The sequence below is a fragment of the Quercus robur genome, chromosome 7 (assembly GCF_932294415.1).
Source record: "Quercus robur chromosome 7, dhQueRobu3.1, whole genome shotgun sequence".
Lineage (NCBI taxonomy): Eukaryota > Viridiplantae > Streptophyta > Magnoliopsida > Fagales > Fagaceae > Quercus > Quercus robur.
In genome coordinates, this window is record NC_065540.1 from 19,980,690 (window position 1) to 20,052,778 (window position 72,089).

Genomic DNA, 72,089 nt, shown 5'->3' on the forward strand with positions numbered 1-72,089 from the left:
TGGCACGTGTATCCAATTGTTCACTCATTAGAGCATTAGTACTGGTGGTGCTAAAAAACTAAATTGCTATTTTTAGCACCACAATATACAAAAAGTGTGCTACATTGGAGATGGTATACGTAAAAATTTTAACTACTCAACTACAGTGCATAACCATCTATAGTTGTGCACTGTAGCTCAAATGTTAAAAGAAAATAATATATTTTATTCTTTCTCCCATTAAAAATATATTTATTTCCTTTTTTCTTTTTCCTTTTTTTCCCCTCCACTCCATAGTTCCACTCACTCTCTTCACAATCTCATCCAAGCTTTCTCTTCCTCCATTCTCATCCACCAAAGCCTAGTCCTCCGTCTCCCTTACCCTTCTCTGATTTATCCTTTTTCCTCAACTTGCAGCTCACCTAAGCTTTCTATTTAGTCAACCATCTTTGTTCCTTCTTGTCGCCCCAAGCCCCATTGCCGACCCATCTCTCTCCCAGTCACCCAGTCGCCAAGCCATCTCGCCCATAACGCAATCCCCCACCATGCCCAAACCCTATTCCCAAGCAACTCCACTAGCATCGCCTTCTTCGAACTCAATGGCATGAGGCGAGTTGAAATTGGTGAGGCATCAATGGCATGAGACGAAGTCGACCGAGAGGAATGAATCGAAGTTGAAATTGAAATTTTCACTATTGCCACCAACTACAACGGCGTCGTTTTTGGTTGTAGCTCTAAGTCTGAGCGTGAGGCAAATGGGTTTTCTGTTGATGAATGGGTTTTGATTTTGAGGTTAATGGATTTTTTTTTTCTTGGTTAATAGGTTTTGCGGTGGATCGTGACTGGGTTTATGGTGGTGGATCCATGGTTGATGGTGGCTGAGTTTGAGATGGTGGATTGTGGCTGGTGGTGATGTTGTGAATGGATTTAGTTTGAAGAGAAGACAAAGAGATAGAGATTAAGAGAGAGAAAAAATAATAAATAAATGATTAGTGTTTAAATTTGACGTGAAAATAAGAGCATTGACGTGGAGTGAGTTGTGAAATGGTAAGTTAAAAGAGATAAAGTGGCTTTTTGTGGTGCCAAATTGCTAAATTTTTGGCACCACCAATGTTGATGCTTGTTACCCCAAAGGGCTAAATAATGAGGCCGGGCATAATGAGTGAGATTTGTGTAAAGTTGCTAATGCATGATAACAATTTAAATAATGAATGTGTGATGATGGAGATTTTACCCTCTTACCTGACTGAAGTAGTGAAGGTCTGAAGTAGTTCAATTCAATGGCAGAGCCAGAAATTTTCTCAAGGGGGGCCAAACTAAATGAATCATTTTATTCCGGTATCCTTAATTCTCTCAATATAAATGCATGACTTTATTTTTGGAATTTTTTCATGCTAAAGAGATAAATTTACTTATTTATTTTTATAAATAAATGTTTGCTTTAAATGCTCTTAATTAAAATTTTTAATGACATATTTTATGTAATTGGTTAATCTTTTGACAAAATGCACTTTACTTGTAATTGGGTAGATGTAGGATGAGTTTAATACTTCAAGAAATAAGAGTTCAAGTCAAGTATTAAATCCATGAAGATTGGACCAAGAAAGAAGTGAAGAAAAACTGTTCATTAAAGTTCGATAGATACCTTGACAAAAACAATATCTATCGAGATTTAAGAACAAAGCTCGATAGAAGCTCGACAGAAGCTAAATCTGTCGAGGTCTACGAAATCAGGATTTTCAAATCTGATTTTTGGCCCAAGCTAACATGTATGTGTAGGGTTTTTTTTTTTTTTTTTTTCACAAACCTATATATATAAGACTTATTTTAAAGGTTGTTATACATGGAGAACACATGCAGAAAGTGAACCAGTGCCTTATTCTCTCTGCAAGAATTTACTACATCTTTTGCGCCTTAGGGTTTTGTAACCAAGTACTTCTTGATCTTCATTGTACATGAAGTGAAAAACTTTGCAACCAACAACCTTCTTCAAGTTCCTGGAGTTAGTCACGTACTGGGATCTGTGCAAAAGGGTGGCGTTCTTATATTGAAGAGTTCAGAGGTTTTGAAGCGGTAGAAGGTTTCTGCTGTAAGTTCATCTATAGGGAATCTAGAGTTTAGGGACAAAGGTTTTGTACTAGATCTGAAAACTTCTCTTTACTATAGTGAATTACTTTTTGGGAAGGTTTCCCCTCCAAGTTTTTTACTGTGAAATTAGTTTGTTTCATTAGTTTTCATGGGTTATCATATCTTGTCTTATTTACTATTTCGTTGTACATGATATTGATATTTGTTTGTTTTAACAAGGTTTATTCATAATAAATCTAATTAACAACTTGGATTTAAAATTTGTTAATTCTATCAACAGGGGTCTAAATTTCCCAACAAAAATTAATGATATATGACAAAAAGCCAATATTAAAAGGAAAATAAATTAGACAACAATAAATTAAAGAGTGTTTGTAATTTTTTTAATTGAAGGGGGAGGGACCATAAATAGAAATTTATTCAAAATTTTGACATTAAAATAGAGGGGGGCGGGCATTTTTGAAAATGCTAGGCCCCCCCTCCCCCTCCCGTATTATCAAATTCCTCATATTGGGTGTATATATATATATATATATATATATATATATATATGACTAGGGCTCTCCCAAAAGTAGGAGCAATCGCCTCTATAGATGTTTTATTTTTTTTATTTTTCTTTTATTTCATAAAGAATGAGACTCAAATAAAGAGATCAACAAAAGATTGAAATTGTGGAATAGGAAAGGTATGGAGCATCTTATGTTTCCATAACACAACATGACAAAAGCCTTAGTCATTTGGTTATAAGTTGTAACATCTATACCTTTTCTTTGTTCAAGATTGTAACCTAAAAAGCAACATATATTGAGAATGTATGATTGTAGTTTATTGCACTCGTGAGTTGGAGGATGACAAACTAGAAACAACGAAAGTCTCTAAGCTAACTATAGTTAGGAGAAGTGCCAAATAGGTGTTCATAGGGTGTTGATTATGCAAAAGGGATAAGGATAATCAATTAATGGTTTGAGCAACAGTAAGATATGTTTTCCCTCAAAAAGAGTTAGGAACATATGAAAATTTATTAAAATTTATTGTCCAAATTGTAGTGTCCAAAAAACATATCAAAATTTGCTTTCGCCTCAACCATTATGTTACGAATCGATGTACCTAGGGGGAGGTGGAATTCAAACATAAACATGAGATAATATAAACTAGTATAAAGTATTCCAATACCATTGGGTTATCATCTAAACCTCAAGAGGTAAATCATTTTTTTTTTTGGGTCCAATTAACATGAAATTCAATAAAATAAACTATAAGAAACTTATCCTAGCAAGAAAACTATACAATAGTAAAGAGTACAATAATGTTATATATAATACTCTCTCATCTCCCACAATCAGTGAGTCTCACCATAAATTTTAATTAGTGTGATTCATTATTATATGTGAAGAGAGGGTATAACATTATTGTATTCTTAAGATATTGTTTACTCTTTCTAACAAATCTCCTACTCATTCAATTTATCGTGCTTAGGGTCCATGCCATGTGTAGCAAGTTTGCCTGTTGTAATTTTTTTTTTTTTTTTTTTTTTAACGTATTTGATTAAGTAAAGAATTTGAGGTTACCTGTACAGACAGTAATAGCCCACCAGGCTGGATCAGCCACATGACCAAAGAGGCTGTTGACTATAGTAATTAGTACTATTGTCCTTTAGCGCAGCCCCTGCTGAGAGCATCAATGACCTATGGGCTGAAATGATTCCTGAATATAAATTGGGTTTTTTCCTCTTTAAATAATAACCTGCAATTGACCAATCTATTAACTGTGCAGCATATTCAGCAAGTCTATCACCATGGGTCTGTTTAGATTGAGCTTATTTTTGTTGAAATTGAAAACTGAAATTGAAAATACTGTAATAAAATAATTTTAAAATGTGTGAATAGTATCGTGAGATCCATTTTTAATGAAAAGGTTGCTAAAAAGTGAAATTTGTAGGTTCGTAAACAGTACATGAATATACTGTTCACGATTGACTTAGTCAAATAGTACGGCTGAAAAAAAAAAAAATTCAGAAAATGCAGACTCTGAAAATGCTGGATTCATTTGAATCCAAACGGGATAAGTCTTCAACCACCACCTAGTCCCGCATTCTAGAACCTATTGACCAAGAAACAAAAAAATAATACAAACAGCCAAAGGCTTAATCTCCAAGTAACCATTGTGCCTAGGCTTTATAAAAGGGCATCAGACGCAGGAGGTAGAGCCAAGCCTTTGAATCTTATTACAAATTCCGTAAAGTGCAGGAACAAAGAGTGTCATTATGGCCGAAGAAGTATTGGTGTTTGGTGCGTGGGGAAGCCCTTTTAGTCGCAGAGTAGAGATGGCTCTGAAACTGAAAGGAATTGAGTACAAATACATTGAAGAAGATATAACCAACAAGAGCCCTTCCCTCCTCAAATACAACCCTGTTCACAAGAAGATTCCTGTGCTCGTACACAATGGAAAACCTGTCGCTGAGTCACTTGTTATTCTCGAATACATTGATGAGACTTGGAAAGACAGTCCCATCTTGTCCAAAGATCCTTACGAGAGAGCCAATGCACGATTTTGGGCCAAGTTCATAGACGAGAAGGTAAAATATCATTTACTCTTAAACTTCTTCAAATTGTAAATTTATAATGTAAAAAAATAAAGTCAGCATGATTTAGTTTTTTTTTTTTTTTTTTTTTTCTAATTTATTTGATTTATTTATTTTTTTAGTTTTAACCTGAAAATGTGGTATAATTAATTTTATATTTCTAATAAAAATACTATTTTGGTACTCATATTTTGAGTCCACGGTAAATTTCAACCTTACATTTTGGTTATTATTATTTTAATTTGGAGCCAATTTAGTACTTTTATTTATTCTTCTTATTATTTTTTGATAGATAGTAATAAAGAGGGCATATGGGATTATTAAGCATGACTTTAAATGACATATAATTCTAGAGGCATGATTTTTCATGTTTTTTTTTTTTTTTTTTTTTTAATGGGGATAGGGGGGGTTAGTTCTTGAAAATCGTAGTGACATTAACAATTGTAAATGGCAACATAATTCTAATAATCCTCTCATGTGGGCCGAAAGGTGGTTTTTTTTTTTTTTTTTTAAATTATTTATTTAAATTGAAGATATTGTATAAACAAAGTTCAAGTTCATGATTATCTTCTTTGATACCATGATATATTAATAATTATTTCAAAAGTTTAAGTAGTTAAAAAATAACTAATTTAATCATTTAATCATTATTCTAATAGCGTATCCAAAGGCTCTAATGAAAAAACATGTATTAATAATTATCTATTTGTGCTTTTTGTATAAGCACTTGTTGGAGATGTAATTTATCAACCTAGAGAAATAGACTGCGAGTGACACTAAATTTGGAATTTTCTTTATTTCTTTTTTTAGTGCTTGTCTGCAATATTTAAAGCTTGTTGGGGTGAAGAGAAAGAGCATGAGAAGGCTTTGGAAGAAGCTTCTGAACTTCTACAATTTCTAGAAAATGAGCTCAAGGAGAAGAGGTATTTTGGTGGAGAGACTGTTGGACTGCTAGACATTGCCGCTAACATCATAGGCTACTGGCTTGGAGTTTTTGAAGAAGCTTCGGGGGTAGAGTTGATGACAAGGGAGAAATTTCCCAAACTTTGCAATTGGGCTAATGAGTTTGTGAGTGTTAGTGCCATCAAGGAAAATCTACCTCCTAGAGAAAAACTGATTGCCTATTTTCGAAATCGCTTTGGGGTTGGTACTGCTTCCAAATAGGTGAACTTACACTTGCCACTTACAGTTGGAGCATATTATTGCAAAATAATTGACCACTTTGTCATCAATCGGGTTCATATATGCTTCGTAATTTCTTGTGATTTGTCTGTAATAGTTTATGAATTTGTTTGAGTCATTGAGCTTGTACTTGCTTACCTTGTTGCAGTTTTTCTATAAAGTGTTCTCCACTCTTGGTTATCCTATCAAATAATAATTTTGTAAACTAACATTCTTCACATACATCCTAAAAATATCTCAATGACAAGAAGTGATAATTGTTGGATCCCGAATAATATTACTACCAACATTATTAATCCCAAATAGCAATCACATACAAAAATACAAATATTTACGTAGAAAACTCTTTCTCCTTGAAGGGAAGAACTACATAACAAACTTTGAATCAATTTCACTATTCTCAAATCAATTACAATGTCTCTTGTGTATATCTAACGACTAAAGAAAAATCTCTCTTATTTTTCTTTACTCTCACACACTCTCTTTGTGTCTCATGGCTAAAGAAAAATCTTTCTTATTTTTCTTTACTCTCACACACTCTCTCTTTGTGTCTCACGACTAAAGAAAAATCTCTTTGTTTGTTTGTTTGTTTTTGTTTTTGTTTTTTCTTGTTTTTTTCTCACACATACTCTATTTGTGTCTCACGGCCAAAGAAAAACATTCTTCTTTTTCTTTTCTTTCACACACTAATTATTTATCTAGAGGGCTACAACACTTTGCTCTCTCCTCTTTAGCTTTCTTTTCTTCTTATTCCTCTTTTCCACATAGCTCTCCTTGACTATTTTCTCAAAGCGGCATCATTTTGCTCTGTCCTTCTTGGCTATCATCTCTTCTTCTTTCTTTTTTCCACGTAGCTGTCATTGGCTATTTTCTCAAATGCGGCAGTACTTACTCTCTCCTCCTTGGTTATCTTCTTCAAGGAGGCAACACTTTGCTCTCTCCTCCTTGCCTATCTCCTTGAAGGTGGCAACACTTTGATTTCTCCTCCTTGCCTATCTCCTAAGCGAAAATCTCTTTTTTCTCTCTTGGTTTCACACTCAATTTTCTCTCTCCCCATAGAGATGACCCTTGGACCAAAGCCATCAAATTCTTTGTAGCATTGTTTATTTAAAAGACTATTTTCCTATTCCCTTTTGAACTAAAAATACATTACTTCTTTAATAAAAAATAATCTTTCCTTCTACACCAAGGAATTGTCTTGTAGCCCTAAACAAATTTGTATTTGCAAGTTTTGGTCTTGTATACACACAATAACTCCCTTGAGGCAGATCACCAAGTCCTATGTCTAAGTTTTAGCATGTGTGTCCAATTATTCTTTCATTACTTGTTACCACAAAGAGTTAAATGAGGCCTCATTGAATGTGTGAGATTCATGTAAAGTTGCTAATGCATGATAAGTTGATAAAATTTTAAATAATGAATGTGGGATGTGGAGCTCTTACCTGGCTGAAGTGACGAAGGTCTGAAGTAGTTGTATTACCAGATTCCTCATATTAGAAAGATGACAAGGACTCTCCCTAAGTAGGACCAATTGCCTCTGCAGATTCCACATCTTATGTTTCCATAATACAACAGGACAAAAGACTAAGTCATTTGACTATAAGTTTTATCATCTATACCTTTTCTACCTCCTTCAGACCAAGGAAGTCAATACCATATATCGTACTATGTCTACTGATCATTGAACTAGTATTGGTACTCTTCCAAAATGTACCAGTCTATATTGAGGATATTTTGGGTATTTCGGTCGGTATTGGCGTTTTAGCCAATACAATAAAAAAATAAAAAATAAAATGTTAAAAAATTGAAAAAGATATCAGTAAAAAACATGTTATTTAAGCTAATATATTACGTTAATGTATTTAAGCTAATATTTAGGCTTATAAAATATGTTAATTTTAAATTTTATGTTGATAAACATAAAAAATTGATAAATTGATACTTACACGAGTACATATATATATATATATATATATAGTGGTACTCCCAAAATGGTATACTGCTACTAACCGATGCCAAAATATTTCATTCTCCAAACCAAAACGGTCTCTAATACGAATTTGACTCCCTAACTTCAAACCCCTTATTAGGTGAAGTAAATGATGCCCATTTAACTATCTTTACGGAAATAGATGTAGAACATAAGCATAATTATTGTTTTCTTTGAAGAATACATCACACGTTTGAGAGAAAAACTTGCAATCTAGAATTCATGGCCTCTTCCTCTGGAGAAAACTCTAGGGTGGCAGGATTGGCATCACCAAGAATGGGTCGGAGCAACTGATTAGCCACATCTTCAAGAGTCACAGTGAGTTCACCGAACGAGAAAAAGAAGGTGTGGATGGTGGTACACCACCGTTGGACCAAATGACGGAGGTTATGGAGGTCCCGGTAGTTCGACAGGCAACAAGATGAGACTATACCTTTCAAACGCCGGCTTGTTGCAACAACCCCATAAAGCCCATATCGGAAAGCTTTGCGGCGGGAAAAGCCTTGGCTTTTTATCGACGACATGATAAGGAGGCTCAGCCGGAGAAGATGGGTATGGGTGTTTGAAAAAAAAAAAAAAAAAAAAAAAGAGTAAGAGGCGGAGAGTGTATGTTCTTGGAAAAGAAAAGAGTTTGCGTTTAAAGTGCAGAAAGATTCCTCCTTAAATACCCAGGTCATTAATAACGACATGAAAGAAGGCGACGGGTCAGCCATCAGAATAGGATGAAATTAATGAAGTGACGGCTCTGTTTAGAAAGTAACTGCCAAACTGGGAAATTCGAATAGACAACCCTGTTTGCAGCAGGAAGGAAAATATATATAATATGTATATATATAAGAACGGGTCCATAGCTTAAAAAAGACCCGTGAAAAGTAGAAGAAGAAAAAAGATGAGAAGGGCAGAAACGCCTTTTCATTCACATATGAATCGCAGGAACGTTTCATATGTTCAGGGGGCTAAATGTTGAGGGCCATTTGTAAGAGCCCAGGCAGAAAGAAAGAAAAGCCCAATGATAAGGGCAAGAAGGAATTGACAAAATAGATAAGGTCCAAGCGGCAGGAATAATGCATCACAGGCCCAAAAAATAAACAAATGGGTCTTAAAGAGGCAAGTGGGTTTAAAGAAGCCCAGAAAGAAAGAAATAGCATCCCATGGGCAGTGTATGAAGTAGAAAAGCGAGAAAGGGCCACCGTAGGCCCAGTGTAATGTACACTAAGAGAGTAAGGGGTTTATGGCAGACCCATGAATCCCAAAGATAAGAATAAGGTTATTGGGTCAGGAAAGCCTAATGAAGTTAGTAAAAAGACCATAGGAGTGTGGAATTAGCAAAAGGGCCGAGGAAGCCCAAAGAAAGCAAAACAGGCCAAGGATGCCCAAAGGGACATAAGAGTCCATAAGCAAAAGCAAAACAGTGGCCATGTCAAGCCATTGAGAGAAGGAATAAACGGCTGGTCTTAAAAAGAGGGCCAGCAGGATTAAGTTATTACGACAGGAATAACAGTACAACATTACAAGAAATAAAGAAAACCAGGGAGTGGGCCAAAAGAATGTAAGGCCCATCATCAGACGAAGTCCAGCTCTTGAATGGAGCTGGAAAACAAAGAAAAGCCCACATAAGAGGTCAAAAAAGATGGACGGCGAGCCTCCAGATCACGGCAAATGCATGAGCAGCAGGCAGATTTTTGGACATATTTGAAAGGAAAGCATGCGCAAGGCCCAGGCACCACCAGCCTGTACCCAGCCAATATGGGACATGGTGGGGTCATAGGCCAGAGGTAAGAGGTAAAGGGGGTTTGGTGGTGGGGAGAAGGGAAAAAATCTATTTTATGGTTCCTGCCTAAGCTCTTGGGAGATACGTCTTGCTAAGATGATAGACCACTCAAAAGAGGCAAGGTTGAGGGGGGAACCACTAGGTGCATGCCTTGAGAGTAGAGAGAGAGAGCATTTATGCCGAGGAAGGTAAGAGTGCTATAGTGGACTGACGAATGAAACAAACCTACCTTTGTCGGGTAAGGGTGAGTGGCACACAGACGAGCCCTTTGGTGGTCGGCAAGTACGCCTAGACCAGACAAAGGCGGTTAAGGGGCAAAGTGATAAAAAACTGGTCACGACAGGTACTATAAAAGGACCCTTGTTGTGCCCTAAAAAAAGATCGAAAAAACAGAGGGTATTCACGAAGTAAAAGAAAAAAATAGAGTAAAAAGAAAACAAGAGAAAGAAAAGAAAAAGATAAGAGAGAAAACAAAGGAAAGAAGAGAGGAAATTAAGGAAAAAAGAGAGATAATACAATGGGCATGCACCAGTAGGTCGATTTCCCTCTCTCCCCCTTCAAATCCTACTCTCTTCCAAAACATAACAAGGATTCCTTTTGGGCATTAACCATTCAGGTCTGACTCCCTCAAAGTCATTAATCCCCACGGCAGGGTCTTTTCCTGGGAGATTATTTGCATTGAGAGGAGGCATTCTCCCCTCTTTGGTTTTGCTTCTGCGGACCAAACTTAAAACTTGACTTTGTGCCCGTTCTTGATTAGTTCATATTATTTTCTTTATCCTTTACTTTCTCTATAAATGACATTATCACAATTGTAATCATGTTATATAAGTATAGAATACTTGGCCATTTTTATTAAATAGTCAGAATACTCTGTTTTGCTATTATTATTATATCTACTTGTCGTAACTCATCTGAAACAGTTCTGCTTGTGATAAGTCTACTCCTGGCAGACGAGGCATAGTTCGTGCACAAACCGGCCCGAGTTGAGTTACAGTTGGACTGGTCCAAACTCCCTTACTCAGAAACATTCAGGTCCATTACTGTAGGAGGCAGCCTAGCCCAACGCACAATACACAAAAAAAGGCCTCCACAAAGCTTTCTGCTTTAAGTTCATCTATGGGGGTTGTAGAGTATAAGGACAAAGGTTTTGTACTACATCTGAAACTTCTCTTTACTATAGTGAATTACTTTTTGGGAAGGTTTCCCCTCCAAGTTTTTTACTGTGAAACTAATTTGTTTCAATAGTTTTCTTGGATTATCATATCTTGTCTTATTTACTATTTCATTGTACATGATATTGATATTTGTTTGTTTTAACAAGATTTATTCATAATAAATCTAATTGACAACTTAGATTTAAAACTTGTTAATTCTATCAACTGAGGTCTAAATTTCCCAAGAAAAATTAATGATATATGACAAAAAGCCAATATTAAAAGGAAAATAAATTAGACAACAATAAATTAAACAGTGTTTGTAATTTTTTTAATTGAAGGACCATTACTACAAATTTATTCAAAATTTTGACATTAAAATAGAGTGGGGCGGGCATTTTTAAAAATGCTAGGCCCCCCCTCCCTCTCCCGTATTATCAAATTCCTCATATTGGGTGTATATATATATATATATATATATATATATATATATATGACTAGGGCTCTCCCAAAAGTAGGAGCAATTGCCTCTATAGATGTTTTTTTTTTTTTAATTTTTTATTATTATTATTTTTTTTTCATAAAGAATGAGACTCAAATAAAGAGATCAACAAAAGATTGAAATTGTGGAAAGGAAAGGTATGGAGCATCTTATGTTTCCATAACACAACATGACAAAAGCCTAAGTCATTTGGTTACAAGTTGTAACATCTATACCTTTTCTTTGTTAAGATTATAACCTAAAAAGCAACATATATTGAGAATGTATGATTGTAGTTTATTGCACTCGTGAGTTGGAGGATGACAAACTAGGCACAACCAAAGTCTCTAAGCGAACTATAGTTAAGAGAAGTGCCAAATAGGTGTTCATAGGGTGTTGATTATGCAAAAGGGATAAGGATAATCAATTAATGGTTTGAGCAACAATAAGATCTGTTTACCCTAAAAAAGAGTTAGAAACATATGAAAATTTATCAAAATTTATTGTCCAAACTGTAGTGTCCAAAAAACATATCAAATTTTGCTTTCTCCTCAACCATTATGTTGTGAATCGACGTACCTAGGGGGAGGTGGAATTCAAACATAAACATGAGATAATATAAACTAGTATAAAGTATTCCAATACCATTGGGTTATCATCTAAACCTCAAGAGGTATATCAAAATTTTTTTTTTTTTTTGGGTCCAATTAACATGAAATTCAATAAAATAAACTATAAGAAACTTATCCTAGCAAGAAAACTATACAATAGTAAAGAGTACAATAATGTTATATATAATACTCCCTCATTTCACAAGATTAGTGAGTCTTACCATAAATTTTAATTAGTGTGATTTATTATTATATGTAAGGAGAAGATATAACATTATTGTATTTTTTAAGACATTGTTTACTCGTCCTAACAAATCCCCTAGTCATTCAATTTATCGTGCATGGCAAGTTTTCCTGTACTTTTTTTTTTTTTTACGTATTTGATTGGCAAAAATGGCCCATTACCATCAATTTTCAAAATAATTTGCCCAGAAACACTGTTTCCAAACTATATAGCAATATACCACTTTTTTAGGTACTCGAGCTTGACAAGCTCGAGTACCATGTTTTTTTAATCCACTATCGCCCCATATTCAAGGAGCCCTATAGTGGCATTTTTAAGCCCTATAGTGACGTTTTCGGGCCAAAAAACGCCACTATAGGGCCCCTTGAACCTGTTATGGGGACTTATAAAAAAATTTTGCAGGAAAACGCCGCTATAGGGCCAAAAAAACGTCACTATAGGGCTTAAAAACGCCACTATAAGGCCCTTGAACCTGTTATGGGGACTTATAAAAAACTTTTGCAGGAAAACGCCGCTATAGGGCCCGAAAACGTCACTATAGGGCCCCTTAACCTGGTATGGGGGCTTAAAAACGCCGCTATAGGACCCGAAAACGTCACTATAGGGCTTAAAAACGCCATTATAGGGCTCCTTGAATATAGGGCGACAGTGGATTAAAAAAACATGGTACTCGAGCTTGGCAAGCTCGAGTACCTAAAAAAGTGGTATTTACCTATATAGTTTGGAAACAGTATTTCTGGACAAATTATTTTGAAAATTGATGGTAATGGGCCATTTTTGCCTATTTGATTAAGTAAAGAATTTGTGGTTACCTGTACAGACCGTAATAGCCCACCAGGCTGGATCAGCCACATGACCCAAAAGGCCGTTGACTTTTGTAATTAGCACTATTGTCCTTTACCTCAGCCCCTGCTGAGATCATCAATGAGCTATGGGCTGAAATGATTCCTGAATATAAATTGGGTTTTTTTTCCTCTTTAAATAATAACCTGCATTTGACCGATCCATTAACTATGCAGCTTCTTCAGCAAGTCTTCAACCACCCTTATCCAAAAAAAAAAAAAAAAAAAAAGTCTTCAACCACCACCTAGTCCCGCATTTTAGAACCTATTGACAAAGAAACAAAAAAATAATACAAACAGTCAAGGGCTTAACCTCCAAGTAACCATTGTGCCTAGGCTTTATAAAAGGGCATCAGACGCAGAAGGTAGAGCCAAGCCTTTGAATCTTATTACAAATTCCGTAAAGTGCGGGAACGAAGAGTGTCATTATGGCCGAAGAAATATTGGTGTTTGGTGCCACTACAAGAAAACTGGGATATTGCGGCGGGCCAGAAGCGCCGCTAAAGCCCAAAAAAGCGCCGCTATAGGTACATTTGACCTATAGCGGCGGGTGCTATTGCGGCGGGCCGTCCCGCCAGTGTTGCAGTGCCGCTATAGGTCAATTGCGGCGGTCGCGAAAAGCGCCGCAATAGATCTGCCATTTAGCGACGCTTTTTGTTCTATTGCGGCGGGCTAAAAACCACCGCCATATGAGGTTGCCATTCGGGTCAAGCGACCTTTAGGGGCAGGATAAGCCCGCCGCTATAGGTTGTCACCTATAGCGGCGGTCAATAAGTGCCGCTATAGGGCCTCATGTACACCAACCCTATGTACCTTTTAGCGGCGGTTTCGCCCGCCGCTATATGTTTGAAGCTTTAACGGCGAACGATAAACGCCACTATAGGTCTTCAATTATTTCATAATTTTAGTTCTTTAGCGGCGGTTTTTGCCCGCCGCTATAGGTATTTTTTTTTTTTTTTTGTTTCCTGGGTCCTATTTTAGCTCCCCTAAGATATTACCATAAATGTAACTAGATAACACCACAAAGGTTTCCAAACTAATGGTAGAAGGATTTTATAGGACAAGTAAATATCCCAAACTTTTTCCAATTTACAAGTTCCTAAAACTTATTCCTAAATAAAAATTTCCAAATTTGTTTTCCTAACTAAGCTCAGCTCCAAGCAAAAATAAGTTGTGAACAACTCAAGTTAGATGATGAAATGAACCTAGGAGCACAACAATGAACAAAATGCAACATAATACAGCAAAAAATAAATAAATAAATTTGACACATATGGTCCTACATGTATGGTTAATTGGTTATCTATAATGATTTGTTTGCAATAATATGCAAATTGCATTTCACATTATCCATTCAAAATGTTTTTATTTCTTATTTTAATAAGTGGAACTCACAAAAATTTTGAGAGTTTTGCGCATTATTTCTAAGTTATTCTATGATCATAATTTTTATCTTATTCTTCCTGGCAATTACATACAGATTGTTGTAACTTCCAAATTGATCTATTTTTTTTTCCACTACTCACAAACCAATGAGATTCAAACACATGAAGAAAAAAAAAGTGCGTGCAATTAGCTCCCTATTTCAAAAAAAAGTGCATTCAAACACACGAAGTGCAACATACAAAGTGTCAGTCGGAATGACCCCAACAGCTCCCTATTTCAAAAGATCGACAAGCAGCTTCAACATAAAGCAAGCCACCCTCCTGATATTTTCATTCCAACAACAACTAAGCCTTACTTTTTTGGGGTCAATTACAGATTCGCAATAGATTAGTTAGGGTCAGTCGCATCACATGTAAGAAAAAGAAATATTTCCTTATGCCTATAAAAGTTTGTTTGCAACATTTTATTGTGTAAATAAGGAAAAAAATTTAAAATCTATTTTCTTAAAACACAACTAAACAAACCCCTAATCTCCTTTAGAGAGAACAAAGAAGAGAGGAATAAGAATTTTTAAGTCAATCCCATGTACAGCAAGAAACACCCGAAGTAATGTGGAATGCTACGTTTAAACCTAACAAATCAGCCATAGATTCTCTCTCTTTCTTAATTTATCAAAACATTCATGATAGCAAGTTAGATTAACTCAACCCATCCTCAACCCCCAACCCAAGAAAAAGATTCCAAATGATAAACAACACGCAAGCATAATTGCACATGGCATGCAAAGTACAGTAAAACAATAATAGTATACAATTCAATCTGCTAAACTACATACAAAAGCTATCAAATCAACTAGAGAGATTAAACTCCAGTTAATTATAGCAGCTGCAACAAATATAGGGAAAGATTTAAAATCAATGACTTGCATCAAGCAAAGCAAACACATACAATTACGTGTCTGTATACTGAAAGCAAACAGCATTATGACTAAAGCAACTCGCTGATGAAGCTAATAAAGTAATTTACAAATTGCTGCATAATGAATGTCTGTGAGTGCAAGCTTTCTGCCTATAGCACCTACTACTAAGAGAATGCGATATTGTTCCTCTCCCTTAGACTACGAGCCAACAATTCAAACTAACCCCATAAAGAAATTTCATAAATTGTAAGACACAATGGCAACTTACAAGCAATACAAACACGGTATATATTTAATTCAACATTGGGTCCATTCAAATTGCCAAGGAAAACACATTACTTTAGTAGTTATAGCTCAAACTAATTATAGTTTCTGACTACAAGTCAATTCCAGCACCTAGTTCAATTCAATAGCAAAGTACTAATAGTGAAATCAAGTTCACTCACTACAAATAATCTTACCATATCAAGTGAACTAGATTTCACTATTAGTTTCTGACTGAATATCTTACCTTGCTGATTGGATATGCAACAAGAAAGCAGATAAAGACGAGAACAAGGAGAACTAGAGCAACTGCTGCCCCGATTGCCAAACCATATCAAGAACAAACAGATTGCAGTATTATCTGCTTCCACAAATAAAAAGAAAATACTGAACTTAGAAACACTTCACTACCAGCATGAAACATACATGTGAATGGGGTAAATTAAAATAACCAGCCAAAACATACATTCATGTCTTTTAAGTAGTTCTTTTAAAGGAAAATCATATGGATGAAAATTTTCAGCTATCCTGCATATGTGGTAAGTGGGGCTGGGATCAACCATTCAATAGATCCCTCCCAATAAAATGGCCACTTTTATTAATTGGTCAGGCCTAAAAAAGGCCATCTCAGAAAAAAAAAAAAAAAAAAAAAAATTATCCATATGTGCAAGCAATACATACCAAATCAGACAGACCAACATAAGCCATCTGTCCTGAATTAGCTTTCTTAAAAATAAAGAAATAAAGTCAGATAAATACCTCACCTCACCGAACAGAAGAATCAATGTCACTGAAATCAAAATAGCACCCCAAGCTGTAACCAGATGATCAAGAAAAATGGGAAGTGTCTGAAAAATGGAAAAATGATACCAGAGCCAATAATTAGTCAAACGATCACTGAAACAAGCAAGATCCAAACTGACAAATCAATATGAAGATTTTATATATTTATATATATATATATATATATAATTGTATATATATATATGGACGTCTCCGTTAGAAACACCAGTAAGTGCCAGTTGAGCTACAACGCTCTTGGCAACAAATCAATAAGAAGATAGTTAAGTCTTTAGAATCAAACCCCAAATACCACTTTAACGCATATAGCATTTAAGAAATATTTATAATAGGTCATTATGCATCAATAATTGTACCAAATGCAATAAATGAATTCAGCAATCCACCTAGAAAATGTAAAAAATAAGAGGATAATTAAAGTAAAACCAATTATAATCATATATTATATTTGAAAGCTAACATCAGGGCAAAATATAATACTATAAAACTAACATCACCGAATATGATAATTATAAAATTTATAACAAAAGAAGATGAAGAAACTAAGTTGAAATATACATTAAAAAAAAAAAAAGGTTTATACCTTATCAGCAAAATCATCATTATCTCAAAAAAAATCGATCAAATACAAAACACACACACACACAGTCAATCAATTCAACAAAACTTAACTCTATATCCATTTAATTTAGCCACACAACAACGAAAAAAAAATGACTATGACAAGATTTAAAGAAGGCAAGCGTGTAACAAACATTTTGGTCTGTGAGGTGTTTGTATTTATCCCAAGCTCAGAAATTTACAACAAGAATCCCAGATTTCAGGACCAAAAAATAAATTCCTGTTTCTTTCTATAAGGAAAAAGAATTTTTCAGTACCCTACTGAAACCATGATCATCTCTCTTGCTCCCCTAATTTGAGAATCCCAATTTTGAACAAAAGGAATTATACCCATGTAACAAAAACAATGCATGTCAATAATAATCTGCTTGTGATTTAAAAATTAAATAAAAGTTCCAATGCTTCCTGCCTAGAATTTCTAAAAGGCTTACATTTTATGATATAATCTTCTGTTTCTCCTTTTCTATGTCTACAGTAATTAACAACGAAACCTTGACTGGAACCAACCAACAAAAAGAATCTTGCTCACCAAATGTAAACCCATAGAAAGGAAAGGTTTTGCAAACCATTCAGGTTCCAACTACTCAAAGGACTTATATTTGTATTCAACCAACATCAACTATGATTGTTTAAAAAGCAGATTTTTATATAAAAGGGCAAAATCAAAACTAATGCCCGTTTGGTTTCTGGGAAAACATAAGCTCCAACTTGCAAAAACCAATAAATACATAAGAATATATATATATATATATATATGAAATACGGACTATTTTTTTTACCGAATTATAGGATACCCAGAAGAAAAGTCATCACAAAATTCCAAAAAAAAAAAAAAAAAAGAATCTCCACTGTTCTTCTTCTCTACCCAGTTTCCAGATAATTATAAATGCAGATAATGAGACCCATTAATTATTTAAAAAAAAAAATTTACCGTCATATAGTTAAAAATCATGTTGCAATCTTGAGAAAAAAAAATTGCAAAAAATAAAAGAACTCAAAGGAAACAAACAGCCGAGTTGGAAAGAAATCAAAGGAAAAGATTTTCAAAACCAAAAGAGAGAATTTAGAATGGACAGAGAAAGATTAGAGAGACCTGTGATCTTGTCGAGGACGACGAGGAGTCTTCGTATTCCTCGTCGTCGTATTGGTTCCCGCAATCTTGACCGTCGATCTTGTCCTTAGCCAAAGCAAATCTCTGAGAAAAAAATAAATAAATAAATAAATCTTGTGCGTGTGAGGAAGAGAAAAGGATTTGGGGAAGGGGGCGGCTGGGAGAAAAGAAAAGATGTATTTATATGATGCTATGCTAGGGTTTTCAAATCTGAAATAAGAGTTTTAAAATTTAAAATAAATTATAAGCAAAGTCAAGCCTCGAACTAGAGACCAATTGGGCAAAACACGCGCTGCACACCACTAGGCTAGTGATGCGAGTGATACACTGAAGTTACATAAATAAATATATATTTATTACTTATATATAATAAACATATTTTATTACTATTTAAATAAATATAATTTAAAATATATAATTATTATATAAATTATATATTTCTTTAATTTATATCAAATATAATAATAAATATATAAATTATAATAAATTATTATATTAAATAAATTACAATTTTTTACTGGCAATTACCATTTTGTCATGCATTTTGTAATTGTACATAAATCAAACATATCTATATATCTAAGTGAGTTAATGAGTGTAAAATATTAAAAATATAATATTAATGAGATATGAAATAAATTTTTTTTAAAAAAAATCACATATACACAATAAAAATCACCACACAACTTTCTCAAAAAATAAATAAATAAAAATAATACCACACAACAAAAATTATCACACATTCTATCTTATTAAAAATAAAAATAAAAATGATCATAGCTATTATATATTAAATTTATATAAGAATTTTAATATGTGACTAACTATGTTTACTTTTCCCATCAAAAAAAAAAAAAAAAAAAACTGCGTTTACTTTAAAAAAAAAAAAATATGACTAATTGGATGGTCAAATTGAGAGAATATATATAACCATATAAATACACAACACATGTTCATCACGTGGCATTCTTAGATTTGAAGAATGTAATGAAAGGTTCATTCTTGTAAGCATGAAAAATATATGAAGACACTTAATGTAACTCTAAAAATCTAACGATAGATTTGTCAAAATTCATATCAAATTAAGAAATATAAGGTTAGGTTCAAGTTACACTTGATGTAACTCTAAAACAGTGTTGCACCAACCAATAATTTATTGTTGAATTCATATTTTGAAAATCCAACCATTGGATCACATTTTCTATATGTTTCTAACATGCATGCCAATTTTCATGCCAATCGGATGTAATTTACCATTTGATCTTTAAACTCATCTTTTAGGTGTTATTTTAAACTACAAGAACTTGAATTTAAACAATTGATTGATGACATGATTATTAATCTTTGATCACCTTAAAATTTCATAAGTATAACAAATATATGAAGATAATGTAATCTAACGATAGATTTGTCAAAATTCACATCGAATTAAGAAATATAGAGTTGGGTTCAAGTTATACGTGATATAACTCTAAAAAATGTTACATCAACCAATAACTTATTGTTAAATTCATATTTTGAAAATCTAACCGTTGGATCACATTTCCTATATGTACTTAATATGCATGCCAATTTTCATGCCAATTGGATGTAATTTATCATTTTATCTTTAAACTCATCTTTTATGCATTATTTTAAACTAAAAGAACTTGAATTTAAACAATTGATTGATGACATGACTATTAATCTTTGATCAACTTGAAATTTTTTAAGCATGAAAAATATATGAAGATAATGTAATCTAACGGTAGATTTTTCAAAATTCACATCGAATTAAAAAATATAGGGTTGGGTTCAAGTTACACGTGATATAACTCTAAAAAATGATACACCAACCAATAACTTATTGTTGAATTCATATTCTGAAAATTCAATCGTTGGATCACATTTTCTATATGTTTTTAACATGTATGCCAATTTTCATACCAATCGGATGTAATTTACAATTTGATTTTTAAACTCATCTTTTATGCGTTATTTTAAATTACAAAAACTTAAATTTAAACAATTGATTGATGACATGGCTATTAATCTTTGATCACCTTTAAATTTTGTAAGCATACAAAATGTATGAAGATAATGTAATCTAACGGTAGATTTGTCAAAATTCACATTGAATTAAGAAATATAGGGTTAGGTTCAAGTTACACTTGATGTAACTCTAAAAAATGTTACACCAACCAATAACTTATTGTTGAATTCATATTTTGAAAATCCAACCGTTGGATCACATTTTTCTATATGTTCTTAACATGCATGCCAATTTTCATGCCAATTGAATGTAATTTACAATTTGATCCTTAAACTCATCTTTTATGCGTTATTTTAAACTACAAGAACTTAAATTTAAACAATTGATTGATGACATGACTTTTAATCTTTGATCACCTTGAAATTTTTTAAGCATGAAAAATATATGAAGATAATGTAATCTAACGGTAGATTTGTCAAAATTCACATTGAATTAAGAAATATAGGGTTAGGTTCAAGTTACACTTTATATAACTCTAAAAAATGTTACAATAACCAATAACTTATTGTTGAATTCATATTTTGAAAATCCAACCGTTAGATCACATTTTCTATATGTTCTTAACATGCATGCCAATTTTCATGCCAATCGGATGTAATTTACCATTTGATATTTAAACTCATCTTTTATAAGTTATTTTAAACTACAAAAACTTGAATTTAAACAATTGATTGATGACATGGCTATTAATCTTTGATCACCTTTAAATTTTTTAAGCATGAAAAATATATGAATATAATGTAATCTAACGGTATATTTGTCAAAATTCACATCGAATTAAGAAATGTGGGGTTGGGTTCAAGTTACACTTTATGTAACTCTAAAAAATGTTACACTTACCAATAACTTATTGTTAAATTCATATTTTGAAAATCCAACCATTGGATCATATTTTCTATATGTTCTTAACATGCATGCCAATTTGCATGCCAATCGGATGTAATTTACCATTTGATCTTTAAACTCATCTTTTATGCGTTATTTTAAATTAGAAGAACTTGAATTTAAACAATTGATTGATGACATGACTTTTAATCTTTGATCACCTTGAAATTTTGTAAGCATGAAAAATATATGAAGATAATGTAATCTAACGGTAGATTTGTCAAAATTCACATCGAATTAAGAAATATAGGGTTAGGTTCAAGTTACACTTGATGTAACTCTAAAAAATGTTACACCAACCAATAACTTATTGTTGAATTCATGTTTTGAAAATCCAACTGTTGGATCACATTTCCTATATGTACTTAACATGCATGCCAATTTTCATGCCAATCAGGTGTAATTTACTGTTTGATCTTTAAACTCATATTTTATGCGTTATTTTAAACTACAAAAACTTGAATTTAAACAATTGATTGATGACATGGCTATTAATCTTTGATCACCTTAAAATTTTGTAAGCATGAAAAATATATGAAGATAATGTAATCTAACGGTAAATTTGTCAAAATTCACATTGAATTAAGAAATATAGGGTTGGGTTCAAGTTACGCTTGATGTAACTCTAAAAAATGTTACACCACCCAATAACTTATTGTTGAATTCATATTTTGAAAATACAATCGTTGGATCACATTTTCTATATGTTTTTAACGTACATGCCAATTTTCATGCCAATCGAAGGTAATTTACCGTTTTATATTTAAACTCATCTTTTATGTGTTATTTTAAACTACAAAAACTTGAATTTAAATAATTAATTGATGACATGGCTCTTAATCTTTGATCACCTTTAAATTTTGTAAGCATGAAAAATATATGAAGATAATGTAATCTAACGGTAGATTTGTCAAAATTCACATCGAATTAAGAAATATAGGGTTGGGTTCAAGTTACACTTGATGTAACTCTAAAAAATGTCACACCAACTAATAACTTATTGTTGAATTCATATTTTGGAAATCCAACCATTGGATCACATTTTCTATATGTTTTTAACATGCATGCCAATTTTCTTGCCAATCGAATGTAATTTACCCTTTGATCTTTAAACTCATCTTTTATGTGTTATTTTAAATTACGAAAACTTGAATTTAAACAATTGATTGATAACATGGCTATTAATCTTTGATCATCTTGAAATTTTTTAAGCATGAAAAATATATGAAGATAATATAATCTAACGGTAGATTTGTCAAAATTCACATTGAATTAAGAAATATAGGGTTGGGTTCAAGTTACACTTGATGTAACTCTAAAAAATATTACACCAACCAATAACTTATTGTTGAATTCATATTTTGAAAATTCAACCGTTGGATCACATTTTATATTTGTTCTTAACATGCATGCCAATTTTCATGCAAATCGGGTGTAATTTACCGTTTGATCTTTAAACTCATCTTTTATGCGTTATTTTAAATTACAAAAATTTAAATTTAAACGATTGATTGATGATATAATTATTAATCTTTGATCACCTTGAAATTTTGTATGCGTAAAAAATATATGAAGATAATATAATCTAACGATAGATTTGTCAAAATTCACATTGAATTAAGAAATATAGCGTTGAGTTCAAGTTACACTTTATGTAACTCTAAAAAATGTTACACCAACCAATAACTTAATTTTGAATTCATATTTTGAAAATCCAACCGTTGGATCACATTTTCTATATGTTATTAACATGCATGCCAATTTTCATGCCAATCGGGTGTAATTTACCATTTGATCTTTAAACTCATCTTTTATGCATTATTTTAAATTACAAAAACTTGAATTTAAACAATTGATTGATGACAAGACTATTAATTTTTTATCACCTTGAAATTTTGCACGCTTTAAAAATAAATGAAGATAATGTAATCTAACGGTAGATTTGTCAAAATTTACATCGAATTAAGAAATATAGCGTTGGGTTCAAGTTATACTTGATATAATTCTAAAAAATGTTACACCAACCAATATCTTATTGTTGAATTCGTATTTTGAAAACCCAACCGTTGGATCACATTTTCTATTTGTTTTTAACATGCACGCCAATTTTCATGCCAATTGGGTGTAATTTACCATTTGATCTTTAAATTAATATTTTATGCGTTATTTTAAATTACAAAAACTTGAATTTAAACAATTGATTGATGACATGAGTATTAGTCTTTGATCATCTTCAAATTTTGTATGCATGAAAAATATATGAAGATAATGTAATCTAACGGTAAATTTGTCAAAATTCACATTGAATTAAGAAATATATCGTTGGGTTCTAGTTACACTTGATGTAACTCTAAAAAATGTTACACCAATCAATAACTTATTGTTGAATTCAAATTTTGAAAATCCAACCGTTGGATCACACTTTCTATATATTCTTAACATGCATGCAAATTTTCATGCCAATCGGGTGTAATTTACTATTTGATCTTTAAGTGGGAAGGCAAAAAAATAAAGGGAAATTTAAATGTCTATTGCGGCGGTCCAACCCGCCGCAAAAAGGAGTACATATTGCGGCAGGTCAATGACTCGCCGCTATATCTAAGCTTAGCGCCGCTAAAACATGTCTATTGCGGCGGGTCATTGGCCCGCCGCTATATCTAAGCTTAGTGTCGCTAAAACAGGTCTATTGCGGTGGGCATATAGAACGCCGCAATAGATCTAATCTATAGCGGCGGGCCAAAAAAGCGTCGCAATAGGCGACCTATAGCGGCGGTTTTCGCACCCGCCGCAATAGGTCCGCCGCAATAGTTCAGTTTTCTTGTAGTGTGCGTGGGGAAGCCCTTTTAGTCGCAGAGTAGAGATGGCTCTGAAACTGAAAGGAATTGAGTACAAATACATTGAAGAAGATATAACCAACAAGAGCCCTTCCCTCCTCAAATACAACCCAGTTCACAAGAAGATTCCTGTGCTCGTACACAATGGAAAGCCTGTCGCTGAGTCACTTGTTATTCTCGAATACATTGATGAGACTTGGAAAGACAGTCCCATCTTGTCCAAAGATCCTTATGAGAGAGCCAATGCACAATTTTAAGCCAAGTTCATAGACGAGAAGGTAAAATATCATTTACTCTTAAACTTCTTCAAATTGGGAATTTATAATGTAAAAAAATAAAGTCAGCATGGTTTAGTTTTTTTTTCTTTTTTTAATTTATTCGATTTGTTTATTTATATACATTTTTAGTTTTAACCTGGAAATTGTTAGGCATACACGTGTAAGAATGAGATTGTTAGGCATACACGTGTGAGTAAAGTCTCATATTGTTCGATGCACGAAAAAAGTATTGAAAATGAATCTAAAAAAAATTGGATTATTATTATTATTATTATTATTATTATTGTTATTATTTAATATTGAATATATCATTTTTCATGTCAAGATCTAAGGAAATATAATTATAAAATATTTTACTGATGTCACATATCAATTTGATATTTTAATCCCTAGATTTTAAGGGGTCATGAAAAATACTAAGTCGGTGGCACCTATCCAAAATGTCAAGTTTTCAAAATTAGCTTAACATAATTGTTTCTTCTCGCTGGTGGCCACATTGCAAATTTAAACTTGTATCTAATCAGTTATATACATATATTGAAAATAATTATAACTTATTTCTATTTAGGAAGACTATTAAATATTGTAAGGATGCAAATTGGGTTTTGATTATGCAAAGTTTTAATGTCCTGAATTGCCAATGATGTTGATGACTTAGTATGCCTAAATGCATATTAGAAAAAAATGAGAACATAATCATATCACAAGTGTAAGGAAGAAGAGGGGTGGTATTGTTTTTTAATGTTAAAAAAGAAACCAAATATGTCTTGCTAGACTGTTTGACTCTCTCATCATGAACCCATACAGAGTGCAGCCAACCAAAGCCATGGGAATTGTTGTCATACACTTTATCCCTTGGTGGATTGCCCCACCTTGGATTTTGCATAATCTTGGATGTAGTGGACCATCTCAATGGTGACAAACTGACAATGATGAATGAGTTTCAGTGTTCCACTGTTCCTGAAAGTTATTTAAACCAACATAGTTGGCTTCTTTAATCGCATATATTTGTTTAGCCATTGAAGCTCTCTTAGGTCTGAACTCTGAACAGAGGTAAAGAAAAAGAAATGGGTTTATTGGGTTGTTAGAGAGAGGTAGTGATTGGGTGGTAATTTGGTGAAAAGCACCTTTTAGTTCCTACATTTTCAGGCGATTTCAATTTTAGTTCCTACATTTTATTTTTACCACTTTTAGTCCCTATCCTGAAAAACGCTTCCCGTTTTGGTCCTTACCCGTTACATTAGAAACGGAAAAAGCTGACGTGGCAAACGGCATGAATAAATAATAATAAATTAATGTCCATGTGGCCTAAATAAATAATAAAAAATGTTATTTGGCATTAAAAATGCCACATCAGCATCTAAATTAAAAAAAAAAAAATTATTAATTTTAACTAATTAAAAAAAATTAAAAACTAAATTAAAAACTAAAAATCATATGAATTGAGAGCTAAGTGTGTCTTGAACAAGAACAACAAGAACACAAACCCAGATCCAAAAACACAAACCCAAAAATTAAAAAAAAAAAAAAAGAAAAAAGAAAAAGAAAAAGAAAAAGAAAAAGAGAGAACAAACTAGACATCAAGAGATTGAACTAAGAAGATGAAAGATCTAGGTTTTAATCAATTTTTTATACTGTTTCACATTGCGAGTTTAATTTTACATATAACAGAGTACCTCAATTACTTACAAAGATTAAAAATATAAATAATCATGCCTTTTAGAAACCCCAACTGGTTGAACTGTTGTATCAAACTTTGACAATGTTGTTGAGAAATTTAGATCATATGCACCTAAAATCAAAGCCAATTTCACACTCTTATTGACATTGAATCTCTCTCTCTCTCTCTCTCTCTCTCTCTCTCTCTTTTTGGCCATTTGATATTTTGTGAAATTGGAATATATAAAATAACAAGTGTTATAATATGAAAGGCCAACATTGAATAGAGAAAATTTTTCATTTATGAAATTAAACGTGGAAGAGTTCAAGAAGTTGTAAAAATGAGTAAAACCAAATCTCTTAATCTTTTGCATTTATGGCTTAAGCTGGACATGGATAAGAAGATGAGGTGAGGTGAAAGGCTAAATGAAAAACTATTCATATAAAGTGCCACATGGCAAAACCTCATGCTTTCCCACATGAGATCTCTTCTTGTATATGACAACTTGAGATGATTTGAAACTTCCCAATGTGTTCTCTCCTCAATAAAGTGGTATTAGATCTCATGATGGTGTGTGGCAACAAAGAAGTATTGTTAATGATGATAGATTAATGGTTTGGCACGAGGTTCTCATGGATGAGCATGCATAGTTGACACATGATACCCAAGGATGGTGTACGAGAGACCCATAAATAACGCGTATATGTGCAAATTAGATTTTTAGAGATTACTTTGAGAAAACCTCTAAACCATAACTGTAGCACACTTAAACAACATTTTGACAAAGATTTAAAATAGTGTTTCTCTACCAACAAAGACAAGGAAGAACAAGAGTAAAACTAAACAAAGAGAAAAAGACAAGAAATTACGTGGAAAACCCATGGCAAAGGGGTGAAAAACCATGGTGAGGAGCAAGGATTTGGTGTCCTTACTCTTGCAAGAATATTGCATTCCTTTTCAATGAGACCGATAATACATTTTTTATTCTCTATTCAGTGTCAGCTTTTGTCATTTCTTCTTATCCTTTTCTACCTTGTACTCCTCGTATATTTGCTGATACCTAGAATGACTAGTGTACATTTCCTTTCATAGTGCATGGAAGAACACCTGGTGTATAAAGGTAGTTGGCAACACTCTATTATGGTCCGTTTGGATTGAGGGGGAGGGAAGGAGAGTAGAGTAGAGTAGAGTAGAGAAGATTTTTCTCAAAAATAGCTCATTTTTAGCCAACACTACTCTATTCCCCTCCACTCCCCCTCCTTCACCCTTCCATCCAAACAGGCCATTACTGTTTGCAAATCCTAGAGGACAGCTAATTAATAGTACACATTTCTCCGTTGGAAGAGAGAAAAAAGCTCAGCTGCTTGGAGGAGGTATATGGGGAAGGACAACACATGTTGTGGTTGTAGGAAGATATGATCGTGGGTTTTGTTTCTTCCTCAAGCCAAAGGGTGAGCTGCACATGTCTACTATGTTGCCCAAGCAAGGTACTATCCAATGAGGTGGCCTGGTGTAGCACCAAAATAGGAAGTGACTAGAATCTCTCTCAGGGTAGCACTCGGTGATTAGAACAGCGCATGCTCGGTGATTAGTATAGTGCATCAGAGAGTGTCCCCCAATCCTTCAGATTCTAGCAGATGTGTGGAGCTCACGCCATTGAGGTGCTCAAGGGGTAAATTCCCTCCTCAAATACAACCCATTTCACAAGAAGATTCTCGTGCTTGTATACAACGGCCTTTAGTTGAGTCACTTGTTATTCTAGAATACATTGATTAGACTTGGAAAGACCATCCCATCTTGCCCAAAGATCCTTATGAGAGAGCCAATGCATGATTCTAGGCCAAGTTCATAGACGAGAAGGTAAATATCATTTACTATTAAGCTATTCTAAATTATAAATTTGTCATGTCCTAAACAAATTATAGTTAAAATTTTATTTATTGGATTTAGTAATGTATAAAAATATCTTTTAAATTTTAAATGATCGTAGTATCAGATGTATTTTAAATTTATAATTCTTCTTTTATAAGATATTGTATTAACATTTAATTTAAACTACTATTGTTAGGGTCATATTTTGTTGTAATTGGCTAATTCTTTGACAAAATGCATTTTACTTGTAATTGGGTAGATCTAAGATGGGTTTAGTACTTCAAGAAAAATGTTGTTCAAGTCAATTATTAAACACATGAAGATTGGTCCAAGAAACAAGTGAAGAAAAGCTGTTCACACTACAAAAAAGGGGTCTATAGCCGTGTTTCAAAAACGCGGCTCTAGACACCAAAAATGTAGCTATAGGATATAGCCGTGTTTACAAACCAAGCCTATGCTACCTAGCAATAGCTCCATGCTATCGATAGATAGCTTAAAAGATGCCTGCTATGGAGACTTAATGTGAAGCTCGATAGATAGCTCGACAGCAGTTCGATCTATCGAGATTTATGATTTTAGAATTTTTAGATCTTGAATTCAACTCAGTCTTGTATACTTGTTTGGGGTTTTTTTTCTCACAACCCTAAATATATATAAGACTTATTTTAAAGGCCGTCACATACGGATACAAAAACTAAGAGACTTATAATCTCTATGTGAAGCTATTGCGTTTGTATGTCATAGGGTTTTGTAACCAAGTACTTCCAGATCTTCATTGTTGATGAAGTCAAAAACTTTGCAGCCAACATCTGTTCAAGTTACTGGAGTTAGTCACGTACTTGGGATCTATGCAAAGTGTTAGTCACAAATAGGAGGTTTGTGCATCAAGGGAAAGAAGGCTATTATAAGATCAAGTTCGATTGGATATTGGAGCGAAGGTTCAACCGTAGGTTAGTATTTCAGGATAGGCCAAGGGCAGTTGGTAAGATTCCTTATACTTGTAACCGCTTGATTATTGATTAGTGGATTCTTGGGAGTGGTGACCTTAAAATCACCCGGTAGAGTTTTTGCCTTGCGAGGTTTTCCCCATTTGTCAACAAATCACTCTGTCAAATTTATTTTCTGTTGCATTTAATTTATTTTTGATTTGTTGGTGCCTCCATGATTTGCATGAAATTAAACCTAATTAATCAACTTGGGTAATTGAATTAACTAACCGGGTCAAGCTATCTTAACCCAATAACTATGATATTGATCAATTCTGAAATGAAAATAGCCCTTCCTCCAATCAAATAGTGGTTTTTCAAGTGGCTTATAAATTATGATTCTAGTTTCTGTTGTTTTTATTTTTGGTAATCTTAGTGAGTTTCACAACCTCGATTGTCAATGGTGGTAAATTTCCAGTTAAAATTATGTATGTTAAAGATAAATCATTCAAAACCATGTACCCCTGCATGCATTGCAGTCAAAGATTCCACAAACTGTTTCTGCGAGCTTGTTTTTTTATTTTGTTTTTTGTTTTTATTTTTTAATTTTATGAACAATCGTTAGAGAATAGAGATATAAATTATCAATTAAGAGAAAAGGAGAAAAACTGTAACTCGCACTAAAATTTGAGTTTTCTCTGTTTTCTTTTAATAGTGCTTGCCTGCAAGATGGAAATCTTGCTTGTGTGAAGAGAAAGAGCATGAGAAAGCTGTGGAAGAAGCATCTGAGCTTCTACAATTTCTAGAAAATGAGCTCAAGGAACAGAGGTATTTTGGTGGAGAGACTATAGGACTGCTAGACATTGCTGCTAACATCATAGGCTACTGGGTTGTAATTTTTCAAGAAGGTTCTGGGGGTAGAGTTGTTGACAAAGGAGAAATTTCCCAAACTTTGCAATTGGGCTAATGAGTTTGTGGGTGTCAGTGCCATCAAGGAAAATCTAGCTCCTAGAGACAAACTAATTGCCTTTTTGCGAAATCACTTTGGGCTTGGTAATGCTTCCAAATAGGTGAACGTACTCTCACCACTTACAGTTGGTGCATATTACTGTGTAATAATTGACTGCTTTGTCATCAATTGGGTTCTTATGTACTTTGTAATTCCATGTGATTCATCTGTAACAGTTTATGAATTTGTTTGAGCCTTGTACTTGCTTAACCTATTGCAATTTTTCAATGAAGTGTTCTCCACTCTTGGTTATCCTATCAAATAAAATTTTTGTAAACTGACATTCTTCACATACATCTAGAAAATATCAAAATGACTACCGCGCACCCTTGGTGTAATGGTTACTCTACAAGTATAAGTGCTTGTGCGGTGTGGGGGATAAGAGTCGAGGTTCAAGTCTCTAAAAGGGAGCTTTACACATATATACATTTAGATTAGGTTAGAGTAGAATTTCTATCTTGCATTAAAAAAAAAAAAAATCAAAATGAGAATCGGTAATAAGAGTGTGAACAAAGGATAATGAGCAACAAAGACAAACATCTTCTTATTGTCAATATCTAATTCGGTAATTCCTAAGTTAAACATTTGGCTTCAAGATGAGCCTTGTAACACTAAAAAGATATATCTCTGTAGGTTTAGGTCTTGTAAACTCACTTTTATAATATGACTCCCTTGAGGCAAATCACCTAGTCCAATGTCTGAGTTTTGGCATGTGTATCCAATTGTTCATTCATTAGAGCATTAGTGTTGGTGGTGCTAAAAAGCTAAATTGCTATTTTTAGCACCACAATATACAAAAAGTGTGCTACACTGGTGGTGGTATAGGTAAAAATTTTAACTACTTATCTACAGTGCATAACTATCTATAGTTGTGCACTATAGCTCAAATGTTAAAAGAAAATAATATATTTTATTCTTTCTCCCATTATAATAATATTTATTTCCTTTTTTTCCCCCCTTCACTCCATAGTTCTACTCACTCTCTGCACAATCTCATGCAAGCTCTCTATTCCTCCACTCTCACCCACCCAAACCTAGTCCTCCATCTCCCCTGCCCTTCTCTGATTTATCCTTTTTCCTCAACTCGTAGCTCACCCAAGCTTTCTATTCAGTCAACCATCTTTGTTCCTTCTCATCAACCCAAGCCCCAAGCCCAATTGCTGATCCATCTCTCTCCCAGTCACCCTCTCGCCAAGCTATCTTGCCCATAATGCAATCCCTCACCATGCCCAAACCCTATTCCCAACCAACTCCACTAGCATCACCTTCTTCAAACTTAATGAGATGAGGCGAGTTGAAATTGGTGAGGCATCGACGGCATGAGGCGAACTTGACGGAGAGGAATGAATCGAAGTTGAAATTGAAATTTTCACTGTTGCCACCAATTATGACGACGTCGTTTTTGTTGTAGCTCTAAGTCTGAGCGTGAGGCAAATGCGTTTTCTGTTGATGAATGGGTTTTGATTTTGAGGTTAATGGATTTTGTTTTGACTTTTGCTTGGTTAACAGGTTTTGTTGTAATAACCCCGTCCCACTTGTGTAGATATTGTCCACTTTGGGACCCGGGCCCATGCCCCTTACGGTTTTGTTCTTCCACAGGTTGCATTGGGGAAAAGGCCTCTACACATTAAAGGGAGGTCATTTCTTATAAACACATTCTCATGTGCTTCCCTAGGCGATGTGGGATTCCATAGAATGCAAGACCCCCTTTTTTTGGGTCACTACAATCCACCCCCTTTACGAGCACAGGCGTCCTTGCGTATGGGGCCCACACTTTCGGCTAGGGCATGGCTCTTATACCATTTGTAACGACCCCGCCCCAACTGTGTAGATATTGTCCACTTTGGGACCTATACCCCTCATGGTTTTGATCTCCCCCAAAGCACACAGCAGTGAGGGAAAAGGCCTCTACACATTAAAAAAAGTTCATTCCTCATAAACACATTCTCATATGCTTCCCTAAGCGATATGGGATTCCATGGATTATGAGACCCTCCTTTTTCTGGGTCACTACAATCCAAAAAATTTGGACCATTTCTCGATTTATGCATGTCATCCTTGTGCAGGGGCCATGCTAATCTTCTCTGTATCGTTCCAATTTTATCGGAAGAACAAAACCATGAGGAGGTATGGACCCCAAAGTGGACAATATCTACACAGTTGGGGTGGAGCCGTTACATTTGTGGTGGATCATGACTGGGTTTATGGTGGTGGATCAATGGTTGATGGTGGCTGAGTTTAAGATGGTGGATTGTGGTTGGTGGTGATGTTGTGAATGGATAGAGTTTGAAGAGAAGATAGAGAGATAGAGATTAAGAGAGAGAAAAAATAATAAATAAATGAATAGTGTTTAACTTTGATGTGAAAATAAGAGCATTGATGTGGAGAAAGTTGTGAAATGGTAAGTTAAAATAAATAAAGTGGCTTTTTGTGGTGCCAAATTGCTAAATTTTTGGCACCACCAATGTTGATGCTTGTTACCCCAAAGGGCTAATTACTGAGGCCTCACATAATGAGTGAGATTTGTGTAAAGTTGCTAACACATGATAACAATTTAAATAATGAATGTGGGATGATGGAGATTTTACCCTATTACCGGACTGAAGTAGTGAAGGTCTGAAGCAGTTTTATTCAATGGTAGAGCTAGAAATTTTCTCAAAGGGGGCCAAACTAAATGAATCGTTATATTCCGGTATCCTTAATTCTCTTAATATAAATGCATGACTTTATTTTTGGAATTTTTTTTTTGCTAAAGAGATAAATTTACTTATTTATTTTTATAAATAAATGTTTGATTTAAATGCTCTTAATTAAAATTGTTAAGGACATATTTTATGTAATTGGCTAATCTTTTGACAAAGTGCACTTTAAATGCTCTTAATTAAAATTGTTAAGGACATATTTTATGTAATTAGCTAATTTTTTGACAAAATGCACTTTATTTGTAATTGGGTAAATGTAGGATGGGTTTAGTATTTCAAGAAGCAAGAGTTCAAGTCAAGTATTAAATCCATGAAGATTGGATCAAGAAATAAGTGAAGAAAAGCTGTTCATTAAAATTCGATAGATACCTCAACAGAAACAGTATCTATCGAGATTTAAGAACAAAGCTCAATAGAAGCTCGACAGAAGCTAAATCTGTCAAGATCTACAAAATCAGGATTTTCAGATATGATTTTTGGTCCTAGCTGACATGTATGTATAGGGTTTCTTTTTTCACAAATTTAGACATATATAAGGCTTATTTTAAAGGCCGTTATACATGGAGAACACATGCAGAAAATGACCCTGTGCCTTATTCTCTCTGTAAGAAGTTACTGCGTCTTTTGCGCCTTAGGGTTTTGTAACCAAGTACTTCTTGATCTTCATTGTGCATGAAGTGAAAAACATTGCAAGCAACAACCTTCTTCAAGTTGTTGGAGTTACTCATGTACTGGGATCTGTGCAAAAGGGTAGCATTCATATATTGAAGAGTTCAGAGGTTCTGAAGTGGTAGAAGGTTCCTACTGTAAGGTCATCTACGGGGATTGTAGAGTTTAGGGACAAAAGTTTTGTACTAGATCTGAAACTTCTCTTTATAATAATGAATTGCTTTTTAGGAAGGTTTCCCTCCAGATTTTTTACGGTGAAACTAATTTGTTTCATTAGTTTTCATGGGTCATCATATCTTGTCTTATTTACTATTCCGTTGTACATGATATTGATGTTTGTTTGTTTTAACAAGGTTTATCCATAATAAATCTAATTAACAACTTGGATTTAAAACTTATTAATTCTATCAACCGGGGTCTAAATTTTCCAAAAAAAATTAATGATATATGACAAAAAGTCAATATTAAAAGGAAAATAAATTAGACAACAATAAATTAAAGAGTGTTTGTAATATTTTTAATTGAAGGGGGAGGGACCATTACTAGAAATTTATTCAAAATTTTGTCACTAAAATAGAGGGGGGCGAGCATTTTTGAAAATTCTAGCCCCCCCCCCCCCCCTCCCGTATTATCAAATTCCTCATATTGGGCACATATATATATATGACTAGGGCTCTCGCAAAAGTAGGAGCAATTGCCTCTATAGATTGATTTTTTTTTTTTTCATAAAGAATGAGACTCAAATAAAGAGATCAACAAAAGATTGAAATTGTGGAATAGGAAAGGTATGGAGCATCTTATGTTTCCATAACACAACATGACAAAAGACTAAGTCATTTGGTTATAAGTTGTAACATCTATGCCTTCTCTTTATTCAAGATTGTAACCTAAAAAGCAACGTATATTGAGAATGTGATAGTCGTTTATTGCACTCGTGAAGTTGGAGGATGACAAACTAGGCACAACCAAAGTCTCTAAGCTAACTATAGATAGGAGAAGTGCCAAATAGGTGTTCATAGGGTGTTGATTGTGCAAAAGGGATAAGGATAATCAATTAATGGTTTGAGCAACAGTAAGATTTGTTTTCCCTCAAAAAGAGTTAGGAACATATGAAAATTTATCAAAATTTATTGTCCAAACTGTAGTGTCCAAAAAACATATCAAAATTTGCTTTCTCCTCAACCATTATGTTGTGAATCGACGTACCAAGGGGGAGGTGGAATTCAAACATAAACATGAGATAATATAAACTAGTATAAAGTATTCCAATACCATTAATTGGGTTATCATCTAAACCTCAAGAGGTAAATCAATTTTTTTTTTTGGGTCCAATTAACATGAAATTCAATAAAATAGACTATAAGAAACTTATTCTAGCAAGAAAACTATACAATAGTAAAGAGTATAATAATGTTACATATAATACTCCCTCATTTCACACGATTAGTGAGTTTTACCATAAATTTTAATTAATGTGATTTATTATTATATGTAAAGAGAAGGTATAACATTATTGTATTTTTAAGATATTGTTTACTCGTCCTAACAAATCCCCTAGTCATTCAATTTATCGTGCATAGCAAGTTTTACGTATTTGATTAAGTAAAGAATTTGAGGTTACCTGTACAGACCGTATTAGCCCACCAATCTGGATCAGCCACATGACCCAAAAGGCCGTTGACTTTTGTAATTAGTACTATTGTCCTTTAGCTCAGCCCCTGCTGAGATCATCAATGAGCTATTTGCTGAAATGATTCCTGAATATAAATTAGGTTTTTTCCTCTTTAAATAATGGGTCCGGCTCCTCTCCAGTTTAGTGTCTCATGTTTTCTCCTGTTTTTAAACAGATGAATGACACGTGGCGTCTATAAAATCTAATGGTAAAAACAAGGCCACATCAAATTATCATTTATTTCTCTTTTACCCCACTCTTTAGCAGTAACCCCCTACACCGAATCTGAGAAACTCACACAAACAGAGCTGCAAGAGAGAATGGGCTGAGAAATTGCAGAAGAACAACAAAGGCTTCTTGTGTATTTGTATGTGTGAACTAAATGCTAAATGTTAAATGCTAGTTGTGGTTGTGTGTGTTTAACTGGTTCGGATCTGCACTTGTTGGTTTGTTCATCTTTTTTGTTGGGATTTGGTTGATTTTAGACTTGGTAGTTTGATACTGAGCTCTCTCTTGCCATTTCTACGATGGATTTTTGTCATGGGTCTGGTTTGAATTGAAATGAAATGGATTTTCACCCTTTTGTTTCTTTATTTTTAGAATCAATATAATTTTTTCTTTGTTTTTGCTTATGGGTTCTCTTCCTCTCTTGAGGCTCTATTTATGCTTATGGATTCTTAGATCCGGTGATATTTCCGGCATGATTTCTGACGGGTCCTTATCATCCACTGCTAAGTGCAGTGGGGTGTGAACAGTAGATTTATTGCTGAAGAGTGTTGGTAAAATAGAAATAATGATGCTGTGATGTGGCCTTATATCTTACCATCAGATTTTGTAGATGCCACGCGTCATTTATCTGTTTACAGTAGATTTATTGCTGAAGAGTGTTGGTAAAATAGAAATAATGATGCTGTGATGTGGCCTTATATCTTACCATTAGATTTTGTAGATGCCACGTGTCATTTATCTGTTTAAAAACAAGAGAAAACATGAGACACTAAAACGGGAGAGGAGCCGTTCCCTTAAATAATAACCTGCATTTGACCGATCCATTAACTGTGCAGCTTCTTCAGCAAGTCTATCACTATAAGTCTTCAACCACCACCTAGAATTTGAGGTTACCTGTACAGACCGTATTAGCCCACCAATCTGGATCAGCCACATGACCCAAAAGGCCGTTGACTTTTGTAATTAGTACTATTGTCCTTTAGCTCAGCCCCTGCTGAGATCATCAATGAGCTATGGGCTGAAATGATTCCTGAATATAAATTAGGTTTTTTCCTCTTTAAATAATAACCTGCATTTGACCGATCCATTAACTGTGCAGCTTCTTCAGCAAGTCTATCACTATAAGTCTTCAACCACCACCTAGACCCACATTTTAGAACCTATTGACCAAGAAACAAAAAAATAATACAAACAGCCAAAGGCTTAATCTCCAAGTAACCATTGTGCCTAGGCTTTATAAAAAGGCATCAGACGCAGAAGGTAGAGCCAAGCCTTTGAATCTTATTACAAATTCCGTAAAGTGCAGGAACAAAGAGTGTCATTATGGCCGAAGAAGTATTGGTGTTTGGTGCGTGGGGAAGCCCTTTTAGTCGCAGAGTAGAGATGGCTCTGAAACTGAAAGGAATTGAGTACAAATACAATGAAGAAGATATAACCAACAAGAGCCCTTCCCTCCTCAAATACAACCCAGTTCACAAGAAGATTCCTGTGCTCGTTCACAATGGAAAGCCTGTCGTTGAGTCACTTGTTATTCTCGAATACATTGATGAGACTTGGAAAGACAGTCCCATCTTGTTCAAAGATCCTTGTGAGAGAGCCAATGCACGATTTTGGGCCAAGTTCATAGACGAGAAGGTAAAATATCATTTAATCTTAAACTTCTTCAAATTGTAAATTTATAATGTAAAAAAATAAAGTCAGCATGATTTAATTTTTTTTCTTTTTTTAATTTATTTGATTTATTTATTTTTTTAGTTTTAACCTGAAAAGGTGGTATAATTAATTTTATATTTCTAATAAAGATACTATTTTGGTACTCACATTTTGAATTCACGGTAAATTTCAACCTTACATTTTGGTCATTATTATTTTAATTTGGAGCCAATTTAGTACTTTATTTATTCTTCTTATTATTTTTTGATAGATAGTAATAAAGAGGGCATATGGGATTATTAAGCATGACTTTAAATGACATATAATTCTAGAGGCATGACTTTTCGTGTTTTTTTTTTTAATGGGGATAGGGGGGTTAGTTCTTGAAAATCGTAGTGACATTAACAATTGTAAATGGCAACATAATTCTAATAATCCTCTCATGTGGGCCGAAAGGTGGGGTTTTTTTTTTAATTTATTTATTTAAATTGAAGATATTGTATAAACAAAGTTAAAGTTCAAGTTCATGATTATCTTCTTTGATACCATGATATATTACTAATTTAATCATTATTCTAAGTGAAAATAACATAATTTAATACCATGATATAGTTTAAGTAGTTAAAAAATAACTAATTTAATCATTATTCTAATAACGTATCCGAAGGCTCTAATGAAAAAACATGTATTAATAATTATGTATTTGTGCTTTTTGTATAAGCACTTGTTGGAGATACAATTTATCAACCTAGAGAAATAGACTGCGAGTGACACTAAATTTGGAATTTTCTTTATTTCTTTTTTTAGTGCTTGTCTGCAATAATTAAAGCTTGTTGGGGTGAAGAGAAAGAGCATGAGAAGGCTTTGGAAGAAGCTTCTGAACTTCTACAATTTCTAGAAAATGAGCTCAAGGAGAAGAGGTATTTTGGTGGAGAGACTGTTGGACTGCTAGACATTGCCGCTAACATCATAGCCTACTGGCTTGGAGTTTTTGAAGAAGCTTCGGGGGTAGAGTTGATGACAAGGGAGAAATTTCCCAAACTTTGCAATTGGGCTAATGAGTTTGTGAGTGTTAGTGCTATCAAGGAAAATCTACCTCCTAGAGAAAAACTGATTGCCTATTTTCGAAATTACTTTGAGGTTGGTACTGCTTCCAAATAGGTGAACTTACACTCGCCACTTACAGTTGGAGCATATTATTGCAAAATAATTGACCACTTTGTCATCAATCGGGTTCATATATGCTTTGTAATTTCTTGTGATTTGTCTTTAATAGTTTATGAATTTGTTTGAGTCATTGAGATTGTACTTGCTTACCTTGTTGTAGTTTTTCTATAAAGTGTTCTCCACTCTTGGTTATCCTATCAAATAATAATTTTGTAAACTAACATTCTTCACATACATCTTAAAAATATCTCAATGACAAGAAGTGCTAACTGTTGGATCCCAAATAATATTACTACCAACATTATTAATCCCAAATAGCAATCACATACAAAAATACAAATATTTATGTAGAAAACTCTTTCTCCTTGAAGGGAAGAACTACATGACAAACTTTGAATCAATTTCACTATTCTCAAATCAATTACAATGTCTCTTGTGTATATCTAACGACTAAAGAAAAATCTCTCTTATTTTTCTTTACTCTCACACACTCTCTTTGTGTCTCATGGCTAAAGAAAAATCTTTCTTATTTTTCTTTACTCTCACACACTCTCTCTTTGTGTCTCACGACTAAAGAAAAATCTCTTTGTTTGTTTGTTTGTTTGTTTGTTTTTGTTTTTGTTTTTGTTTTTGTTTTTCACACATACTCTCTTTGTGTCTCACGGCCAAAGAAAAACATTCTTCTTTTTCTTTACTCTTTCACACACTAATTATTTATCTAGAGGGCTGCAACACTTTGCTCTCTCCTCTTTAGCTTTCTTTTCTTCTTATTTCTCTTTTCCACATAGCTCTCCTTGACTATTTTCTCAAAGTGGCATCATTTTGCTCTATCCTTCTTGGCTATCTTCTCTTTTTCTTTCTTTTTTCCACGTAACTCTCATTGGCTATTTTCTCAAAGGTGGCAATACTTTGCTCTCTCCTCCTTGGTTATCTTCTTCAAGGAGGCAACACTTTACTCTCTCCTCCTTGCCTATCTCCTTGAAGGCGGGGACACTTTGATTTCTCCTCCTTGGCTATCTCCTAAGTGAAAATCTCTTTTTTCTCTCTTGGTTTCACACTCAATTTTCTCTCTCCCCATAGAGATGACCCTTGGACCAAAGCCATCAAATTCTTTGTAGCATTGTTTATTTAAAAGACCATTTTCCTATTCCCTCTTGGACTAAAAATACATTACTTCTTTAATAAGAAATAGTCTTTCCTTCTACACCAAGGAATTGTCTTGTAGCCCTAAACAAATTTATATTTGCAAGTTTTGGTCTTGTATACACAGAATAACTCCCTTGAGGCAGATCACCAAGTCCTATGTCTAAGTTTTAGCATGTGTATCCAATTATTCTTTCATTACTTGTTACCACAAAGAGTTAAATGAGGCCTCATTGAATGTGTGAGATTCATGTAAAGTTGCTAATGCATGATAAGTTGATAAAATTTTAAATAATGAATGTGGGATGTGGAGCTCTTACCTGGCTGAAGTGACGAAGGTCTGAAGTAGTTTTATTACCAGATTCCTCATATTAGAAAGATGACTAGGACTCTCCCAAAGTAGGACCAATTGCCTCTTCAGATTCCACATCTTATGTTTCCATAATACAACATGACAAAAGACTAAGTCATTTGACTATAAGTTGTATCATCTATACCTTTTCTATGTTTCCTCCTTCAGACCAAGGAAGTCAATACCGTATATCGTACTAAGTCTACTGATCATTGAACTAGTATTGGTACTCTTCCAAAATGTACCAGTCTATATTGAGGATATTTTGGGTATTTCGGTCGGTATTGGCGTTTCAGCTAGTACAATAAAAAAAAATTAAAATGTTAAAAAATTGAAAAAGATATTAGTAAAAAACATGTTATTTAAACTAATATTTAGGCTTATAAAATATGTTAATTTTAAATTTTATATTGATAAACATAAAAAATTGATAAATTGATACTTACACGAGTATATATATATATATATATATATGTATAGTGGTACTCCCAAAATGGTACACTGGTACTAACCGGTATCAAAATATTTCATTCTCCTAGCCAAACCAAAACGGTCTCTAATACGAATTTGACTGGTTTGAAGTAAACAATGCCCATTTAACTATCTTTATGGAAATAGATGTAGAACATAAGCATAATTATGTTTTCTTTGAAGAATACATCACACGTTTGAGAGAAAAACTTGCAATCTAGAATTCATGATAATAATCTCCTCTAACATGAACTACTTGGCCCTTTCTCTTGTGTGAATTTCCTTGCAAGACTTTATGGTTTTTGTATTGTTGAGCCTACATGTGTGAGTGAATTTGATATTGAATAATAACTAGAAAAGTGAATCATTAATATAATATAGTTGAGCCTAAACTAGTAAGCTTAAATTTTTTGGTTAAATGATGTCCATATATATTATATGAACTATTTAATTGGAGGCGTTGGTAAGTGGCAAGGTTAATCTCTTTTGCAAATGGAGTGAAAACAGGGGGCAAAGTGCATGTGCTTGAAGCTCACATTAGTGTGCATCTTACAAGGTAAGCCCATACAGCTCACATAAACAATCCAAGAAAAAGGTCCAACAAAGGTGTATTGTTAATGATGCTAGATTAATGGTTTGGCACAAGGTTCCCATGGACGAGTGTGCGTAGTTGACAAGAGATTCTTGTGGATGGTGTACTAGAGGCTCATCGATGACACGTTAGTGAATAAAAACCCCACAGGCAAGAGGGATCAATTAGAACTTGTTTATGGCCCACAATGAGGCAAATACTTACACGTAAGAATGAGATTGTTAGGCATATATGTGTGAGTAAAGTCTCATATTGTGCGATGCACGAAAAAAGTATTGAAAATGAATCTAAAAAAAAATTGGATTATTATTATTATTATTTAATATTGAATATATCATTTTTCATGTCAAGATCTAAGGAAATATAATTATAAAATATTTTACTCGTGTTACATATCAATTTGATATTTTAATCCCTAGATTTTAAGGGGTCATGAAAAATACTAAGTCGGTGGCACCTAGCCAAAATGTCAAGTTTTCAAAATTAGCTTAACGTAATTGTTTCTTCTTGCTAGTGGCCACATTGCAAATTTAAACTTGTATCTAATCAGTTATATACATATATTGAAAATAATTATAACATATTTCTATTTAGGAAGACTATTAAATATTGTAAGGATGCAAATTGGGTTTTGATTATGCAAAGTTTTAATGTCCTAAATTGCGAATGATGTTGATGACTTAGTATGCCTAAATGCATATTAGAAAAAAAATGATGAAAGTTCAAAAACGTGTACAAAACACCATTGAACGTTTAGACCCCCAAAATACAACTTAACCAAATCAAGCAATATGTCAAACAACAAGTGTGCGGAAACTTAACACATGCTATAATATGAAATTGGTTAAACAACTATCTAAGCCATAACAAAATAAAACCACAGCAGATAAAATAAGGCAAAGATAGAGAGGAAGGAAGATGCAAACACAAAGACAACACGCGATGTGTTATCGAAGAGGAAACCGAAGTCCTCGGCGAAAAACCTCTCCGCCGCCCTCCAAGCGGTAATCAATCCACTAGAAAATACAGTTGGGATACAAAGACAGCAATAGACCCTCCAAGCCTAATCTACCCAGTGCACCTAAGCCCTCCAAGCTTCTTGCTCCAACGAGGTTGCGCCGAACCTTTTTCTTTTCTAGCTTCCCGGATTCCGCTACTAGACCGTAGCATCAACCAATGAAGATTGGCTCCTTCCTAACTGCTTCCCAGAACTCCAAACAACTGTCTCACAGAGATGATCATGGTGAGAACCAGGTTTGGTATAATGCCTCTCAAGGATTTGACAATGGAGAGGAAGAGAGTAAGGGAATTTGAAGAGACTCAAAGGTATAGATTGTGGGTGAAGCAATCTGGTTTTTCTTTAGGGTTTCTCTCTCAAAATTCTCTCTGGAAGCTCTCTTTCAATCGTGGCTTAAAGGGGTATTTATACTGGAGTGGGAGAGGAATGTGAAATGTCAGGTTTTACAAAATAGGGGTGGCTCGCGGCTTGACCTCGCGGCTTGACCAAGTCGCGAGATCCAGTCGTGAGTTAACCGTATGGCCAGTTGTCCTGTTTTGTCCTGTAGTGCTCCAGCTAGCATGACTGTTCATCTTCCAGCATGCTTGGCACGTGTGCAGCTTCTGGCGGCTTGCAACCGCGAGTCCACCCGCGAGTCCCAGCCGCGAGTCTCTGTTTTCTTGCACACTCTTGAGCAAACTTCACTCTATCTCACTCACTACCCTTACAACAAACCCACCTAAATACAGGGTTACTAAATGCTGAATTACAAGCAAATTTGGCACGGAATAAAGCCAATTAGATGGTTGAATAAATTCAACCTTACAATCTCCCCCTTTGGCTATTCCGTGACAAAACCCTAAAACAGACTCTAGACTTAACATGTGAGTTGGGAACAGTTGAACAAAACTCACTCACACCTAACTCTAGAAGCTGTGAAGCACTTGAATCATATGAACATAATACTCCTGAAACACAACAATACACCATGATCATGTAAGCAGAAAATTATAAATGCATATGAAACAGGCAATATGTGATCAAACAAAGATGGAGTTAATAAACAAACCATGGCTTGATCAACCAAGTGAACACCACAAGGTAGTGATCATAGTGCTCATTCACACTTGGAATGAACACAAGGACATACAAGTTAACAAGCACAAGGCAAGACACTTGTATGCTCAACACTCAACCAATGCATAGCACACAAGGCATATGCATCTAGGAACAATCCTACAAGGGCACAAGAGTGACAGTACATAAACCAAAATGCAGAACATTTAGATTAAAGTACTGATTTCAACATAGCATAAAGGCTGCACTAAGCAAGGTACATACCATAAAGCCTACAAACTATGCATAAAACATTAACCCTAAAAGCTTACAAAAGCACATGGGTACAAACCAAAAACATCCTGAATAACAGTTTACAAAACACAATATATCAACTTAAAGAAAACAAATGAAACTGAAAAAGAAAGTAAAGACACTCCCCCTTAAGTAATATTCTCCCCCTTTGATAATGCCCATCACTCCCCCTTTTTGTCATGGAATAGGCTAGTCATCCTCTTCCAGCTTTCTCTGAATTTGATCCAATTGAGCTTGAAGAGAAGTAAGCTTCATATCCCATCGAGTGCTGTGATGGTGTAGAGAAGCTGTGAGTTCAGACACCTTTGTGTTCAACTAGTGGACAGAGGAAACAATGCGACCAAGTTTCTCATCTAGGGAGAGAGTGCTAAACTGAGAGTCACTGTGAGATGCAGGCGATTCTGGTTTGGCTCTCTTCCGACTATGTCCAACGCTTGCATTGAATGTACGCATGTTGATTGGACTTGGTTTGGAGAGAGGAGTTTCATCAGCCATTGGATAAATTCCCTTGAGCTTCAAGATCCGTGAAATAAGACTGCAGAAAGGAACACATATCCGAGACTCATTTCGAAGAACCATTTTGCGCAGAACATGAAAGATATGAGCACAGATGTCTATTTCCTCATCAGAGATTAGATCATGAAGAAACAAAGCACGTCCGAGGTTCATATACCCAGTGCTTGATAAACGGTACAAATTGTGAAACATCACAATTGTAAGCACTCTCAGCTTTGGAGAAAGGGAGGAAACACTGATGGATTTGCCATTGGGTGAGAACTCCAAGTCTTGACCAAGACTTTCTTTGAGAAGCTCCTCATCAGGACAGAGATCATCATAGACCGGTGAATGTCGGAAAATGGGTCTGTTGATGTGAAGAATTTCTGCCAGATATGTGGGAGAGATAGAAAAGCTCTTGTTCCGAACCCAGCACTTAAGTTCATCTCCTTCCACAATTGCGTTAGCATAAAATTCTTTTACTAACTCTTCATACACATCATCCGGATCAGATAGCAGGTAATTCCAATCCTTGTGAGCAAACCATTTCGGAATGTCAGTGTCATGAAGTGAGGACTGATCCAAGGCTCTTTCTAGTAATGGTGTGGCATGTAGAAAGAAATTCTCATAAGATTGATAGGCTGCATAAGATCTGAACTTGTTGGGATCGAATCTCCTTGAGGAAGAGCGAGTCCCCTTTGGCTGAGGTGGATAATCATCAACATCAATTACTGGTTCCTTCCCTTTGGAACTACCTCCTTTCACAGCAGCTTTCTTGAAAGGCGACATGACTAGTCTGCATTATGAACAAAGGAAATGACAGAACACAATCCAACAAACTAAATTAGCAGTGGGTTAGTGGAATTTTAGGGACAATGAAGAAACCCTAATAGCTGGATGAGAATGGTCAGAAAATAGCAATGAGGGACACCAAAGGCCCAAATTTGAACTACACAGTATAGGGAGACCAAATACAACCACATAATCAGCTGAAAAAGGACCAAATTCAACAACACATCAACAAGATACCACACAGGATCATAGTGAAACATGATATCAACAGCAGATCAGACAAAAATAGCTAACCCTAGCTAAGCACATGATGAAGAACACAGCCACCAACATAAACTAGCTCAAACACAGAAACACAAGCATCCAAGCGAAGCTAGAACAAAGAATAATAGTTGAGCTAAAAACCCATCACAAAATCACAAAAAATGTGAATGAACCAGAGGGAAAACCATAACAACAAGTAAAATAGAGTGCAGGATAGAAAACCATACCTGTTAGTCGACGATTTTGAGCTGAAAAGAGACAAGTATTGGAGATCGAAAATGGAGGCACGGTGACAATGTGTAAGAGCAGATGAGAAAGACAATGAACAGTCACAAAAAGATCGAGGGAAAAATAAAAAGTTTGAAAACTGCCCCTGTTTATCCAAGACACGCGATTTTCGCGACTGAAACGAGTCGCCAAAAAGTCGCCAGATCAAGCCGCCAAAACACTCAAGGACAAAAAGTTGAAAAATTTTTCTAAGTGTTTTTCGCGACTGGAAGGTCTACCCGCGAGTGAGTCGCGAGCTGAGCCGTGAAAATCTCTGAGTGAACCTCGCGACTGGACCTTCCACTCGCGAACAAGTCGCCAAAAATGACCAGCGAAGATGCAACTGCGTCTCGCGACTTGACATTCCCGCGACTGAGCCGCCAAAACAGGGCAAAACTGGATTTTTGAAATTTTCAGATTTTTAACAAAATACTTTCCAAAAACACCTAAAACACTCAAAAATCTTTTTGTGCTTGAATTAACAAAGATTGAGCATGTGAGAACATATTTCAACAAGTACAATCACACAAATGAATATGGCATTTATTGAACATAAACTTGTGTGTTGTGTGTGGATATCAACAATGAGATAGTCCTTTGTCTAATGTGAAGCTTCAATGATCAATTCAACCAAGGCATACACAATTAGCACTAGATCATGTGACCCATCTCAATTATAGAAATATGTATATATGACCTCCCACACAACTTGATAACATAACTTGGAGCTTATCATTTGACTCCACTTTCAATCATAACATTTGATCTTTTTGATCTTTTGAGGCAATCATCTCTCATTGTGAGAGAGATATATAACATTTCTCTTTGAAGAACAGGCCTTTGGCCTTTTTGAATGAACATTCACTTTTATTATAAGGTCGCTTACCCTTTTTCCTAGTCAAATACTAGAATGTGCGACAGGCTTTTGCAGCTCAATATCTCTTTTCATTTGGAGATTTACATTTGGTGAGCTCTTTTTAGCAAAAACAAACATAAAAAGTGGGAAGATATATAGACACAAGTCTATGCATGTCTCAAGATCAACATAACCATTCACTAATCATTCATGACAAGTTTGAAGATCTATTTACAACAATCACATAGAATTCAAGATTTTTCCCACAGTGATATAAGTGCATGAAAACAAGCAATGCTCGAAAATGCACAAAGCCATTAGCACAAAGGTACAAGGCAAAACAAGTTTTGAGACAATACTCAACAAAGTCAATTAAGCTTTTTGATTTTCTAATTTTTATGTGATTTTTGGATTTTTGACACAAGAAACAAAAATGATTGAACAAACATAAAAAGAAGCAACAGTATTCACAAATGTACAAACACATAAGAAACATGTTGCACAAAAAGCTAATCAGAAAGGTGTGTGCCCCAACACAGACAGATTTATCATATTATTAATATGTGAAGCACACAACACACAAGAGAGTCAAGGAATTGTACCAACACCAATGGTCTTACGGAGTGATTCATACCGTGGACCATCGAGAGGCTTGGTGAAGATATCCGCCTTTTGATTGTCGGTGTGTATGAACTCAAGACACACAACTCTTTCCTCTACCAAATCCCGAATGAAATGGTAACGTATCTCTATGTGTTTGGATTTTGAATGCTGAACAGGATTCTTGGAAAGATTGATGGCACTGGTGTTGTCACAGAAGACACACATCGTTTCTTGAGGAATTCCATAGTCATGAAGTAATTTCTTCATCCAAAGAAGCTGAGTGCAGCAACTTCCAGCAGCGATGTATTCTGCTTCTGCAGTAGATAGAGACACTGAATTCTGCTTCTTGCTCATCCACGAAACAAGATTGTTACCAAGATAAAAACAGCCGCCTGAAGTGCTTTTCCGATCGTCTACACTGCCAGCCCAGTCAGCATCTGAATACCCAGCAAGACAAGCATTTGAGTCTTTTGAATACCACAGACCATAGTTTGCAGTACCATTCACATATCGAATGATTCGTTTAGCAGCAGTCAGATGAGATTCCTTCGGATTAGCTTGGTACCTGGCACAAACGCCCACACTGAAAGCAATGTCCGGTCTACTGGCTGTAAGGTAGAGCAAACTTCCTATGATGCTCCTATACAATGTGGGACTTACTTCAACTCCCGACGAATCCACATTCAGTTTAGTGGAAGAGCTCATGGGAGTGGAGGCATGTTTTTTGGAGTCTAGTCCAAACTTCTTGACAATGTTTCTGGCATACTTCTCTTGAGATACAAATATACCCTCCTTCTGTTGTTTGACTTGAAGACCCAAGAAGAATGTGAGCTCCCCCACCATGCTCATCTCAAACTCCTTCTTCATCTCCTCAGAAAATTCAGTAGCACGATCTTCGATAGTTGCCCCAAACACTATGTCATCAACATAGACTTGTGCCACAAGGAGATAATCTTCATCATTTTTGACAAACAGAGTTCGATCGGCGTACCCTCTCTTGAAACCTCTATCTAGAAGATAATGTGTAAGACGATCGTACCAGGCTCTAGGCGCTTGTTTTAAACCATAAAGTGCTTTCTTCAATCTTAATACATGATCTGGGAAATGAGGATCCTCAAATCCTTTTGGTTGCTCAACAAATACTTCTTCATTTAGCCCCATTCAGAAAAGCGCACTTAACATCCATTTGATAAAGCTTGAAATTCAAAGTGCACGCAATGGACATGAGGATTCGAATGGATTCGAGTCTTGCCACCGGAGCAAATGATTCATCAAAATCCACTCCTTCTACTTGTGTGTATCCTTGAGCCACTAACCGAGACTTGTTTCGAATTATCTCTCCATCTTCATCAGTTTTGTTTTTAAAAATCCACTTTGTGCCTATAACATGAACGTTCTCAGGCCGTGGAGCAAGTTCCCACACATCATTCCTCACAAACTGATTCAGCTCTTCATGCATTGACTCAACCCAATTCTCATCTTGAAGAGCCTCTTCAACCCTTTTTGGTTCAAACTGTGCAAGATAACAGTGATATGTTACATGATTGGCTAGCAGAATATTTCCTTTCCTGAGGCGAAGACCGTCGTCAAGTGATCCTATGATATTACTTTCCGGATGATTCTTGACAACTCTTGAAGATGGCCTTTTTGAAGTGGAAACTTCATCACTACGAGAGATAGGAGGATGAACTTCTGGAGGAGTAAGAGGACTTGAAGTTCTAGACATCGATCTCGTTTCCATTCTTGAGTTGATGGGAGTCGATTCTACTTCTGGTATAGGTTCTTCACCTTCTATATCCAAAGCTTCTACCTCAACATCAGGCTCTTCGGTGCTCGGCCCTTCTACATCATCAATCATTTCCACCTTAGGTAAGGCATCATCAATCTTGACATTTATGGATTCCATCACAGCCTTTGTTCTCTTGTTAAACACTCTATACGCTCGACTTGTAGTAGAGTAGCCAAGAAAAATACCCTCATCACTTCTTGCATCAAACTTCCCAAGATTTTCTCGATCATTTAAGATATAGCATTTACTTCCAAAAACCCGGAAATACTTCACTTTAGGCTTCTTCCCATTCCATATCTCATATGCAGTCTTCTTTGTACCAACTCGAAAGAAAATCCTATTTCCAATGTGACACGAGGTGTTGACAGCTTCTCCCCAAAATTTTTGAGGTATTTGCTTGTTAAGCAACATGACTCTCGCCATCTCCTGAATCACACGATTTTTTCTCTCTACCACTCCATTTTGTTGTGGAGTTTTGGGAGCTGAAAACTCTCTTTTAATTCCATTCTTCTCACAGAAGGACTCGAATCTTGCATTCTCAAATTCCCTTCCATGATCACTTCTAACTTTGGCTATCGGTATCCCCTTTTCGTTTTGTAGTTTCTTGCACAGAATCTCCAACCTCTCACAAGCTTCTGATTTTTCTCTAAGGAATTCAACCCAAGTGTATCTTGAGTAGTCATCCACAATGACCATAATGTATCTCTTCCCCCCTAGGCTTTCAGTTCTGGTGGGCCCCATCAGATCAACATGAAGTAACTCCAAGCACCGAGAGGTGGCTATCACATTTACCTTGTGATGACTTGCCTTAGTTTGCTTCCCCATTTGACATGCACCACAAACGGTCTTCTTCACTTTTCCAAACTTAGGAAGTCCCTCGACTGCTTCAAGTTTGGAGACTTTTGCTACTTGTTTGAAGTTGGCATGCCCAAATCTGTGATGCCACAGCTCCAACATATCCACCCGAGCACTTCTACACGATATTGGTGCCGTGGGAACTATTCCATAACAATTATCTGTAGTCCGATTTCCTTCCAAAACCTGAATCCCCTCTTCATTGATGATCAAACATCCTTTCTTAGAAAATTGTACCAGGAAATCGTCATCACAAATTTGAGTGATGCTCAGCAAATTCGCCTTCAGCCCTTTTATGAACAGCACATCTTTCAACAGAGGCAAACCGGGTATCTCAATGGTTCCTTTGCCTAGGACTTGAGCATGACTTCCATCACCAAAGGTCACATAGTCACCAACCTTTTCTTTGAGTGACTTAAACAGTGACTTATCCCCTGTCATATGGCGAGAGCACCCACTGTCAAGATACCACAAACATGCATTAAACACCTTCAATGAGGTATGCACAAATAGGTTCACATGTGACAGACATTCTTGACCTTCAAACACACACTCATCATCAGTTTTCATGCTTCTTTTAGATTGATTTTTCATTTTCAGATTCTCAATCATCTCACACAACATTCTATTCTTTCTTTTATATTTCTTAATCAATGATTTAGACTCAGATATGCTACTGTGTAAGACAAGATTCTGATTTTCAAGATATTCCAGCATGTGAACAATAACTTTAGCATGTTTCTTAGTTTTTAATAACTCTACAAGATCATCAGTAAGACACCTTTCAGACATATGCATAGAGTCATTTTCACAAACACTTAAGCTACAATTCAGCATGGTATAATCCAAAACAACAATCACAACTCAGGGGTCTAGGATCACACTTAGGTAATAAAACCACAACAAGTGTACCCGCTCTGATACCAAATGAAAGTTCAAAAACGTGTACAAAACACCTTTGAACGTTTAGACCCCTAAAATACAACTTAACCAAATCAAGCAATATGTCAAACAACAAGTGTGTGCAAACTTAACACATGCTATAATATGAAATTGGTTAAACAACTATCTAAGCCATAACAAAATAAAACCACAGCAGATAAAATAAGGCAAAGATAGAGAGGAAGGAAGATGCAAACACAAAGACAACACGCGATGTGTTATCGAAGAGGAAACCGAAGTCCTCGGCGAAAAACCTCTCCGCCGCCCTCCAAGCGGTAATCAATCCACTAGAAAATACAGTTGGAATACAAGGACAGCAATAGACCCTCCAAGCCTAATCTACCCAGTGCACCTAAGCCCTCCAAGCTTCTTGATCCAACGAGGTTGCGCCGAACCTTTTTCTTTTCTAGCTTCCCGGATTCCGCTACTAGACCGTAGCATCAACCAATAAAGATTGGCTCCTTCCTAACTGCTTCCCAGAACTCCAAACAACTGTCTCACAGAGATGATCATGGTGAGAACCAGGTTTGGTATAATGCCTCTCAAGGATTTGACAATGGAGAGGAAGAGAGTAAGGGAATTTGAAGAGACTCAAAGGTATAGATTGTGGGTGAAGCAATCTGGTTTTTCTTTAGGGTTTCTCTCTCAAAATTCTCTCTGGAAGCTCTCTTTCAATTGTGGGTTAAAGGGGTATTTATACTGGAGTGGGAGAGGAATGTGAAACGTCAGGTTTTACAAAACAGGGGTGGCTCGCGGCTTGACCTCGCGGCTTGACCAAGTCGCGAGATCTAGTCGCGAGTTAACCGTATGGCCAGTTGTCCTGTTTTGTCCTGTAGTGCTCCAGCTAGCATGACTGTTCATCTTCCAGCATGCTTGGCACGTGTGCAGCTTCTGGCGGCTTGCAGCCGCGAGTCCACCCGCGAGTCCCAGCCGCGAGTCTCTGTTTTCTTGCACACTCTTGAGCAAATTTCACTCTATCTCACTCACTACCCTTACAACAAACCCACCTAAATACAGGGTTACTAAATGCTGAATTACAAGCAAATTTGGCACGGAATAAAGCCAATTAGATGGTTGAATAAATTCAACCTTACAAATGAGAACATAATCATATCACAAGCGTAAGGAAGAAGAGGGGTGGTATTGTATTTTAATGTTAAAAAAGAAACCAAATACGTCCTGCCAGACTATTTGACTCTCTTATCATGAACCCATACAGATTGCAGCCAACCAAAGCCATGGGAATTGTTGTCATACACTTTATCCCTTTGTGGATTTCCCCGCCTTGGATTTTGCATAATCTTGGATGTAGTGGACCATCTCAATGGTGACAAACTGACAGTGATGAATGAGTTTCTGTTCCACTGTTCCTGAAAGTTATTTAAACTAACATAGTTGGCTTCTTTAATCGCGTATATTTGTTTAGCCATTGAAGCTCTCTCAAGTCTGAACTCTGAACAGAGGTAAAGAAAAAGAAAGGGTTTATCGGGTGGAGAGAGAGAGGTAGTGATTGGGTGGTAATTTGGTGAAAAGAACCTTTTAGTCCCTACATTTTCAGGCGATTTCAATTTTAGTTCCTACATTTTATTTTTACCACTTTTAGTCCCTATCTTGAAAAACGCTTCCCATTTTGGTCCTTACTGTTACATTAGAAACGAAAAAAGCTGACGTGGCAAATGGTATGAATAAATAATAATAAATTAATGTCCATGTGGCCTAAATTAATAATAAAAAATGTTTTTTGGCATTAAAAATGCCACATCAGCATCTAAATTAAAAAAATTAATTTATTAATTTTAACTAATTAAAAACAGAATTAAAAACTAAAAATCATATAAATTGAGATATAAGTGTGTCTTGAACAAGAACAACAAGAACACAAACTTAGATCCAAGAACACAAACCCAAAAATTAAAAAAAAGAAAAAAAAAGAAAAAGAAAAAGAGAGAACAAACTAGACATCAAGAGATTGAACTAAGAAGATGAAAGATCTGGGTTTTAATCAATTTTTTATTCCCAACGTTTCTTCTTCTCTCTCCTCTCTCACTTCTCTGTTCTCTGCTCTCTTTTCTCTCTCTGCCGTGACTTGTGAATGTTCTTGGTGGTTTCGTGCTTGTGCTTCGGTGGTTCGTGGGTCTGATTTGGTGGGTGAGGTGATGAGGCACGGTGGTGTCGGGTCGTTGGTTGCTGTGGGTGGCTTATGTGGTGCCGGGTTGCTGGATTCATAGGTTTTTGTTGGGTATCGGATTCGTGGGTTTATGTTGGCTGTGATATGGGTTTGAATTTTGTGGTGGTCAGATTCGTGGGTAAGGACGTGCTCGATGGTGTCGCCGTCAGTTTGGCCGTGGGTTGTGGGTGATTGTGCTTCAATGGTTCCAATTGGTTCATAGGTCCGATTGGTTCGTGGTTCATGGGTTTTTTGGATGTGGATCGTGGCTTATTTGGCCGTAGGTTGTGGCTGATTTGGTTGATTTGTTTCATAGGTTTTTTTTTGGCCGACTCTGTGATTAAAACCCGGATCTTTCATCTTCTTAGTTCAATCTCTTGATGTCTAGTTCATTCTCTCTCTCTCTATCTTCTTCTTCTTCTTTTTTTAAAAATTTTTTTTTAAATAATTTATGGGTTTGTGTTCTTGTTGTTCTTCTTCAAGACACATTTAGATCTCAATTCATATGATTTTTAGTTTTTAATTCTGTTTTTAATTAGTTAAAATTCATAAATAATTTTTTTTTTTTTAATTTAGATGTTGACATGGCATTTTTAATGCCAAAAAACATTTTTTATTATTAATTTCGGCCACAGGGACATTAATTTATTATTATTTATTCTTGCCGTTTGCTACGTCAGTTTTTTCCGTTTGTGATGTAACAGCAGGGACCAAAACGGAAACCGTTTTTCAAGATAGGGACTAAAAGCGGTAAAAATAAAATATAGGGACTAAAATGGAAATCACCTAAAAATGTAGGGACTAAAAGGTGCTTTTTGCCTGGTAATTTTTATCTATATCCATGAATCTGTCCATTACCCATCTTATTTAATTTGGCACTCTTAGCAAAGCAAGGTTGGCGGCTCCAAGTTGGTCATAACTCACTAGTCTATCAAGTCTTCAAGGCAAAATATTTTTCGGATTGTGACTTTGCCCATGCATCTATAGGGAAAAAACCATCCTTTGTTTGGCGAAGCTTAATGGCTGCTCAAAAGGTTGTTCAGAAAGGGTTATGTTGGCGTGTGGGAAATGGTAGGAATATCAAGGTTTGGGAAGATAATTGGGTTCCTAGCTCCTCTACACATAAGATAATTTCACTTAGAGGTTCATTTCCTTTGAACTCAAGAGTCAGTGATTTAATTGATGCTAAACAGAAGTGTTGGAACTTGAATTTGTTGAATAGAGTTTTCCTTCATTTTGAAGCTGAAGAGATTGCAAGTATACCTTTGAGTATTAGATTGCCAGATGATAAACAGGTGTGGGCAGCAACTTCAAATGGACTGTTTTCAATTCGAAGTGCCTATAAATTGGCTTTAGAACTAGAGAAAGACGAGGAAGCTGGTTCTAGCTCTGATGGAAGTCACTTGCATCAATTCTAGAAAAGATTATGGTCATGCCAAATCCTTCACAAGATCAGACATTTTGCATGGAGAGCAGCTCGAGACATCTTGCCAACTAAGGCTAATTTGGTAGCAAGGAAAATTCTGGTAGACAACAATTGTGAGGAGTGTGGGTTATGTGCAGAATCTTTTTATCATCTATTTTGGGAGTGTTCAAAAGCTAGAGACACTTGGGCTCATTCACCTTTTCTCAGTTCTTTATCAATGGTTACTTTTAGGAGCTTTTTTGATTTTTTTATGGTATATCATCATGGAAGCAGATTGGAGTATGTAAGATATTGGTCTAGCTATAACTATTGCATGGGCTCTATGGTCTAATAGAAATGAAGTGATTCATGGGAAGCCGAGGAAGGAAGGTCTGAAGTTGGTTGACTGGTGTAAGAACTACCTAGATGAATATTGGTCAGCAAATAGAACATTAGTGAATCCACCAACTCATTTGGAAGTAGCTTGGTCTCCTTCTATTTTTCCTTCTTATAAAGTTAATGTTGATGCTGCAAGGTTTATGGCTTAAAAGGCTATAGGTGCTGGTGCTATTATTCGAGACCATGAAGGAAAATTCATTGCAGGTTTAAGCAAGAAATTACATGCTCCATTGGGGATTGTTGAAGCTGAAGCAAAGGCATTTGAAGTTGGTATAATCTTTGCTAAGGAGGTGGGAATCAGAGACTTGGTTTTAGAAGGGTCATTGATTGTTATTCAGGTTCTAAAGCAAGTTTTGAATGCTCCATCAACTGTTTGTAGTCTGATATATGGGATGCTAGCTGAATGTAATGAGTTTAGGAAAGCGTCCTTCTCCCATGTTAAAAGTCAAGGCAATAAGCCTGCCCAGTTATTGGCAAAACAAGCTCTTGGCTTGGATGATTTCTCTGCTTGGATTGAAGAGTGTCCTTGTTTTTTAGAACAAACTCTTGTCTATGATGTATCTGTTTCTTTATCTTCATAAATAAAGTTTTAGTCTTTCTATATATATATATATATATATATATATATATATAAAGGTCTTAATCAAACCCATTTGCTTATCAAAAAAAAAAAAAAAAAAAATTGAATATTTAAGTTAAATAGGTAAATGCCCATTTGATTATTTAATTAAATGAATCTAAATAGGTAAATCCATGAATACCTAATAAACCCATCTAAAATTTAAAATTAAATAAATCCACAAATAAGTGAAATAACCATAAACCCCTGTAAAACCCACAAATACCAATAGAAACAAAGACCACTAGATTTCTATGCCAAAACATTCGGCCCTCTGTCTCACTCTCCTTAAGGCTTAAAACACTCTTTGTCAGATTTTCTCACTAACGAAACAAAAGTTGACTTATTCCCATTCCAATCACACTTTGCTTCGCCTATAAGAAAAACACCAAAAACACCAAACGGAAAACACAAAAACAAAAACAAAAACGAAAACTCAAAATCAGAGTCTCAAATTGACTCACCTTCTTCTTCTTCTTCTTCTTCTTTCTTCTTCTCAAAATATCATCGCCATGGCCACACCATCGGCTTCGTCCTCATCGTCTTCCAACATCATGCTCGCAATCTTCGAAAAGAAAACCACTTCCATCGAGCTCTACCGGCCTCTCCGCAACTACATCGCTTTCAATTACTCCAAGCGCGAAGCTCAGTACCTCGAGGACGATCTCCAAACCCTAAAGCAGTACCGCGCCGATTTGGAGCGCACGCCCGACTCGACTCCCATCGCTCGTCGCGACCTCCTCCAGAATTACTTCAAAGCCCTCTGCCTCGTCGAGACTCGCTTCCCGAACTCTCCCGACGAGGACCACGTCAACACCGTCACGTTCACGTGGTTCGACGCGTTCAAGCCGAAGCAGAAGGCGGCGCAGCAGAACATTCACCTGGAGAAGGCGGTGGTGCTGTTCAATTTGGGGGCGGTGTATAGTCAAATTGGGCTGACTAATATAGCTCATATTTAGGAATTTAGTTTAATTTTTGACATTTTTTTTTTTTTTTTTGCTAACTAATTTGACAAATGAGAAAACTTGTATACATAATTATAATTTCAATGATAAAATGGCTAAAATAATAACACTGGGCACGGGCAATTTCATATTCTATACATAATTATAATTTCAGGTGTCTTACTTGGCATGGGCAATTTCATCAATCCTTTCTAAAAGCTCAGATTTATCATTCTAGGGTATTTTGGTAATTTTAGATGTTCAAGGATATATTGGTAATTTTGAAAGTGTGGGGGATATTTGGGTCATTTTGGGTATTTAAGGGTATTTTGATAATTTTGAAGTTAATAGGGTATTCAATTAGTTTTAGAGACATTTGGATCATATTAGATTAAATGGACGGGTTATTAATTAAATGGAATGTGCGGGTAATGAATAATTAATTTATATATAAACGAGTCATAAATGGATAAATGGGTAATTATACATCTAATCCATTTATGACCCAACTCGCTCATTTGCCACCCCTAATCTGAATCTCTTATATGTCAAATGTAACGGTAGGGAATAGAATTAAGCATTGTTGAGAAGATGAATTAATTGGTTTTCATGATCAACGCCTTTCAGGTATGCTAGCATCCTACCTTATGCTTTGATCAAATACATTTAGATGTTAGAAACAATCACTTGTTGGATGTCTCTAACCTATTATGTGGTCCATGTATGCGTTATCTCCTAAACCTTTTAATTTGCTTAATTAGCTCTGTCATACTCTATATTATTTATATATCATTATATCAATGCTTCCATTTTTTTTTTTAATTTACATTTCATGGTCTTATGAAGTTAGAATGATTAAGTTGCTGATGGTTAGTTTTTCGCACTTCTAAATTCTCAGTGGAAAGAAATAAACTTCAGACACTCACTTAAAATATACCTGTATTTGATTCTTCCTAAGTAGAGCTGCATAACGTTTATTGCCCTTATGATAAGAAATAATTGAAAGTCATCTAAACTCAAGTATGTCCAGACGTTGTTACATGCTCAATGCAGTCATACATTTGGTCATGTATACATATGCCTGCGTCTATAAACTCATATTGTACAATTCATTCTTGCTCATAAATGAGTTCTTGTTTAGTTGTTTGTCTGTTGATTTATACATTGTGTAACAGAGCTTGGGAGATGAGGTTGTCAGTGAGACTGTGTTGAGATTAGCAAGTTTGCAATCCTGGCACAGTTTGTCATATGGTTGTTTGCAGGTTTGACACATGCTTTTTCTTAATCTGTTTCCCTAGCGGTTGGAATTTATTAAATATCTGCTTCTCTTCTATGTAGATGGAGCTTTGTCTTAATCAGGAATTGATCAAGAAATGGAAAAGAATGATAAAGAGAGAAGCTAAGGAGGCAACAAAGGGAGGAGAGCTTTTTGACCCGTCAACTAAGCTTGAAGTGAAATTCTTGAGAAATCTTATTGAAGAATTTCTGGAGGTTTTATCGTACAATAAACTATGAAGTAATTGTTTGATCTATAACTATGGTGCGCAAGGCATTTATGTTTAAGTTTATCAATTTGTACCAGGTACTGGATTCAACGGTTTTTTTTCCAGGAACATGTTAATGAAGATAATAAAATAATGATGCTTATGGTTTGAAGCAAGTTGACGATGCTTGTGTTTTGTACTGTGAGAGGTTTCTGGAATTTCTTATTGATCTCTTGAGCCAACTGCCAACAAGGAGGTAACATGCACTTTTTTTTTCTTATCATTTTCCACACTCCCTTTTGAAGATGTGGAGTGCATTGGGTATTACAAATAGTAATTCTGTTCAATGTTTCATAGAGTCCATTCATATGTTGATATTTTTTCCATTTGTAATACATAAGGGTACTTTGTGACTTTTTTCATGAAGTAATCTCGTTTCAATAAAATTATTCTTACTTTTGGAACAAAAAGAAGAGTTTCTTAAACTTATATCTGAGCAGATGTGGATGGGCTTATGTGATTGCTTTCTGTGTTTTTTTAATGGTAATTTTAGTTTGAAATTACACTTCATTAAGTTTAGCAAGTAGAAAGATGAAATGGGACTTTTTTCTGTTCTGATCTATAATGGTTTCCTTGGTTTTTATGTTTTTAAAGTTGAGATCTTAGTGTTTTGTTCTTCAATCTTGCCTATATGTGGAGAATAATTTTAAAATCCAAAATGATACTAGACAACTGGTTCCTGTTCCCCACATTATTTGACATTGGTTTCTTTAGATTGTGGTGATTATTTTATCACATACTAGATCTTCCTTGGAAAAGATTTTTCCAAGTGAAATTATATGCTTTTATGATCCATGAATGGTGGAATCCTTTGGTCAACTTATTTACTCATGCTATGTTTTATCATTATTTTTTCTTCTCGAGTTCTATTTATCATTTTTTTTATGGGAATAATTTTATTCTCTTTTTTTCAAAACATTTCTCTTTTCTGGGGCATACAGGTACCTGAGACCTCTTGTTGCTGACGTGGCTGTTGTTGCCAAGTGCCATCTGAGTGCACTCTATAAACATGAGAAGGGGAAACTCTTTGCACAACTGGTCGACTTGCTGCAGTTCTATGAGAAATTTGAGATTAATGATCATGTTGGGACTCAACTGACAGATGATGAGGTGCTGCAGTCTCATTATGATCGCTTCCAATCTTTTCAACTGCTTGCATTCAAGAAGATCCCCAAGGTCCGTGTCTCAGCAGGCATTTATAAATGTTCTGAATTGAAAATGTCGCTGCTTATGATGTTAATATTAAGGAACAATTAGTTGTTATCATTATTATTATTGTTATCACCATTATTGCTTTGATTATTGTTTAATTCAATTTGATAAATGTCTCAACTTTCTTTCCATTGGTGCTTGTAGTTGCGAGAACTTGCATTGGCTAACATTGGTGCAATTAACAAGCGGGCTGATCTCTCTAAGAAGTTGTCAAAGCTTCCTCCTATGGATTTGAGGGATTTGGTTTGCCACAAGGTTTGTAAATGAATGATTGATTACACTTTGCCTTATGTTGATAGTCACTTTTGATCTCATGCCTAGGACCAGAATGAGTTCTTGTTGATCTTCATGTGGAGTTTGTTAGTGCTTCCTATACTCTTGCACAACTGTTTATGCAAAGGTCATTTTTGTTGCTGTTGGCTCCCAAGAATTATCACTCTTTTACCTCTAAAATCACAAGTCGTAAAATTCTACCATCAGTTAGCACAGTACTGAGAATAACTAGATGTATTTTTTATTTTAGGAGTGTATGAGAAATTTGATAAGGTTTTCTTTCTCTTTTTATTTTTTTTGGGGGTGGGTTGGGGAAGGGGGATGCAAATTAATAATATAATCTTTAATGTCTCTGCTGAGTGGTAAGTTGATTATAAGTACTTGTTTAGAACAAGAAGTTCTGGGATTTACCTTGTGAAGGCCTTAACGTTAATGATTCTGCATGTAGTATTGTAACTATATTAAAAATTTCTGGCTTTAACTGCCATTGGGTTTTAGAAATGAATTATATTTTAATAAATTTTTTTTTTTTGTACATTAAAGTCCCTATATTGTCCCTTGCAGACTCAAGAGAAAGTTATTCTTCTGTAATTCTGTCTGGGGCAAATCTGGTATACTGATGCTGCCATTCATCTTGTGTTGCACTAGTTTAAAATCATGTCATAAAACCATTCGGCTGTCATATTCTTTCTTAATGTACTCTCCCCTCTCATGCTTTCTCCGTGTGTGTGACTGTGTTTACGTATAAAGATATTGTTTTAAAAACTGTATGATTTTTGGACACTAGCTGACATGATCCCTTTTTGCAGCTCAAACTGATCTCAGAGGAAGATCCCTGGTCAGAAAGGGTTGATTTTCTTATTGAAGTCATGGTCTCCTTTTTTGAGAAACAACAATCTCAAAAAGAAGCCATAAATGCTCTCCCACTCTACCCAAATGAGCAAATTACGTAGGATGAAAGCCTTGTACCAAGCATAAATTACTATGGCGAGGGTTGTCTAGCTCTTCCAAAACTTAATTTACAATTCTTAACGCTTCATGATTATCTTCTGTGAAATTTTAATCTCTTCCATCTTGAATCAACATATGAGATACGTGAGGATATCCAGGAAGCTGTACCACATCTCCTTGCCTGCATCAATAATGAGGGAGAAACTGTTTTTCTCGGTTGGTCAAGAATGGCAGTGCCAATTAAAGAATTTAAGATCACCAAGGTAAAACAGCCAAACATTGAAGAAGTCAGGCCGTCATCTGTTACTGCAGTCGTGACTTTTTTGCATTTCCAGTTATAAAGCACAAATAAGATCAGAGTGGAATGCCTTTAAAGAGCACGATGTTCTGTTTTTACTTTCGATTCACCCTTCATTTGAGCCTCTAAGTGCTGAAGAAGCTGCCAAGGCAAGTGTGCCACAAAGGCTTGGACTTCAGTATGTGAGGGGATGTGAGATTATTGAGGTTCGTGATGAGAAGGGAACTCTCATGAATGATTTCACAGGAAGAATTAAAAGAGATGAGTGGAAGCCTCCAAAAGGGGAACTGAGAACTGTAACTGTTGCTTTAGATACAGCGCAATACCACATGGATGTCAGCAATATTGCAGAGAAAGGTGCAGACGATGTTTACGGGACATTCAATATATTGATGAGGAGGAAGCCAAAAGAAAACAATTTCAAAGCAATTTTAGAGTCTATAAGAGATCTTATGAATGAATATTGTATTGTTCCTGATTGGCTGCACAACGTATTTTTGGGCTATGGGAATCCTTCTGCAGCACAATGGACTAACATGCCTGATCTTTTGGAAATGGTAGATTTCAAAGATACTTTTCTTGATGCTGACCATTTGAAAGACAGTTTCCGGATTATCAGGTTTGCTATTGTTTGCCTTTTCTTTTGATGTTTTATGTATAATCATGCGTTGAGTAAAAATGATGTCACTTAAAAACTACCTTTCCTTCTCTTCTTCTAGGTTTGTTTTATAAATCCAGATGGCAGTGAAAACTTGCAGCCGATGCCTCCTTTTCGAATTAAGCTTCCCAAGATGCAGAAAGGCGGTAGTCATGCACTTATTGGGAATAAGATATCTGGTGTTGATTCAGCAGATGGTGTCAGTATGGAGGATACACTCATTGTTGAGGCATACACTCCTCCTGACCCAGGTCCTTATCCCCAAGATCAGCCAAAACAGAACTCAGTTAGATTTACACCTACACAGGTGCTATGCAACTATTTTTTTCAATTGCACTGTGTTATTTTTCACACTTATTTGTGTTAAATCCTTTCTGATGATCCAAAGTCCTTTGCCTGTTTATTGTAATCCTTATATAATTGGTACTCATCCCATTGGCTGCATGAATTTAAGTTTAAATTGGCAAATTTGTTAACTAAATTGATCATTCAGTGGGCCTTTATATAATTATATGCAACTTGTATCTCAGTTTAAACTTGATTATTATGTTAGACAATAAAGTCATAGTTAGCTCTTTACTGTCCTGTTCTAATCTATATATTACTAAAAGCTGAAGCGTAGCGTTTAATGCTGCTGCTCTCACGTTGCGCCACATTAGCTGCCATGTCATTTTAAAAAAAAATATATATATATATATATATATATATATATATATATAATTTGTCCTACAATTTTAAAATGGTTTTTACAATTTTCAACCCTATAAATGCACCCTACTACTTATTTATTTACTTCTACTATCACCCTATAATAAATCTATATAATTAATCCAGCCCATCTCTTATTTATTTAGTTCCACTATCAAGCCCAATCCAAAGTCTTTTTAGTTCAGTTTTAGGGTTTTGTGTGAGCCTTTTCAGCTTCAAGGAGGAGGAAGGGGGGGGGGGGGGGGGGGAACCCTAAAGCTTGAAACCTTTCAAGCTTTAGGGTTTTTTGTTTTTTTTTTTTTTTTTCAATAATTGTTTTTAACATTTATTTATTTTTAATATTTACACTTCTCCAACCTTTCTCTCTCCCTTACCATTTCATCTCCCCACTACTTCTTCAATCTTTCTCCCTTCCTTACCTTTTCATCTTCCCACTACCCTCTACATTAATATCATTCTTCCTCTTTCCCTTCATCTTCCATTTATTTTTGTCTCTTCTTATTCACACTCTTTTACTATAAATTTGTTACTATCTCTTCAATTCTATGCGTAGTTTTCCCTCACAAAAAAAATGGTTCTCTCTCTCTCTCTCTCTCTCTCTCTCTAAATTTTTTGGTTGATTTTTTTTTCTTGCATCTCTACTTTAGGTTGGTAATTTTTTATATTCTTTAAAACTCTATTTTGGGTTAATGCAATTTAGTTTTGTTTTTTAAATTGTTGTTATTGTTTTTTATTTATTTTTTATTATCTTTGATTGTTAAATGTTATCCTATTGTGTTCTAAAGAATTAAATATAGCATATAAAAATATAATATTATTCTATTACATAGTATGATTTGGATAATTTGGTATTTATTCTATTACATAGCATGATTTTTTATAGTGCTCAATTTAGATGTTAAATTATGAGACTTTACTAATTTTTGTTTATTTTCTAATCCTTTATGGCAGATAAAGTACTCTAATAGTTGTATTAGAAGTACTCTATAATGTCATTCATTTAAAGAAAAGCAAAGGTTAGTCAAACGAAAATAATCGAATAGGTGACAAATTTTAACTTTTGTAATTTTATTTTAATTATTATTATTTTATAACAATGCATGTATAGAAATTTAATTCTTAGATTTTGCTAATAATTTTTTATTTGATAATATGTTTGGGTGGCCAAAATTATAATTTCTACAAAGAAAATAACCTTAATAGATTATCAAAAACAAAATTTTATCTTAATATTGGTTCAATTAATCATTATTAAGTTTTATTAATTTTTTTTAGTTTACGTTTTTTTGGTGTTTTGGATTGTTTCTTTATTACATTTATGATTGTTCCTATAATAAATAAAAATATAATTACGAAATACATTACTCATTATTAGATTAGTTTAAATTGTAAAAAAAAATAATAATAAAACCACCAAAAAAATAATTATCACGCGCAACGCGCGGGTTTGCGGTTAGTTAGATTAATAGTAGTATCTAAATAGGGATGATTAGATGGGGAAGAGAGGGCAATTCACCCCCTGAACATTTTGACTGGAAAGAAACAGTACTGAACCACACTAACAGATACTAGGGCTTATGAGAGGAAACTAGCTTAAGTATCCATCCCCAGGTTGTGTGAGTTTTCACTTCTAACAGGAAAGAGAAATGAGAAGTAAGAAAGTAAATGGACTTTAATCTTCTCCGGGGCTGAATTTGCTCTCTCTTTTTATTGACTGAATTGGTCATCTGTTTATCATGGTTGTATGACTGAAGTTTCTGCTACTAGAGTTTTAGCTTTGAAATTCATCTTTATGTTCAAGCAATTTATGATTTAGACTTGGCATCTGATATTTTTTTTACTGATTAGAGACATTTTGGTTGTCTTTTATGTTTATTTTACCTTGTGAAATTGAATGATACATATGCAAGATTTTTGAATATCAAGGATTCTCATTGGATTTTCATATTGAGAGTTACGATCATTGATGGCTGGTATTGTGAATGGTACATATGCTAATTTCACTGGATGATATTATGCATGTAACCATTTTGATTACCCTTTCATAGTATAACCAATGGAGAAGGTACATAGAATAGCATACCTCATGTGCATAATTAGGCTTCCAGCTCTATGTTGGAGCTAACTTGTTCAACTCCATGTTGATGATAAAATGCACAGACTCTTGGCTTGGAAGATATCAAAAACAAAATTTTATCCTAATATTGGTTCAATTAATCATTATTAAGTTTTATTAATTTTTTTTAGTTTACATTTTTTTGGTGTTTTGGATTGTTTCTTTATTACATTTATGATTGTTCCTATAATAAATAAAAATATAATTACGAAATACATTACTCATTATTAGATTAGTTTAAATTGTAAAAAAAAATAATAATAAAACCACCAAAAAAATAATTATCACGCGCAACGCGCGGGTTTGCGGTTAGTTAGATTAATAGTAGTATCTAAATAGGGATGATTAGATGGGGAAGAGAGGGCAATTCACCCCCTGAACATTTTGACTGGAAAGAAACAGTACTGAACCACACTAACAGATACTAGGGCTTATGAGAGGAAACTAGCTTAAGTATCCATCCCCAGGTTGTGTGAGTTTTCACTTCTAACAGGAAAGAGAAATGAGAAGTAAGAAAGTAAATGGACTTTAATCTTCTCCGGGGCTGAATTTGCTCTCTCTTTTTATTGACTGAATTGGTCATCTGTTTATCATGGTTGTATGACTGAAGTTTCTGCTACTAGAGTTTTAGCTTTGAAATTCATCTTTATGTTCAAGCAATTTATGATTTAGACTTGGCATCTGATATTTTTTTTACTGATTAGAGACATTTTGGTTGTCTTTTATGTTTATTTTACCTTGTGAAATTGAATGATACATATGCAAGATTTTTGAATATCAAGGATTCTCATTGGATTTTCATATTGAGAGTTACGATCATTGATGGCTGGTATTGTGAATGGTACATATGCTAATTTCACTGGATGATATTATGCATGTAACCATTTTGATTACCCTTTCATAGTATAACCAATGGAGAAGGTACATAGAATAGCATACCTCATGTGCATAATTAGGCTTCCAGCTCTATGTTGGAGCTAACTTGTTCAACTCCATGTTGATGATAAAATGCACAGACTCTTGGCTTGGAAGATATCAAAAACAAAATTTTATCCTAATATTGGTTCAATTAATCATTATTAAGTTTTATTAATTTTTTTTAGTTTACATTTTTTTGGTGTTTTGGATTGTTTCTTTATTACATTTATGATTGTTCCTATAATAAATAAAAATATAATTACGAAATACATTACTCATTATTAGATTAGTTTAAACTATAAAAAAAAAAAATTAATAAAACCACCAAAAAAATAATTATCACGCGCAACGCGCGTGTTCGCGGCTAGTTATAATAATATTTATTTCCTTTTTTTTTCCCCCTCCACTCCATAGTTCCACTCACTCTCTTCACAATCTTATCCAAGCTCTCTCTTCCTCCACTCTCACCCACCCAAGCCCAGTCCTCCATCTCCCCTGCCCTTCTTTGATTTATCCTTTTTCCTCAACTTGCAGCTCACCCAAGCTTTCTATTCAGTCAACCATCTTTGTTCCTTCTCATCGACCCAAGCCCCAAGCCCCAAGCCCCATTGCTGATCCATCTCTCTCCCAGTCACCCTCTCGCCAAGCCATCTTGCCCACAACGCAATCCCCCACCATGCCCAAACCCTATTCCCAACCAACTCCATCGGCATCACCTTCTTCAAACTCAATGAGATGAGGCAAGTTGAAATTGGTGAGGTGTTGACGACATGAGGCGAACTTGACGGAGAGGAATGAATCGAAGTTGAAATTGAAATTTTCACTGTTGCCACCAATTATGACGACGTCGTTTTTGGTTGCAGCTCTAAGTCTGAGCGTGAGGCAAATGGGTTTTCTGTTGATGAATGGGTTTTCATTTTGAGGTTAATGGATTTTGTTTTGACTTTTTCTTGGTTAATAGGTTTTGTTGTAATAACCCCGCCCCACCTGTGTAGATATTGTCCGCTTTGGGGCCCATGCCCCTCACGGTTTTGTTCTTCCCCAGGTTGTGTTGGGGAAAAGGCCTCTACACATTAAAGGGAGGTCATTCCTTATAAACACATTCTCATGTACTTCCTTAGGCGATGTGGGATTCCATGGAATGCAAGACCCCCTTTTTTTGGGTCACTACAATTCACCCCCCTTACGAGCACACGCATCCTCGCATGTGGAGCCCACACTTTCGGCTAGGGCATGACTCTAATATTATCTGTAACGACCCCCGCCCCAACTGTGTAGATATTGTCCACTTTGGGACCCATACCCCTCACGGTTTTGCTCTCCCCCAAAACACATAGCAGTGGGGGAAAATGCCTTTACACATTAAAGGGAGGTCATTCCTTATAAACACATTCTCATGTGCTTCCCTAGGCAATGTGGGATTCCATGGAATGCGAGACCCCCCTTTTTTTTTGGTCACTACAATCCAAAAAATTTGGACCATTTCTCGATTATGCGTGTCATCCTTGCGCAGGGGCCATGCTAATCTTCTATGTATCGTTCCAATTTTATCAGAAGAACAAAACCATGAGGGGGTATGGGCCCCAAAGTGGACAATATCTACATAGTTGGGGTGGGGCCGTTACATTTGTGGTGGATTGTGACTGGGTTTATAGTGGTGGATCAATGGTTGATGGTGGCTGAGTTTGAGATGGCAGATTGTGGCTAGTGGTGATGTTGTGAATGGATTGAGTTTGAAGAGAAGACAGAGAGATAGAGATTAAGAGAGAGAGAAAATAATAAATAAATGAATAGTGTTTAACTTTGATGTGAAAATAAGAGCATTGATGTGGAGTGAGTTGTGAAATGGTAAGTTAAAATAAATAAAGTGGCTTTTTGTGGTGCCAAATTGCTAAATTTTTAGCACCACCAATGTTGATGCTTGTTATCCCCAAGGGCTAATTAATGAGGCCTCACATAATGAGTGAGATTTGTGTAAAGTTGCTAATGCATGATAACAATTTAAATAATGAATGTGGGATGATGGATATTTTACCCTCTTACCTGACTAAAGTAGTGAAGGTCTGAAGTAGTTTTATTCAATGGCAGAGCCAAAAATTTTCTCAAGGGGGGCCAAACTAAATGAATCGTTATATTCCGGTATCCTTTATTCTCTCAATATAAATGCATGACTTTATTTTTGGAATTTTTTCCTGCTAAAGAGATAAATTTACTTATTTATTTTTATAAATAAATGTTTGCTTTAAATGCTCTTAATTAAAATTGTTAAGGACATATTTTATGTAATTGGCTAATCTTTTGACAAAATGCACTTTAAATGCTCTTAATTAAAATTGTTAAGGACATATTTTATGTAATTGGCTAATTTTTTGACAAAATGCATTTTAAATGCTCTTAATTAAAATTGTTAAGGACATATTTTATGTAATTGGCTAATTTTTTGACAAAATGCACTTTATTTGTAATTGGGTAAATGTAGGATGAGTTTAGTATTTCAAGAAATAAGAGTTCAACTCAAGTATTAAATCCATGAAGATTGGACCAAGAAACAAGTGAAGAAAAGCTGTTCATTAAAATTCGATAGATACCTCGACAGAAACAGTATCTATCGAGATTTAAGAACAAAGCTCGATAGAAGCTCGACAGAAGCTAAATCTGTCGAGATCTACAAAATCAGGATTTTCAGATCTGATTTTTGGCCCTAGCTGACATGGATGTGTAGGGTTTCTTTTTTCACAAATCTAGACATATATAAGGCTTATTTTAAAGGCCGTTATACATGGAGAACACATGCAGAAAGTGACCCAGTGCCTTATTCTCTCTGCAAGAAGTTACTGCGTCTTTTGCGCCTTAGGGTTTTGTAACCAAGTACTTCTTGATATTCATTGTGCATGAAGTGAAAAACTTTGCAGCCAACAACCTTCTTCAAGTTGTTGGAGTTAGTCATGTATTGGGATCTGTGCAAAAGGGTAGTGTTCATATATTGAAGAGTTCAGAGGTTCTGAAGCGGTAGAAGGTTCCTACTGTAAGGTCAGCTACGGGGATTGTAGAGTTTGGGGACAAAGGTTTTGTACTAGATCTGAAACTTCTCTTTACTTAGTGAATTGCTTTTTAGGAAGGTTTCCTCCCAGGTTTTTTTTACTATGAAACTAGTTTGTTTCATCAGTTTTCATGGGTCATCATATCTTGTCTTATTTACTATTCCGTTGTACATAATATTGATGTTTGTTTGTTTTAACAAGGTTTATTTATAATAAATCTAATTAACAACTTGGGGTTAAAACTTGTTAATTCTATCAACAGGGGTCTAAATTTCCCAAAAAAAATTAATGATATATGACAAAAAGTCAATATTAAAAGGAAAATAAATTAGACAACAATAAATTAAAGAGTGTTTGTAATATTTTTAATTGAAGGGGGAGGGACCATTACTAGAAATTTATTCAAAATTTTGTCATTAAAATAGAGGGGGGCGGACATTTTTGAAAATTCTAGGCCCCCCGCCCCCCCCCCCCCTCTCCCGTATTATCAAATTCCTCATATTGGGCATATATATATATATATATATATATGTGTGACTAGGGCTCTCCCAAAAGTAGGAGCAATTGCCTCTATAGATTGATTTTTTTTTTTTTTTTTTTTTCATAAAGAATGAGACTCAAATAAAGAGATCAACAAAAGATTGAAATTGTGGAATAGGAAAGGTATGGAACATCTTATGTTTCCATAACACAACATGACAAAAGATTAAGTCATTTGGTTATAAGTTGTAACATCTATGCCTTCTCTTTGTTCAAGATTGTAACCTAAAAAGCAACGTATATTGAGAATGTGATAGTAGTTTATTGCACTCGTGAAGTTGGAGGATGACAAACTAGGCACAACCAAAGTCTCTAAGCTAACTATAGATAGGAGAAGTGCCAAATAGGTGTTCATAGGGTGTTGATTATGCAAAAGGGATAAGGATAATCAATTAATGGTTTGAGCAACAGTAAGATCTGTTTTCCCTCAAAAAGAGTTAGGAACATATGAAAATTTATCAAAATTTGTTGCCCAAACTGTAGTGTCCAAAAAACATATCAAAATTTGCTTTCTCCTCAACCATTATGTTGTGAATTGACGTACCTAGGGGGAGGTGGAATTCAAACATAAACATGAGATAATATAAACTAGTATAAAGTATTCCAATACCATTAATTGGGTTATCATCTAAACCTCAAGAGGTAAATCAATTTTTTTTTGGGTCCAATTAACATGAAATTCAATAAAATAAACTATAAGAAACTTATCCTAGCAAGAAAACTATACAATAGTAAAGAGTACAATAATGTTATATATAATACTCCCTCATTTCACACGATTAGTGAGTTTTACCATAAATTTTAATTAATGTGATTTATTATTATATGTAAAGAGAAGGTATAACATTATTGTATTTTTAAGATATTGTTTACTCGTCCTAACAAATCCCCTAGTCATTCAATTTATCGTGCATATCAAGTTTTCCTGTACTTTTTTATTTTTACGTATTTGATTAAGTAAAGAATTTGAGGTTAATTACCTGTACAGACCGTAATAGCCCACCTGACCGAAAAGGCCGTTGCCTTTTGTAATTAGTACTATTGTCCTTTAGCTCAGCCCCTGCTGAGATCATCAATGAGCTATGGGCTGAAATGATTCCTGAATATAAATTGGGTTTTTTTTTCCTCTTTAAATAAATGTTCTGAATTGAAATAGACTTGTTGGAGATACAATTTATCAACCTAGAGAAATAGACTGCGAGTCACACTAAATTTGGAATTTTCTCTATTTCTTTTTTTAGTGCTTGTCTGCAATATTTAAAGCTTGCTGGGGTGAAGAGAAAGAGCATGAGAAGGCTTTGGAAGAAGCCTCTGAACTTCTACAATTTCTAGAAAATGAGCTCAAGGAAAAGAGGTATTTTGGTGGAGAGGCTGTTGGACTGCTAGTCATTGCCGCTAACATCATAGGCTACTGGCTTGGAGTTTTTGAAGAAGCTTCGGGGGCAGAGTTGTTGACAAGGGAGAAATTTCCCAAACTTTGCAATTGGGCTAATGAGTTTGTGAGTGTTAGTGCCATCAAGGAAAATCTACCTCCTAGAGAAAAGCTGATTGCCTATTTGCGAAATCGCTTTGGGGTTGGTGCCACTTCCAAATAGGTGAACTTACACTCGCCACTTACAGTTGGTGCATATTATTGCATAATAATTGACCACTTTGTCATCAATCGGGTTCATATATGCTTTGTAATTTCTTGTGATTTGTCTGTAAAAGTTTATGAATTTGTTTGAGCCATTGAGCTTGTACTTGCTTACCTTGTTTCAATTTTTCTATAAAGTGTTCTCCACTCTTGGTTATCCTATCAAATAATAATCTTGTAAACTAACATCCTTCACATACATCTTAAAAATATCTCAATGACAAGTGATAACTGTTAGGATCTCAAATAATATTCTTACCAACATTATTAATCCCAAATAGTAATCACACACAAAAATACAAATATTTACGTAAAAAACCTTTTCTCCTTAAAGGGAAGAACTACAGGACAAACTCCGAATCAATTTCATTATTCTCAAATCAATTACAATGTCTATTGTGTATGTCTCACGGCTAAAGAAAAATATCTCTTATTTTTCTTTACTCTCACACACACTCTCTTTGTGTCTCATGGTTAAAGAAAAATCTTTTTTATTTTTCTTTATTACTCTCACACACTCTCTCTTTGTGTCTCATGACTAAAGAAAAATCTCTTTGTTTTTTTGTTTTTGTTTTTGTTTTTTTTTTTTCCTCACACATACTTTCTTTGTGTCTCACGGCCAAAGAAAAACATGTCTCACGGCCAAAGAAAAACATTCTTCTTTTTCTGTAGTCTCACACACTAATTATTTATCCAGAGGGCTGCAACACTTTGCTCTCTTTTCTTTAGCTTTCTTTTCTTCTTATTTCTCTTTTCCACATAACTCTCCTCGATTATTTTCTCAAACGGCATCATTTGCTCTATCCTCCTTCGCTATCTTCTCTTCTTCTTTCTCTTTTCCACATAGCTCTCATTGGCTATTTTCTTAAAGGTGGCAATACTTTGATCTCCTGCTTGATTATCTTCTTCAAGGTAGCAACACTTTGCTCTCTCCTCCTTGCCTGTCTCCTTGAAGGTAGCAATACTTTGCTCTCTTCTCCTTTGCTATCTCCTAAGCGAAAATCTTTTTTTTCTCTCTTGGTGTCACACTCAATTTTTGTAAGGTTGAATTTATTCAACCATCTAATTGGCTTTATTTCGTGCCAAATTTGCTTGTAATTCAGCATTTAGTAACCCTGTATTTAGGTGGGTTTGTTGTAAGGGTAGTGAGTGAGATAGAGTGAAGATTGCTCAAGAGTGTGCAAGAAAACAGAGACTCGCGGCTGGGACTCGCGGCTGGGACTCGCGGGTGACTCGCGGCTGCAAGCCGCCAGAAGCAGCACACGTGCCAAGCATGCTGGAAGATGAACAGTCATGCTAGCTGGAGCACTACAGGACAAAACAGGACAACTGGCCATACGGTTAACTCGCGACTGGATCTCGCGACTTGGTCAAGCCACGAGGTCAAGCCGCGAGCCACCCCTGTTTTGTAAAACCTGACGTTTCACATTCCTCTCCCACTCCAGTATAAATACCCCTTTTACCCACGATTGAAAGAGAGCTTCTAGAGAGAATTTTGAGAGAGAAACCCTAAAGAAAAACCAGATTTTTCACCCACAATCTATACCTTAGAGTCTCTTCAAATTCCCCTACTCTCTTCCTCTCCATTGTCAAATCCTTGAGAGGCATTATACCAAACCTGGTTCTCACTATCATCATCACTGTGAGACAGTTGTTTGGATTTCTGGGAAGCAGTTAGGAAGGAGCCAATCTTCGTTGGTTGATGCTACGGTCTAGTAGCGGAATCCGGGAAGCTAGAAAAGAAAAAGGTTCGGCACAACCTCGTTGGAGCAAGAAGCTTGGAGGGCTTAGGTGCACTGGGTAGATTAGGCTTGGAGGGTCTATTGCTGTCCTTGTATCCCAACTGTATTTTCTAGTGGATTGATTACCGCTTGGAGGGCGGCGGAGAGGTTTTTCGCCGAGGACTTCGGTTTCCTCTTCGATAACACATCGCGTGTTGTCTTTGTGTTTGCATCTTCCTTCCTCTCTATCTTTGCCTTTATATTATCTGCTGTGGATTTTATTATGTTATGGCTTAGATAGTTTTTAACCAAATTCATATTATAGCATGTGTTAAGTTTCCGCACACTAGTTGTTTGACATATTGCTTGATTTGGTTAAGTTGTGTTATGGGGGTCTAAACGTTCAAAGGTGTTTTGTACACGTTTTTGAACTTTCAATTTTCTCTCTCCCCATAGAGAAGACCCTTGGGCCAAAGCCATCAAATTCTTTGTAGCATTGTTTATTTAAAAGACTATTTTCCTATTCTCTCTTAGACTAAAAATACATTACTTCTTTAACAAGGAATAGTCTTTCCTTCCACACCAAGGAATAGTCTTTTCTTCCACACACAAAAAAACCTAAATTAATTTTTCCTTCTTCAACTAGGAAACCTAATTAAATTTTCAAGCCACAATTAGAATTTGAGGCAATTTTCTAACAACAACTATAATAAGAGTGTGTACAAAGGATAAATGAGCAACAAAGACAAGCATTTTCTCATAGTCAATGTCTAATTCCTAATTTAAACATTTGGCAACAAGGCAAGCCTTGTAGCCCTAAACAAATTTATATTTGCAAGTTTTGGTCTTGTACACACATAATAACTCCCTTGAGGCAGATCACAAAGTCCTATGTCTAAGTTTTAGCATGTGTATCCAATTATTCTTTCATTACTTGTTACCACAAAGAGTTAAATGAGGCCTCACAGAATGTGTGAGATTCGTGTAAAGTTGCTAATGCATGATAAGTTGATAAAATTTTAAATAATGAATGTGGGATGTGGAGCTCTTACTTGGCTGAAGTGACGAAGGTCTGAAGTAGTTGTATTACCAGATTCCTCATATTCGAAAGATGACTAGGACTCTCCCAAAGTAGGACCAATTGCCTCTTCAGATTCCACATCTTATGTTTCCATAAGACAACATGACAAAACAATAAGTCATTTGATTATAAGTTGTATCATCTATACATTTTTTGTGTTTCCTCCTTCAGACTAAGGAAGCCAATACCATATATCATACTAAGTCTACTGATCATTGAACCAGTACTAGCACTCTTTCAAAATGTAAAAAAATGAAAAAATAAAAAAATAAAAAAATAAAAAAAATAAAAAAAATAAAAAAATAGTAAAAAATTGAAAAAGATATTAATAAATAACATGTTATTTAAGCTAATATATTAAGATAATGTGTGTGTGTATGTGTGTGTATATATATATATATATATAGTGGTACTCTCAAAATGGTACACTGGTACTAACCGGTACCAAAATATT

General features: G+C 35.1%; 3 protein-coding genes, 2 long non-coding RNA genes, 2 other non-coding genes and 1 pseudogene across 8 annotated transcripts; 4 read left to right on the forward strand and 4 right to left on the reverse strand.

Moving 5' to 3' along the window:
• Positions 1–4,194: 4,194 nt before the first annotated feature.
• On the forward strand, positions 4,195–6,035 carry LOC126692688 (glutathione S-transferase U8-like). Its single transcript, XM_050388385.1, has 2 exons — positions 4,195–4,642; positions 5,459–6,035. Exons 1-2 carry the CDS (start codon positions 4,331–4,333, stop codon positions 5,810–5,812), a joined length of 666 nt encoding a protein of 221 aa, XP_050244342.1. The 5' UTR covers positions 4,195–4,330; the 3' UTR covers positions 5,813–6,035.
• On the reverse strand, positions 5,653–37,722 carry LOC126692694 (uncharacterized). The gene is made up of 2 exons (XR_007645063.1): positions 37,545–37,722; positions 5,653–5,747 (listed from the first exon to the last, which is right to left on the reverse strand). It is a non-coding gene; the product is annotated as an uncharacterized LOC126692694 (long non-coding RNA).
• LOC126692689 (glutathione S-transferase U8-like) lies at positions 13,268–37,745 on the forward strand. Its single transcript, XM_050388386.1, has 3 exons — positions 13,268–13,291; positions 36,056–36,430; positions 37,256–37,745. The coding sequence occupies exons 2-3, from the start codon at positions 36,119–36,121 to the stop codon at positions 37,607–37,609; spliced, it is 666 nt and encodes a 221-aa protein (XP_050244343.1). The 5' UTR covers positions 13,268–13,291; positions 36,056–36,118; the 3' UTR covers positions 37,610–37,745.
• LOC126692693 (uncharacterized) lies at positions 13,888–18,225 on the reverse strand. Of its 2 annotated transcripts, none has more exons than XR_007645062.1 (3): positions 18,011–18,225; positions 16,255–16,343; positions 13,888–15,856 (listed from the first exon to the last, which is right to left on the reverse strand). It is a non-coding gene; the product is annotated as an uncharacterized LOC126692693 (long non-coding RNA). The 2 variants fall into 2 exon arrangements; XR_007645061.1 differs by having other exon boundaries at positions 16,260–16,343; positions 18,011–18,222.
• LOC126693819 (U6 spliceosomal RNA) lies at positions 31,545–31,643 on the reverse strand. The gene has a single exon (XR_007645539.1). It is a non-coding gene; the product is annotated as a U6 spliceosomal RNA (small nuclear RNA).
• A 17,658-nt stretch (positions 37,746–55,403) lies between the features above and the next one.
• Positions 55,404–60,403, forward strand: LOC126691134 (uncharacterized; annotated as a pseudogene).
• A 2,235-nt stretch (positions 60,404–62,638) lies between these two features.
• LOC126691135 (glutathione S-transferase U8-like) lies at positions 62,639–68,792 on the forward strand. Its single transcript, XM_050386207.1, has 2 exons — positions 62,639–62,647; positions 68,439–68,792. Exons 1-2 carry the CDS (start codon positions 62,639–62,641, stop codon positions 68,790–68,792), a joined length of 363 nt encoding a protein of 120 aa, XP_050242164.1.
• LOC126693820 (U6 spliceosomal RNA) lies at positions 65,085–65,182 on the reverse strand. Its single transcript, XR_007645540.1, has one exon. It is a non-coding gene; the product is annotated as a U6 spliceosomal RNA (small nuclear RNA).
• Positions 68,793–72,089: the final 3,297 nt, after the last annotated feature.

Coding starts and splice junctions, on each gene's coding strand:
- LOC126692688 (XM_050388385.1), top strand. CDS start 4,331: ATGGCCGAAGAAGTATTGGTGTTTGGTGCGTGGGGAAGCCCTTTTAGT. Junction 4,643..5,458: donor CCAAGTTCATAGACGAGAAG/GTAAAATATCAT, acceptor TTCTTTTTTTAG/TGCTTGTCTGCAATATTTAA.
- LOC126692689 (XM_050388386.1), top strand. CDS start 36,119: ATGGCCGAAGAAGTATTGGTGTTTGGTGCGTGGGGAAGCCCTTTTAGT. Junction 36,431..37,255: donor CCAAGTTCATAGACGAGAAG/GTAAAATATCAT, acceptor TTCTTTTTTTAG/TGCTTGTCTGCAATAATTAA.